General features: G+C 49.0%; 1 protein-coding gene and 1 long non-coding RNA gene across 2 annotated transcripts; both read left to right on the top strand.

Annotated features, from left to right (window-relative positions):
* Positions 1 to 31,299: 31,299 nt before the first annotated feature.
* On the top strand, positions 31,300 to 35,676 carry LOC124100555 (uncharacterized). The gene is made up of 2 exons (XR_006854345.2): positions 31,300 to 31,365; positions 35,245 to 35,676. It is a non-coding gene; the product is annotated as an uncharacterized LOC124100555 (long non-coding RNA).
* Positions 35,677 to 56,006: 20,330 nt separating this feature from the next.
* On the top strand, positions 56,007 to 60,637 carry Ccl1 (C-C motif chemokine ligand 1). Its single transcript, XM_046456106.2, has 3 exons — positions 56,007 to 58,136; positions 59,275 to 59,386; positions 60,441 to 60,637. The coding sequence occupies exons 1-3, from the start codon at positions 57,983 to 57,985 to the stop codon at positions 60,535 to 60,537; spliced, it is 363 nt and encodes a 120-aa protein (XP_046312062.1). The 5' UTR covers positions 56,007 to 57,982; the 3' UTR covers positions 60,538 to 60,637.
* The last annotated feature ends 10,504 nt before the right edge of the window (positions 60,638 to 71,141 follow it).

Below are 71,141 nucleotides of genomic sequence, written 5' to 3'. Positions count from 1 at the left end.
CTCAGCTTCCAGATGTGAAGCTGAGGCAGACAGGGGTGGGGAGAGACTTGGCAGTGGCCCCACCAGAAGAAAGCTGTAAAGCTGGGGTGGAAGAACCCCATCCCCCACCTCCCCTTCCGCCATGGCTTACTGCTGCACATTACTCCCCCATCCCACCTGCTACTGCGGGCCGTGCCCTGGGCTGGGGCAGGGAACAAACCAGACTCCACATCCCTTTCCTGCGTCAGCAAGGGAGGAAACAAGAAGCTACGTAAAATGCATCATGTGTCTGTCCGTCCGTTCATCCACCCAGTTCACCATCACTGCGATGAGAAAAGTAGGGGGAGAGGGTGGGGAAGGTGGGCACAGGCCCAGACAGGCCCTGCTGAGCAGGTGTGTTTGGACCTGGACTGACAGGAGGTGGGGAGTGAGCTGGGTGGTACTGTGAAGGAGGAGTGGGGGGGGGGGACTGGGAACTGAACTGTGGAGTGTGGCTGGGGCCCAGTGTGGCTGGGGCAGGGGCTGGATAGGGAGGGGCCCCTGTGGCTCCTGTAAGGTCCATGGCTTGGGTGTGACAGAGCTGGCCGCCCTGGGTGGGCTCCTGAGCAGAGAAGGGACAAGATCTGCTGCCGTGGCTGGAAAGGACCGCCCCAGCTGCTGTGGGGTTCCACAGAGGGTGAGCAGGAGGGGCCACAGTGACTAGCCCAGGCAGCTGGTGGCCAGAGCCCAGGTGCTGGTGCTGCGGGGGACACACAGGGTGTTGAAGGGACAACAGACAGTGTGGCCTGAAAGACTGGCGGTAGATAATGAGAGGCAGAGAGAGTCCAAAGTTCAGGGCAACTGGAAGGAGCTGGGGCGGCTGTCTTCTGAGATGGGGGTACTGGGGGAGGGGGCTTTGGGGGAGGGAGCCTTGGGGGAGGGGGCTTGGGGGAGGGGAGCGGAGGTGGGGAACATTAGAGGTTCCGACGTGGTTGCAGTGTTAAGGTTCTGGTGGCTGTGAACTGGACCTCCGTGGGATTCCAACAGGCCATTGGGCACACATCTGGAATTTGCGGAGACGTCCAGACTAGAGACACCCTGGGGAGCTATGGGCAGGTAGAGAGATGGTATTTAAAATCCAGACACTGCATGAGATTTTCCTGGGGAGGAAAGTCGGGAGGAAGGAGCGAAGGTCTGAGGACTGAGACCTGGGATTAGCAATACTGGTCACGGAGATGACCAGGAGGAGCTGGTAGGAGGGGCTGTGGCCCCCAGAGCTGGGGCTGAAGACCTGGGCTCATATCGGAAATGCACCCTTGGCCCTACACTGCTCCTTTGGCAGGCCTTTTCTGCCCTCTAGTGGTCATGATTAGGAGCGCATGCAATGGAGTTGCCAGATGAGTTTTGCGGGTCCTTGGTTACTTCCAGCTCCCATTCAGTAGACAGTTTCTACTACCATGTCCTGGGAACGGACCAGTGCAGAGGAGAATAAAATGCCCTTTTGGAATTTGCCACATAGTAGAAGGAAAGACACACACAACTCGACAGTGGCTCTCAGCTGGGGTGATTTGGGGGCATCTTTGCAGCTATTGTCGTATTGAGTGGGGGTGGCTACCCGCGTGCAGAGCCAGGATGCTGCATGATGCCTGTTCTGCTCAGAACATTCTCCCACCCAAGAAATGATCTGCCCCAAATGTCGATAAGTGCAAGGTTGACAAACCCTGACTGTAGACGGCCTGCCAGACGCCATCATAAAGGTATTAACCAAAGCGTTGGCTGCGGAGAGGTGAGGAAGGAAAGAAAGAGGGGGAGGGGGACAGGAAAACAGGCCAGGGACAGGTTCAAGTCATGCCGCGGAGGCACCTGGCTTGTCCTGTGGGAATGTAGGTCCGGGTGTGTCCAGGGCAGCCCCAGATTACAATAAGGGGTCCCATGTAACTGTTCACGGAGGCTCCTCAGCTCTGAAACCTGTTCCTGTTTGGGCGACAGAGACCAGAGCCACCAGGATCGGCAGCTCTGTGTGGCTGTGTCCAGGGTGGGCGGGGAGGGGCAGCTGGCCGTGCAGGCCACGTGAGGCCCAGGGAGGCTGGGTCTAGCCTGAGAGCAGCAGGGGCCCACTCACGTGGCCAGCAGGAGTCATGCCTCGGATCTGACCTCCACTGACCAGCTCCCAGACCTGTGGTGGTCAAGCCGTGCTTTCTCCATCCATCCCAAGAACAGGTGGATCAGGCCCATTTGAGGGCCCCTCTGTCGCCCACTCCTAGACTTTTTGCATGTTCTTTTCGTCTGATTCAGAGCCTTGGTGACCGAGGGGTGGGCGCTGACCCCCCTTTCCAGGCCAGGGTCTCAAATGCCCCGCATTTAGAGACGGCAGCCCTTCAGGGCGTGTCTCGTTGAGACGGCTGCTGGACCCACTGAGAGTAACTCCTAAAACCTACGACTCTGCACCCCCAGGACGACCCCCTCTGGGGTCCTCAGTCTGATGGAGCCAACTGAGGCTCCCACCTGTCTGGCTGTGTTGCTGGAGAGCAGGTAAGCAGGCTCTGTCACATGGAAAGCAGAAAGGGCACAGCCCAGAGGGCCACCAGAGAGAAGGCTGTCTTGCTATTTACAGATGGCTTAACTTGAGAGGGTACAAATGACAGCAGATGGGCCGAGGCAGGACCAAGCTGGAGAGAGCCTCTAACAAGACAACCTCTGGCTGTGCGTAGCGATTCGCAGCTTCCAAAGCGTGTCCCCACAGGCGGGGCAGAGTTTGTTGATGGTCCTCCTCAGTGGAACGGAAGACAGAGCCGTGAAGTAAGGTGGAGTCCCGGAAGGTTGGGCCCGTTTCCGGATGACTCTTCTGATCCCTTTTCAAAGACAGAGGAGGAGACCGAGGTCCAGAGAGACAAGCAGATCAGCCACAGGTCTTCCACCTTCTGAATGAACCACCTGGGATGGGATTTGACTGCCTGGTCAAGGTGTCTTGTTGGGCAATGGGGTAGTCACGCCCTCCTTACCTGTCCTTTGTTTCAGAAGTGGATCCTGTCTATGTCCCTCTCTCTCTGTAGGTAGAATATCACCAGCAAACGAACACCACCCAAAACATCATTCCATTATAAAAGTCGATCTCCAAGAGAATTCACAAGATAAAGCAGAAGAGGAAGAAAAAATGATCCCACAGCCCATTGACTTTAACGTATATTTCACTTTTCCTGTCTGTAATTCTCCTCTTCCTGCATGGCACAGTGGAGTACGTGCTGACTGCACCATTTCAAATGTCCTAGCCCGATTTCCCTGGCATGATCCGAAGTCGTTTCCGTGTTATTACATGCAATTCAGAAATGCCCTGCCGAAGGCAACCAGCTCACTGAAGCAGCCCCTGACTGTTGTACATTTACGCTGTTTCCCATTTTTCACCGTTCTGCATAATTCTTCAAAGAGCAGCACTGGGGAAGGAGGCTTGAGAAGTGTAGGATGATTCACCAGGGCTGGGGTAGCATGCACATCAGGCCTCTCCCATGGATGGCTTGCCCTGGGGGGACCCAGGCTTGCTGGTAAAACTCAGGGTGGAAAAAAATTGCAACCCAGGTAATGCTGATTGAAAAGGAAACCCGGAAAGCCCTCTGTCTTCAGGTAGAGCTGGATCTAGGTGCTGAGGCCGGGTGATCAGGACTGTTTTTTTCCCACTGCCCCTCAGCCCAGTTTCTGTTTGTGATTCCATTCTCAAGCCCCACGTGTCGGTGAGAGGCCTGCAGAAAAACATGCGTAGCTTTGGCTGCTTCCAGGCCTGCAGGAAAGAGCAAGATTTTCTCCCTGGTAGCTTCCAGATAAACCCCAGAATTCACTCTGATTGGATTAGCTTAAGTCGGTTGCTTACCCCAGAAATAATCACGGTCACCAGAGATGTGGCCTGAACTTAAGCTTAGAGAATACGCATAACTTCTTTGTGCCTGGAGCCGGGGCCGGTTCTGCTCATCCCAAAGCCCACAGGTTAGGAGAGGGGGTTCCTGAAAGGTGGGTGTGAGCATTTATTATAAGACAGGGGAGTGGATCATGGTGTCAGGGTGAGGGTCAGCAATGAATGCCATTCTGTCCGGGGTAGGGTGCTATCTCAGAAGCCCAGCATTTTGGACTTGGGGATCCTGCAAGCACACCCCACTGCTGCTCCAAGGGGGCCCCGTTAGCAACCTTTCTGTGAGACGGCCTTCTCTAAAGGCAGGTGATCACCAGGGTCCAGGCCAACTTGCTTCTACCTGGGACAATTGAAAGAGAATGAATGCTCCTCCTGGTGGGTGTTCACCTCCATCCCCCATCTCAGTACACCCATGCTGGGCCCATCCGGAGGGACTCAGATGTGGAAAGACAGGAGTCTCGGCCTTCTGCAGCCTTGCCTGCCCTCTGTGGGGAGGGCTGGGTAGACAGCTCCTGCGGCAGAAGGTCAACTCTGCGGTCTGAGCAAGCCAGGGTAACGCCGGCCACTGTGACACGGAACCCCGACACCGTGGAGAGTACAAGTCGACCTGCTGCCTCTGTTGCAGAACTAGGTGCAAAGTCGGGTCAGCCCGGGGGACATCCTTCGTGTTGTTTCTGGACTTCAGGCTGCTGGATCCTTTGTCCCCTTGGACTAGGGATTTCCATGGTGACCTTGGAAGGATTGTCTCCATTCCAGGCCCCCCACAAAGGAACCTGAGCACAGAGGTGTACAAAAAAGAGGGCTGGGTATGGAAAGTGCTGGAAGGACCCGTATTTCCGCTCATCTCCCCTGGGTCAGGGCAGAACTTCATGATAAGGCCACATGTGACTGCAAGAGGTCCGGGGAACGCAGTCCAGCCGCGGCCTAGCATGCAGACAAACGTAGGTTCTAGTGAGCGTCAAGCAGTCTTGGCTGCATAACACCAATCCCAATCACCAGCTTGCCTGGAGTGGGCCCGCTTAAGAGGAAGCAGAGAGAGTACTATAAGCATGGGGCAGGAGTTGAGGTGGCATGGTGGAAGGGGGCAGGACAGTCGGTGAGTCCCTGTGGGTGATGATGACCCATTGAGACTCCCTGCCAGCCATGCCTCAGCCCAGGCACCAGGTACCAGGCTTCTTCCCTGTTGACACACACCATTCCCAGGGCCAATTCCCGGGCACAAGCCCTGGAGAAGAATCCTTGACTCTCCACTCTTTGCTTCTCCCATGCCAATTCTGCACATGGCTTAACAACCTTATTATAGAATCGTCTGGATAAACTTTATTTAAAGTGGAACCCAATTGCTTAGGTGGTCTGAAGGCTTGTCGGGCCAGAGAAACAGTGATTTGTAACTAAGAGGCGGATGGGAGCTCAAGGACGCGTTTCCGATAACACGTCGCTCTTGGGGCCTGGCGTTTCCTGACTTCTGCTAACTTCAGCCTCCCTCCCTTTGAGGGCTCATCTCAGACCCAGCCATCTTGTGCACACTCTCAGCCGGCTCAGGTGCCCATAGTGAGTGCCTTGTTTCTCCAGGTGAAGCTCTACTTGCCGCTGAGTACAACTTCCACAAGAGGCGTCCTCTTCTGGGACTCATTGCCTTTTGTCCCCAGTGTCCCCCAGCCTGGTCCCCCCAACATTACTGTTCTTGGAAACATGGATCTCCATTTGCAAGGCGCTCCCACTGCCTGGCTTTCTTCTCCCAGTCTGTCTCTGTAATGGCTCCTCCTTTAAAGGCCCTGGCCATCTGGGAAGGGCAAGGACGGACGAAGGGACTGTTTTCATGGGCACACTTGGTGGCTTCCTGGATATATGCAAGGTGGTGCCTGGTGGTTTAGGTCAGCTCAGCAGAGAGGGATTTTTTTTTTTTCCCCAAGTGTGTGAGTTTGTACTGATGCATTGGTAAGGGGCCCTTCCACGAAGCCCCTCCTTTGATTATTCTCAAGAACCTCTTGATTTATGTCCTCATGTGAAACACTCATGAAACACCCAGCTTTCTCTCTCTCTCTCTCAGAAACGAGGTTCTAAAGGCTAAGTGATCCATTGTCCAACAGAACTCTTTGTCGAGTGACAGCAGCACCCACAGCTTTCAAACACCAACCTTCAGATGGCAATCCTGGCCCTCAGCGCTTCTCACCAGCAGAACACACCCCTGCTAATGTCCATCAGAGCCCCCCACCCGGGGGGGGGGAGTGAGGGGCTGGTTCTTGCATTCCTTTCCCCTCCACTCAGCTTATGCACAACAGTTTCCATATCCAGCACTTTCCAGGAACTAGTAACAGAGTCATTTCACCCGAGGTCCCATGCATCCTCTTGACATGGCTGGATCTGATCCAAGCATCCTTTTAAGAAAGAACACTCCACTGTGAATAGGAAGCCAGCCACAGAAAGCATCAAGCCTCCTTCCCTGTTTAAGTTGGCCTTAAAAAATCACTGAGTCCACGTGGCATGCAGTGTGACGGGGGCAGCTTTGCCGAGGGCGGATGGCTCCGGATGACTCCAGCCACAGGGTGTGTGCTGGAGGGAGTGGGGGGGGGGATTGGTCTGGGGTGGATGACAGTGATGAGAAATGGGAGGGACATGTTGGGACCACCCTGGGGAGGCAACCACAAGGTTCTGGGACCCCCCCAGACCCTGCAGATCTATTGGAAGAGAAACACAGCACACACACACACACACACACACATACACACTCACCCCACATCTGACGGGCACTGTCTGTGGACACCACCCTCCTGTGTGTCTGCCCCCAGCTGTGACGCTCTGATCCCTCACATGAAGGCCGGTGATACCATCCAGCCCCTCCCTCAAATGATGCCCTCTCAATACAGAACCCCACACTCGATCAATGTGTATGTGTGTGCGTGTGTGTGTGTGTGTGTCTGTCTGTCTGTCTATCTTCCCTTTGACCATAAGCACTGAGGGATCAGAAGCATTTCTTCCTCATCTCAATATCCTCACCATCTGGCACGTGGCCAATGCTCCATGAAAAATTGAATGGCCCAAATTAGCATCCCACTCACCATAAAATCTTAATGAATGTTAACATCTAAGTGAGTTGTATCCCCTCCAAAGCCTTTTCCTTATCAATATCCAGGAAGACCAATGCTATGCATGCTAACGACAACCATGCATATTTCATAGAGAGGCTCCCAGGACCCACCCGGCTCCCTGTCAGCCAGCTCTGACGGTGCCTGGGACTCCCCCGCCACCCCCCCCCCCCGCATTTCAACCCCCTGGTCAGCCCCCTCCTCTTGGGCCTTTTGGCTGTTGGAAATTTCTAGTTGTTATAGCTCTCATGCTGCAATCAACATGCTTTCCTTTCTTTGGGGTTAACAATATCAGTGTTTTGGTTTTTTTTTTTTTTTAACCCAAGAAGGAATTATTGGGCCAGAGATCAGCCGCTCTCCTCCATGTTGTCTGATTGCTTATGGAAATAGGTCCAGTCTTTTCTGGAAAGTAAGGCTGAAGGACCTGGTCCACTGGCTCCCAAACTTGGGTTTTATCCTATTTATTCTGTGACTTTTTCCACGGGACCTGGAAGTTGCTTGGATCTAAATTTTATTTCATGGCGGGCGAGACTGCACCTGTTTGCACGTGATGATGTACTGTCTTCATTTCCTGGTGTGATTTTGTTGCTCTCCTTTGACCAGTTATCGGGGGAATCGCAGAGCTGCCTATCCATTATCTCCTTTGGGTAGTCGGCAGGCCTGGGAAGGAGTTTGTGACAGACATAAGGGATGCAACAGCTTTCCTTTTGCTATTTATTTTTATTACATTGTGGTGCAAAAATTTTCATCCTTCTATATTTGAACCCATCCATCAGAGCCCCTGATGGTATCTGTTTCTTCAATGGCTGGGAAATTTATCTCCTCATCAGCAGCAGAGGTGACAGTGCCAGTTCCTTGTCTCCAGGTCTGTCGCACATTAACGGTAAGATACGGGCTGAACTTGACAGGCACGCTGTATGAATTTCAATGAGGCCTCCCCTGGCCTGTTAGCCAAATGTCCCAGAGATATTTATTAAATAGCCATCTCTTTTTTCACTGTGTTCCTTTGCTGGCCTCACATTGGTTTTTGCCAGAGTTCAAATCCATCTCGGGAATCTCTGCTAATGACCTTTGCTGTTTTCCCATTCCACGCGGATGGTTTTGGTGATTGACAATTCACATCTTAATCGCTCAGAAGGGATCAGCTATCACTGCCATTAAAAGACAAATCCTTTGATGGTTCTTTACCTGAAAGAACAAGCGTCCCGTCCTCAGAGCTGTCAAATTCTATTAGAGGGCTTAGGAGGATTTACATTGGTGTTGCATTAACTCTATATATTGACTTTGGGACATGGCATATGTACTTAGAGATTGCAATTAGACCAGAGCTGGAGAGATCCCCAAGGACCTCAGGGCTTCAGGCAAAGGGAAGATTCAAGTTTCCTTCAACTGGTCAGACTGTCCGGTCAGCTGGTCCTTCTGAGTAATGTCATTGTGCTCTAGCCTCCCTCCAGCCCGACCCCAGGACCGTGAGAGAGAGGACCAAGAGGGAACCTGACCACAGCCTGCAAGTCCCCTGGGATGAGTGCCAGCTGGTGGGTGGCAGGTGGGTGGGGAATGGCAATGGAGATTTCTTTCTTCCTCCTCCCCCTCCTCCTCGTCCTCCTCCTCCTCTTTATCACAACTATACTCTACTGTACTTACTATTTAAAAGCCTCTGTTAGCCCCAGGTCTTCTTCTCACCTGTCATCTCCCTTCACTAGGGCTGCCTGCACTCTCCGACTCCTTCCCTCTTCTTCTCCACCAGTCTACCAATGTGACTGGTGCCTTCCTCACTCCACATCCAACAGCCCCTTCGGAGTCCATAGTGTGCTGGTCTCCAAGCAGCACATGGTGGTGCCGTTCTCCCCCCTTCTCTCCCGGAAGCACCTTTCCCACCGCCCTGGCTGCCTCCCTCCTCCCTGCCCGCTCCTCCCCAGTCTCGCTGCCCCCACCTCGTGCTCTTCAGGTCCTGCTCAGACCCTCGGTTCTCCCTTTCGGACCCTCCGTTCCTTGGCGGCCTGTTATGACTGAGCAGAATGATGGCTGGTGGAGCCTCCACCTAATCTTTGCTTTAACCTAATCCACTGATATGGATTGACTGGGTGGTAAGTGCAGGCAGGTAGGTGTGACTGCAGGAGCCAGGTCACTGGGGCGTGCCTTTGGGGTTTCTATTTTATCAGAGCTCTCTCTAATTCCCAGTGCCATGTCCTGAGCTGCTTCCCTCCGCCACACCCTCCTGCCACGATGCTCTGCCTCCCCTCAGGCCCCCAGCTGTGTGTGGAGTCAGCTGACCACAGACTGAACCTCTGAAACCCTGAGCCAAAATAATCCTTTCCTCCTCTATGTTGTTCTTGTTGGGTATTTCGGTCACAGCAACACGAAAACGGGCTGAAACACAGCCACTTCCCTCCCTGTGGCTTCAATGGCCTGTGTCCAGGTGGAGATGACTTTTCAGTTTTATGTCCAGGCTTGGGACAGCTGTCCCCTGAGTTTCAGATTTTTCATAAGAGCTCTGGAAACTTGAATGTCTGTGTATGAAACTGTCTCTGCCATTCGGTGACTGAGTGACTCTGAGTGTTCCTGGGCATCTCTGTGCCTCAGTTTTCTTCCCCTCGAGGGTATCATGAGGGTTCAGCTGCATTGAGCCACTATTATCATTATTATTATGACACAGCCTGACGGTTGTCGAACATCATCTCCTTCAGGTGTCCCAGTAACATATAGAATGTGACCTGTCCAAATCTAACTTGCCACCTTCTCTATCCATTGCCCAAACCTCCATCTTCCCAAGTGTTCCTGTCTGGGTGGATGACACCATTGGAGTCCCCACAATTCCTGGACTCCCTTCTCTCTGTACCCCTGTGGCCAGTCTCCATGTCCATGTGTCCATGTCCTCCACATCTCTTGTTGCCCTTCCTACTCCATCTCCTGCCCCACCCTTGCTCTGGCCACTGTCATCCTGCTCAGACTGACTGCATGAGACCCCCCGTAAGCCCACCCCTCATGGTGGTTCGCCAGCGCCCGCCTAGTCTGGTGTGGCTCCTTCCTCTTTCCACTCCTTCCTCAGGTCCTGACAACCTTTCCTCGCAACCATTATGTTCTCTGGCATCTCACCTGCCGTTCTCTGTGCCTGGAACAGTCTTTTTCCTGCTCCTTTTCTGCATATTGCCAACTCCTTATCTTTGCAGGCTCCTGGGAAAAGCCAGACCCTTCAGGCAGCTTCTCTGCCCAGCCAGTATGGGGGGGAGATGCCAGGTCCTCTGTGCACCCCAGTGCTTTCTCCACCACTGACGACCACCTTGCTCTGACCTTGTTGGAATTACGGGTTTAGACGTCCATACTCTGCTCTTTGCAAGGGATAATGACTCTCCTCTTTTCTTTGCTATGTCCAGTGCTTGATAAACAGTAGGTGCTCCATTGTTGCTGCGAAAACATCTCATTCCACATCCCTGTCCACGACGCATGCTCCATTCTGTGAAGGCTCTCCTCAATGCCTGGTGCTCCTTATCGGGTGTGCACCCTCCAAGTGCTTGCCCTTAAGAAGTTCAGGGTAGAGTCGGGGAAACATACAGGGCATCAGGTAATGACACTGGGGACAGCACCAAAAGGTTTGTGCATTCAGGAATCAATGGTGTAGGTAGGACAGGAGGGGAGCTGGGCAGGTAACTTCCTGGAGGAATTGACTCTGAGCTTATTTTAAAAAAATAAGGAAGCGTTAGACAGAGGAAGAAGATGAAGAATGTGACCATATGTTAGTGCTCATATTCTTCTCTGTGCTGAACAGCAGCTAAGAAGACACCACCCTTCTGTCTGCTTCCGCGGACCGTTTTCATCTTCTACCAGCTCCATTTCATTGAGAAACTGTGGTGCACTCCTGGGATATGGGGTACTGTACCTCCTCCCAGAACTTCTTTGATGTCTTCACTCATCTAAATAACCCAGCTGATCCTCCAGGGCAAACTCTGCATAATGGATGCGCAGGAAGATCAAGTATCAAGTGCATGCCTGTCTCCACTCATGATTTCCCCAGGCAAGGGAACGGGCTCGGAGGGGGGCGAGCCATTTGTCTAAGGTCACACAGAACTAATTAGGAGCACAGCCAGATTCAGCTCCAAGGACCTGCTCTTTTTATCACCAACCAGCGCCTTGTACATATCAAGGGTGGTTTTCTCTATGGGGGTGGAGTCTAGAGCAGCAATACCCCGATCTTGAACTTGACCAGTTAGCTTTCCTGGACAGACTCTTCATAACCATCATCACTTCCCTGGGCAGTGCAGAGACACTTATTCAATAAGGAAAGACAAAAAAAACACTCAGCTTCACATATTCTCCTCCTTCGGTTCGACGAAGGTAGACATAAATTTCCCAAACAACGAGGGGTTATCCCGCCACATGGAAGTCAGAAACACTCCTAAATAAAGCCACGGGAAGGGAAGACATTCCGAACAGAGTATTTAAAGAACAAAGATATAAACACAGCATATCATATAAATTTATGGGATGTTGCCACCCTGGTACTTAGAGGGAAATGTATTGCTGCTGATGGCCTCTATTAGGGAGAGAGAAGAAAAACCGAGAATTAAGTCTCTACTTAAATAACCTAGAAGGGGTACAAATTATCAAGTGAAAGGAAGTGGGAAGAGTAATAAACCCCAAAGCAGAAATGAATAACACAGGGGCATAAACTTGAGTTTGAAGTGCAGGCTAAACGGCTGCCGCTCCCATCCAGCAATCCGTCGCCCTTCTTTGGAATGTTCGTTTGAACCACAGATTCCCAGGCTACAGCCTGGACCTCCAGAGTCAGATGCACTGGGGACTGGCCCCAGAATCTGTATTTCTGATAAATGCCCTTCCTGACTGCCATACGGTCAGCACTGTCCCCCTTCCATTCTGTTGTGTTGGGAGCTGATTCTCCCCAGAGGGACTTAAGGGATCCCTGGCCAACATCACTTTTGGTATCTTTATCCTCTGCTCCTTCCACGTGATAGGAGCATCTGGGTCAAGAGGGACCCCAGTCTCTGGACACGGAGAATTCGTTCAAGGGTGGACACTCGACCCTGCCTAGGTCAATGGGTCCCTTTGAGTTTGGAATCAAGAGAGATGTGCGGCTTCTTTCCCAGGGTCCAGAGTGTCCCCCTTGAAGCAATGGGTTATGACATGCCCACCCATAGGGTGGAAAGAAGAGGAAGCTGGTCTTCAGAAAGAGAAGGTTGAAAGCATCCTATAGGGAAAAGTGGAGGGGCCAGAGAGAAGAGGAGACCACAGTGTCATTCTTGTGTGCTTTGTTTTGTTCCTAGGACCCCAACTGCTTTTATGCCTTGAATGCTCCCATGTACTTGAATCGTTTTCCTTGAACTGTAAGCTGGCTGAGCAGGGTTCCTGTTCTGTGTACCCAAAGAGGCCTGGCTGACACAGGATCTCACTGTGTTCTTTCCTCTCCAGGTGCAGACTCCCAACACCACCATCCACACCTCCATCTTTTCAGGAGAGTAGTAGGAACACAGTGACCGTAGTCATACTCTCTGCACTTTGGTGACCATATGCTTGCTGGGTTCTTGTGTGGCAGGATCTGTCACAAGTCAGACTCTACTTTCTTCTTTGCTACATGTCCTTCTGAATCTTAAGGCCAAATCTGATGGTGTTCCCCAGAGCCATGAAGTTGGTCAAGGCCTAACCTTTGGAAAATGATGGATTAAGTCCTGAACCTTGGAACTAATATTAATAACATTTTTTAAAAGATTAACAATATTCTTCTAAATAGTAGGGTGCCGGGGTTTCTGTTCTCGCAACTAAAAGGCTCAGGGGTCACTCCAGTTGAACTGGGCTGACTGGGCTACGCAAAATAACCATAAATACCTTTTTCTTTGGGGTCGCTGTGATGGCTCCTCTGACCTTAAGGGTCCGCAGGAAGAGAGAGAGCGAGAGCATGCGCTGACCCCTTTTATTGAGGAGAAGCTGTTCAAATGAGGCAAGGGGTCAGGCTTCAGGGGGCTGAGTCTATCTTCATGATGTCCACTGTCAGCAGGTTGACTGACACCTGGGTGGGCCACACCCAAGGGCACAGTAAGAGAAGGGGACACACACAAGGCACTTCCATGGAAGATTCTATCCTAAACAGGGCAAGGGGTTATATTACAAAGGAACAGGTGAGCAGAGCTTCACCCATGGGGCTGTAGCAAGACACACCCAGGCACGAGACACCGACCCTCGGACCCAAGAAGGGTGGGGAAAGCTCTGCCACATTTCTGTGACTGAGCGCCTCAGCACCCAGCCGGGGAGTGTGATTCAGTCACATGTAAGGTTGGTCTCCCACAGTAGGGACTGTCAAAGTAGTTATCCCCAAATATTCAAGAGATCCATGCTGAATACCTCATGCAGGCTGGGGATGGTGTTCTAGGCCTGGGCATTCTGAGATGAGTAGAACATAGCCAGGGTGAGGCTGATGGAGGAGGCATGAGCAAACAGAGGGAGTAAAAGGCCGAGTACCTTGAACAAGGCACTAAGGGCTGCAGAGAAAGGAGCTCAACTCTAATTGGAGGAGTCAGCAGAGGCTGCCTTGGTGGATGAACCACTTGTCCTGTGTTTCCATGAATGAGTTTCTAGGCAGATCAGGTGGTGGGAAGAACATGTGGAAAGGCACACGGACGATCTGATTAAAGACCTCAATCATCTGGGTCACTGGAGACAGGAGGGCCTGGGAGAGAGCTGTGGACATGAGGCTGGGGGGAGGCTGGCAGAGGCCACCCCAGAGGGCCTCATGTTCTCTTCTTTGAAGCTCCTACTTGACCTTGGCAGTGAGAGAAAGTCAGGAAGGGTTTTGAGAGGGCGAGCAGTCTTGGAAGACGTGCAAGTTATTAATGTTGTTCATTAATTATTTCTGGCTCACATTTTTGGGCCAGGCATTTGCTGGCCTCCTTGTGGTTGGATGTGATCCCATGGCTGGCTCTGGCCAGAAGACGGGAGTAGAAGTGACATATGTTGTTTCTAGGCCAAACATCTAATTTCTGGCGTAAGACCCGGTAGAGTTCTCTCTCCTCTTTCGGGAGAGTTCTCAGCATCCCAGATGGTGGCTAATGCCTAACTCATAGGGCAGACTTGTCCAGTCCCTCAGGTTGGAGGGGACATGGGATGATGACAGAAAAGGACGGTGTGCAGGGCCTGCTGTCTGTGCCAAAGGTAGATGTGGATGGCTGGGGCCCTCAGGCAGCCCAGAGATGGGCCCTCAACCCCACCCACATCTCGTTGTCTATGTGACCCCCTCCCTTCATTGCCGCCACCCCAACTCTACCCCAGTTCTCTCCATAGAAGCAGGAAATCTGAATTGGGACATAAAAATAAACTGAACAGCAAAGGTCCAGAGAAATGACACACATAAAAACAACCTTGACTCAAAAGCAGACGCATGAACTTTGAAAATACAAATCTCCTTCCAGCTAAACAAATAGAACCAGTCCAAGAAATGGCGCACTTGAATCTTGAATGTGATGGAAGAAAAAGGCTCAGAGAAAACAAAAAATAGAACGGCGAGACAGAAAAATATTGCAAAAGGAATATAGGCTTCAGAGACAGCTAGCCTCTGTATCCTGCTTGTGGTGTTTGCACCACAACCTCCAAAACCCGTCCCTCCATTCATCCATCCTTCCACTCAGTACCTATGGAATGCCCTCCGTGTGCCAAGCGCTGTGTCAGGTCTGGGGGCGCCCATGCCTTTGAGCCATTCTGATGCCGATTCTGCCTCCTTGGTGCTCACAGCCCTGGAGCATGCAGACAAGAAAGTGGGACAGCCACCTGGCCAGTGTGCTGAGTGTCAAGGTTCAAGTATAAGCCACTGTGCAGATCGCGAGACCCAACCCAGAGAGGCTAAGCATTGTGATTAGGTGATTAAAATCCCAGAGACCTGGGAGACACCACAGGATGTTGTAGAAACAAAGCTTCTCTTCAATAATCATTGGAGAGACATGCCTTATTTAAAGTCCACAAGGAGGCAATTTGTAACATTTGGAGTCACCATGCAGACTAAAAGGAAATGATGGCTCCCACACACCTAAGCCCAGAGCAGCTTCCTCCTAAGCCCCAGGCCTGGAGTCTGAGAGGTCCACTGTAGATGACATGGTCCCCACACACGGGGGGAACAGGGGAAGGTGAAGAAGGAGGAGTGGGCTCCTCAGGCAACCTGCTTGGCGACCGGTTCTTTGATCTTTTCCCCTGGCACATCTGGGTCACCTGGTGTCCTAGTCAGCTTTTTTTCACTGCTGTGACTTGAGGGCACCCAACCAGAAAAAATGTAGAGGAAGAAAAGTTTATTTGGGGGCTCATGGTTTCAGAGGTCTCAGTCCATAGGTAGCAGGCTCCATTCCTTGGGGCTCAAGATCAGGCAGGACATCATGGCGGAAGAGTGTGGTAGAGGGACGCAGCCCACACAAGGATCAGGAAGCAGAAAAAAGGAAGACTGTGCTCACCAGATACAAATATATACCCCAAAGCCACGCCCCCAATGCCCCACCTCCACCAGCCACATCTCCTGCCTTCAGTTACCAATCAATTCATCCCATCAGGTGATTAACTCACTGATTGGGTCAAGGCTCTTGTAACCCCAATCATTCCTTCTCTGAACCTTCCTTCATTGTCTTACATGAGAGCTTTTGGGGGACACCTCTGGCTAATGCCCAGAGCACGCTGTCCCCCACCCCAAACCCTGGATGCAGGAAGACACGTTGGGGGATTCTTACGGTCTTTCTAGAATTGAGAAGACAAATTACAGAGAGCTAGACTTGTCACGGGTGAATGTTATGTTTTGTTTTGAAGAAAGGAAGCAGTGTAAAAAACATGGGTTTAGAGTCAAATCCAGTGTTGTGACTTAGGACACAGATAATAAGTCCTATTATGAGGGGACACACACACACACACCTTATATTCACACATATGCATATGGATACATGTCTGTGCATATAAATATATGAATATGAACATGCATGGGCACTACAAATATATACACATACATATCTATAAAATACATGTACACCTGTGCAAATGCAGGAGTGTCTATATTTTTCTGTATTTCACTGCCATGCACATATACATCGTCTAGCATACAGCCTGATGCCTGCCTGTACTTGGGAAATCTTAGTATCCTTTTGCCATCGTGAGGCCCTTCTCGCCATTGACCTGGGGTGGCCCTTAAGCCTCCATGTGAGCTGAAGCACAGTAGCTGTGGGGTCTCTAGACCACCCTCCCCTCCCTCAAATGCTGTCACCTTCCCTAAGCAAAAATCATTAGAGCTCACTGCTGTACAGTGGGATGCAGCTCTTGGGGACCTGATGACGCAACTGGATGTCCCCCAAGAAGGGCTGCTGGACTGACTCCGCCCATGCCAGCCTTCATTTCCTTCCTAAGTGGACCCCTCCTTCCAGGGCTTGATCCCTACTTTCTCCTGCTCCTTCCCCTCGTCTCTGGCAAGGGAGCAGTGGGAAGAAAGAGTTAAGATGGACCTAGTGCCTGGTCCTGGGCTAAGGGCTCCTGGTGCCCAAGTAGAAAATTCCACACCCAACCTCATGTGATGGGTCATAGTTAAAACAGAGGCACACTGAAAATACTGTATAAGTCGGGCGTGGTGGCACGCACCCATAATCCCAGTGGCTCTGGAGGCTGAGACAGGAGGATCACAAGTTCAAGGCCGGCCTCGGCAACTTAGGGAGGCCCTAAGCAACTCAGCAAGACTCTGTCTCAAAATAAAATATTAAAAAAGGCTAGGTATGTGGCTCAGTGGTAGAGCACCCCTGGGTTCAATCAATCAAACAAACAAAACTGTAGACAATCAAATCACCCTCAGGCTGTGTGGGAAAAGTATATCTGAAACATAAATGAATTTTGTGGATTATTTTGTGACCTATCCCATGATATCTCATTATGTGTATGCAAATATTCCAAAGTGTCAAAAAAAAATGATATCTGAAGCATTTCTGGTCCCAAGTATTTCAGATGAGAAATATTCAACCTGTACTAATCTTTCCTTTTACAGGTGAGAAAACGGGGGCTTCCAGAGGTTAAGTCATAAAAGGTCAGAAGCTGGCACAGGGTGGTCCAGGCAGCCTGGCTGCTGAGTCTAGGATCCCAGTCCCTCAGCTGCCTCTTAACCAAGGTGCCCTCCAGGGTAGAGAAGAATTAGAGGAATTTAGTGATATTTAAAGGCAAGAATCACCAGGACCTGGCGAACAGTGAAACGGGCTCAGAGAGTCAGAGGTGACAGGTATGTTCTGGTGGAGTGACCAGTGGACGAGGCCTTCTCCATCCATGGAGGGAACAGAGGAGCAGCAGGTGACTAGGGAGGGGCCCGGAAGTGATGCATTCAGGGAGGGTCACATTGATTCTGAAAGGCCTTTGGTGTCGCCAAGCCCAGGTGTGTGAGTTCACAGGGTAATCATCACCCATTATTTAACAAGTATTTATTCAACACTTAGTTTGATAATATCATGCGCCAGGCCCCGCACAGGCCAGAGCCTGCTTCTGAGGAAGACACCCCATTTCCCATATTTATTTCTGATAACTTCTCTGATGTTATCTTATTTCTTCCTCCAAAATTTCCATTCCCATCAATCGTCACTTATCACAGATTGCCAGAGCCTGTGGCTACAATGACAGTTCCGCCACTCCCACGGCTGTCTGCGCGAGGCAGGACTCCTTCAGTACCGTCTGGGGTCTCTGTGTCACAGGGGAGTATGGGGAGGGGGGGGGAATTGGAAATTCTTATCTCTTTGTCTATCTTAAGAGCCTCCTGCGCAGGCCAGAACCAGTGGCTAGCTGCTGCGATGCAGAGACGGGGACAGCGTGGGCCCCAGCTGGGGAGGCCCGGGAGCCACGCCTCTAGGACCAGGCCACCTTGCAGAGCTGTTATGGGGGAAGGTGAGGCTGATGGAGAGAAACCTCCAAAGCCACTGATTTTGCACCTGATTGTGCCGAAGGGAAGCCACTCCCAGGCTGAAGTCACTTCACATCTCTGAGCCTCACTTCCTTATCAGCAAATGGAGATGCTGATGCCTCCTGTAGACGGACTGGAAGGGGATTCCCGCAGGAAACGGGTTGCAAAGTGCTTGGCACACAGTAGGACCTCTCCCCTGTCAATCATTCTGGCATTCTTGATTATTAGCAAGGGCTTCCTTGTCCACTGATGCTGACAAGACACTTGTCCTTCTGTAAGTATTGGTGGGTGTGTATGAGGGTGCAGATGGCTCTTGGGATTTTTCTATAGGTGTGGTACGTCTATATCAGATGATAGACGTTTTGGATTAATCGTATTGATGTAATTTTGTACATACAAGTATGTCATAGTTATAGCCCTCCACACTTTGGATTTCTATAGAAAAGACCAAAACTCCATGGAAAGTTTTAGAAAGTGGCCCACATTCCATGCACATGAGCCCGCCTCACTGTCCCTTCCTACCTTTATATTCATGGATGGTCATATCTTCCAATAAAGGCATCATAATCTACTCATTGCTCTATACTGGGCTTTTTGCATCTAACCATTCCACAAATGCCTTTATGTGTGTGCGTGTGTGTATGTGTGTTTAATGTTTGTGTAGATAAGTTTGGAGAGATTTATAATAATCCATTGCACTAATGTATAATTAGTTAAGAAAGCACAGCCTGACTTTATTTATACTTATTTATTTTGGGGGGTACCAGGGATGGAACCCAGGGACAGACTCTTAGTCACTGAGCCACATCCCTAGTCCTTTTTATATTTTATTTAGAGAGAGGGTCTCGCTAAGTTGCTAAGGCTGGCCTTGAACTGTGATCCTCCTGCTTCAGCCTCTGGGATTACAGGTGTACACCACCCCTGCGTGGCCACAGCCCAACTTTAAACATTTCCGACTTGGCTTGTGATTCTTTCTGGATAAGATAGGACAGGACAGGATCCTTTGTAACAGAGCCTACATCCTTTCTGGGCACTCAAGGGATCCTTTTCCTCTGGAAGAGCCCACTCTCTCTGTCATTTAAGGCTCCGCTGAAGATTAGGGTTTGATTTCAGAACTGTGTCATTTCTTTCTTTCTGGTTTGTGTGGGCGGACTTTTCCTATCTGAGAAGCAAAAGTGACAATTCCAACTGGTTGCTTTTTAAACAAGTGGGGAGAGAAGAATTATTATCTGCTACCAAAATAACAGAAGAGATAAAAGGAGCATCCAGTTGAACATAATTAAAATAACCACCACTGTATTTTTTTTTAGTACTGTGTATGTGGCAGGAAGTGTACATTTAACACAGTGTACCTTCACAACAACCTGATGAGTTAGGTGCAGTCTTGTCTGTGTTTTGTAGAAGAGGAGGTTGAAGTCAGAGAAGTGACTTTAGCCAAGTTCTTTTTAATCAAGAAGTGACTTGAACCTGGATGGTCTGACTCCAGATCCCGGTTCCAGGTTGCGATCCCTATTTATGAATTTGATGTCCTTCAACAGTCATTTGGCTGCTCTGAGGCATAGTTTCTTACTTGAGAAGTGCTAGTGACATGTCCTGTCTCCAAGAATGGACATGAAAATTAAGCACAAAGATTTTTGTGAACACGAGGTGTTCGCTCAGTAACAGTATTGTCCCCTTTTCTCCTGTTCTCACACTGCCCCATACCCAGTCAGTTTTTTCTACTGAATTGTCGGGCTTCACAATGGTCTTGTTATTTTGGCTTGTGAGCTCATTTTTCCCTGGGAGTGAGAGGCCAGATGCTACCTATTTCTTTTATTATTTTTTAAAAATATGTTTATTAGTTTTAGATGGACACAGAATGCCTTTATTTTATTTATATTTTTATGTGGTGCTGAGAATCGAACCCAGTGCCTCACACCTGCGAGGCAAGCCCTCTACCACTGAGCCACACCCCCAGCCCCCAGATGCTATCTATTTCAATTCCAGTAAGTTCAGTGAGTAGTGGGAGGTGAGCCTTGGGGACCCCAGGATCAAGAAAACACCTAATGAGGCAACTCTCAGGTCATCTCAGGTAACTTCTCCCCTAGGGAGAGGTACATTAGGAGAACACCCTCCTCAGATGGTAGTTTCACTCTTCTAGAAGCCCCGGATATTCTGGGCTGCCTCCTGCCCAGGCCTAAATCAGCATGGCCTTCTACCCTTCCCTTCACCCTTCACAGCTGCACCCAACCCCAGAGGTTTCCCATGGTTTTCAGTTTTCTCTTTCTGGCTCTCTGGAGTTGACCTTGGGAAAGGGGTCAAGCAGTCATGCTTGCATAGAATCCTGATGGGAAATGGAACCTAGAAACTAACCTCTATTTTCTATCCCTTGAGCTTTTGACATCCCACATCACTCATTCCACGGGGCCTCCACCCTTCCAAGGTGCCCTGGTAACCATGCGTGCACACACCCAGAGTGTGCAGACCAGGCCTCTCCTCCTGCCCTGCCAGGCCCCAGGCAGAGGGAACCGGAAGGCCTAGCTCTGCTCTTGCTTGGCATGAGCTCCTCCATCTGGGTTCACCAGATCTGCCTGTTCTTCCTAAGGCTTTGATGTTCCCGTTTCCCTTAGATAGCACAAGACACCTGAATATTTTTTTTTCCTGGTACTTTTCCTACTTTCTAAAAATATTTATTCATTTGCCACATATTTACAGCACATCAGCTATTTGCTAAACACCGTGCTAAGTGAAAACTTGAATTGGTTTCTGTTTCTGTCACTTACAACGGAAAATGTCTCTGCTCAGATACCAGGTGTTAGGTTGTTTATTTTAGAGACAGGAATGTGAGGAGCCAAGAGCACAGCCAAGCCCCAACACAGAGCCCTGGACGGGTGAGTGTGGAGCTGGGGAAGGTCCTGTCTGAGCTCTTCCCCTGCACCTCCTGCCTCTGGGCAACATTGTCTAAATTTCTCTGCATTCTGCTAAGATCATCAGGATGTGCACGTACTAGTATGTTCTCCCAAGGGAGAGGCATTCAGAATCTCCCAGGAGAGACTGAGGAATTGAATAATATTCTTAACTTTTAACAAACTGTTGCATAGTAATTACAAAATGAACTTGGGGAGCCAACAGATATGAGCTGATTCTCACTTTGTCCTTTTCTGGGTTGCTGACCTTGATGAACTTACTTTCTGAGCGTCAATGTTCTTCTCTGTAAAGCGGGGCGAATTATCATTATAGTATTACTGTGATTGTCATAGGGTCCAATGAGACACTGCACGTGGGCACTGAACTTGACATACCTGGCATTGCGTCAGTGTCCATGCACACTGTGAGTGAGATGGTGATGATGGTGAAGGAGAAGGAAGAGGAGGAGAAGGACAAAGGGATTGGTGGGGTGAGCTGTCAGTCACAGGTGACTTCCTGTTATCCCTGGTAAGTTCACCTTTGCAATTGTTCCTGCTGAAGACCTTTGAGGAACATGAACCAGGTATGTGATGGTGCCCAGGGTGAGCTGTCCTGCAGCCCAGCTGAGGCAGAGCCAGCAAGGTGTCCTAGGTCAGGCAGAGACCCCACGTGGGACCTTTATAATTTTGCCAAGGCAATGGAATCTGGGGGGGGGGGTGGAGGTCACTGATCTTTTAACCAAAGGCAGAGATGCCCATCCCCGTGGGTCCCTTCTGGAAGTCACCCTGGAGCTCATCTGCCACGAAGTTGCTGTGAGAACCTCAGCCATTGGTGAAAGCTATCTCCTCTGTGTCTCGGGTTCCACTTTGGCATTTGAGGTAGGAGCACAGGGAAGGATTCAGTATCCAAGGAATGGACCAGAGCTCCAGTCTGGAGGGAAACCCTAGGTGTCAGAGGAGACAAATCACTTAATTTCTGTAAATGGGCCAAGTTACATTCCTCAGCCTAGATCGCAAAGCAACAACCCCTCACGGATAGCTACGGAGTGTATTTTTAAAATCTGGAGGTTGTTGTATAATTTAAAAAGTTTAATATCTCATACAATAAAAGATAATATATTATTTAAATATGTTTTCTCCCTATAAAGTATCTGAGGTAGGGAGGGAGGGAGAGAGAGAGAGCAATCAAAGATAGAGATGGAAGCAGAAAGCTTTCAAATATCATTCAATGCCTAAATGTCATCAGCTTAAAAAATTCAACAGAATTCTCCTTCATTCTTTCCCACAGGGGGCTACCCTTTAAACAATGACCTTTAAAAAAAAATCCCAAGCAAACAAACAGCTCTGCTACTGATGACATATGTCCTTTATCAGCATGGACATTTCCCTGCCGACAGCATACATTTATCAGACCTAATGCCCAGGATCCTGGGCAATAATAGATCCTGGGATCTCACAGATTCTTGTGGACCCCATCTGTCTGGGGTGATTCAGGCCTTGGTTCTTCCAAGAGGAGGTGAATTAAGTAATCGTCATTTCCTGTGGTTGTAAAAATTCCATTTTTGACCTTCTTTTAGCTGCGGTGATTTATCTGTAGACTCTGGAGGGGAGTCAGGGCTGGCATGCAGAGAAATCTGCAAGAGAACTCATCAATGAAACTGCAGGTGCTTCCTCCCCAAGACTGCAACCAAGGGATCTGAGGCCAGGGCTGCGTCGTGGAAAGGGCATGATACTTAAAGTCTGAAGCCAGGGGTTGGTGTCTTGGGGTCAATAATAAGCTCCCAGAGGGAGATGCAGGGCCAGAGAGAGAATCTTCCCAGACAACAGCCAGTGAAGGCAGGTGTTTTGCAGGCTTCCCAGAGGAGCTGGAAACCCTCTTGGGAAACCCAGGTAGTGAGAACTCTCCTTGAAACTGGAGTTTTTAAAAAATTGATTTAAATAATTTATTTGTTCTAATTTGTTCTACATGACAGCAGAATGCATTTCAACTCATAGTACACATACGGAGCATAATTTTTCATTTCTGATTGTATACAAAGTAGAGTCACACCGTTTGTGTCTTCATACATGTACCTAGGGTAATGGTGTCCATCTCATTCTACCATCTCTCCTACCCCCCTGCTCCCTCCCTTCCCCTCCCCCCCTTTGCCCTATTGAAAGTTCCTCCATTCCTCCCATAGTATCCTCCACCACCATTATGGATCAGCATCCACTTATCAGAGAAAACATTCTGCGTTTGGTTTTTTGGGATTGGCTTACTTCACTCAGCATGATATTCTCCAGCTCCATCCATTTACCTGCAAATGCCATGATTTTATTCTCTTGTAATGCTGAGTAATATTCCATAGTGTATATATACCTCAGTTTCTTTATCCATTCATCTATTGAAGGGCCACTAAGTTACTTCCACAATTTTAGCAATTGCACACTGAGAGACTGATCCTTCTTTGTCCTTGAACATATTGATACAGGAAATGACCTTGACAGCCTAGACCAGGGTGGGGTCAGGGCAGCTTGGGTCAAGTTTCAGCAGCCTCTGGAAGGGCCCAACACAGAGAGATATTTTTCTTTTCTTTGTTTAAATTGTTTTGTAGTTGTAGATGGACAGAATGCCTTTATTTTATTTGTTTATTTTTAGGTGTTGTTAGGATCCAACCCAGTGCCTCACACGTGCTAGGCAAGGGCTCTACCGCAGAGCCACAACCACAGCCCAGAAATATTTTTCTTAACTAAGGGACTTACCCATTGCAGATCAGGAGGAACTAGAAGTGAATTATCAGAATTTGACTGTACATAGCATGATTGCAAATATTCTATTCTCATAGACTGCAAATATTGTCTATCTTCAAAGAGTCCAGTAGGGCAGCCCTTTCCGGCATTCAGGGGCAGGCTGTGAATGGTGCTTGCAGTCTCTAAATCTCTTCCTTCATTCTCTCTCCAATCCAGTTATCTACCAGCTCTTGTCAAGGCCATTCTCAGTTCTTATTTTACCTGGACCCTCAAAAGCCCTGGACTCACGGTCACTCCTTCCTTCCGGGGGTACTCTCTTGCCCTGGTTTCGGGGTGCTGTGTTTCCCCGATGTTCCTATCTCCCCCCACCCACCCCTATTTCTTCTCAGTGCTCTTTTCTGGGTTCTCACCTGCCCGACATTGTAATGGAGTGTTCTGGAGCTCATCATTGGACTTTCTGCCTTCTTCACCTACATCCCGTTCCTGGGGATCCGGTCCAGTGCTGTGGCTTTGGCAACCACCTACAGGTTGAATCATAGAGATCACCATTTTTTCAGGTCTGAACGGCTGGATAGCTACACTTTCACATGGTGAAAACCACATGCTGTCTTCCGAGAGCTCCAGATACCTCCACCTACCTGCTTATTGGGTTGCATATTTTCTCTTGCATGTCTAAGAGACCTTGCAAGAAGAGTTTGATCACAGCCAAGTGGTGATAGCCCCCGCCTTTCCTGTCACCTCCCATCAGACCTGCCTCCTCAGAGCTGGGGATGGAGCTCAGTGGTAGAGTGCTGGCTTAGCACGTGCGAGGCCCTGTGCTCCATCCCCAGCGTGCATACACACACACGCACGCACACGCACACACACGCACACACACGCATGCATGCACACATGCACACACACATGCACACACACATAAACGCTCTGCTTCTCCTGTGTGTTTGCTTATTTCAATTAATGGTAACTCCATTGTTTGACTTGTTCATTTGAAAGAATCCTTGAATCCTGTGTTCCTCTGGTACGGAGATCAGTCTGTGAACCCTGTTGACTCTCACTTCAGAATATATCCGACCCTGGCCAAGTAGCCATCACCACACGTTGGCCCGAAGCATTATCCTCTCCTGCTTGGCTTTTGCCAGAGCTGGCTAACTGGTCTCCTTGCTTCTGTCTGCACTGTTCCCTGAAGCCGTCGGAAGACTCCTGTTAACCCATCATTTAGATCATGTCAATCCTTTGCTCAAAATCCCTACTCGGGGCTTACCAACTGACTCACAGTAGAAGTCAAAGTCCTTACACGGATATCTCTGTCTCTACAGAGATCTGGTCACTGTTTCTTCACTGGCCTTAACCCTGGACATCTCCCTCTTACACAGTGTCAAGGTGCCCGGGGATGAATGCTATCCCCAAAGGTCAATTCTCATTTTACTCGAATGCTCAAGTCAAGTAACCTCAGTCACATTGACCTCTTTGTACTTCCAGATGTGCTTTTGCCACAGGGTCTTTGCACTGGCTACTTTTCCTCCCTAGAACATTTCTCCACAAAAGAGCTGTGTGGTTCGCTCTCTCCTCTCCTTCCAGGCTTTGCTTCGATACCACTTCTCGCGAGACCTTCCCTGACAGCCCATTTCAAAACTGGTCAGCGTTTCTCCTTTCCGTTTTGTCTCTTCTCAGTCTCCCTCGAGTAGCAGGGGGTTTCTCTATATTTTGCTCATGGCTGTAACCCATCACCCAGGACAGTGTGGTGCACGCAGTGGTGTTTAATCCATGCTTGTGAAATCCACCACTAGGTACTAAGTCTGTTCGTGGGAGGATGGATGTCGGCCAAAGGCCTTTGGGTTTGTTCAGGAGTAAACAAAGACTGTAGGTAGACAGGGGGAAGGTGGCCAGGCCTCAGAGAGCAGCCGTACCTTGTATGGCTTGTCATGCTTTGGGATCCCCTATTTCTGCTACCTGATACGTCATGCCATTCCTCACGCTAAATGCTGTGGGTACAAAGGGCACAAAGCCAGACTGGCACTTGCCCTCACCGAGCTTGTGCTAAGTGAGGGAGACGCACACCCATGCTAGTGTGGGATGCTAATCCAATGGCCACACAGGCCTGCGTAGACACAGCTCAGACAGGGATGTGAGGGAGAGGGGCTCACTGCACCCAGGGCTGGGTCGGGAGCAGGCTTCTTAGGGGAGGTGAGACCTGAGCTCAGATGAGTGGGGGATATACTTTGGCTGGACCAAAAAACAGCAGCCTGCTCCTCTAGCTGGGCCACTGGGTGCAGCAGTGGGCACTGACGCCTGCCAGGCCAGTCGCCGTCCTTCCCTGAGGGTTTTCTAACTGGAGAAGGGAGAATGTGACTCTTCTCGGGTCACGGGGCTTCAGGCAGAGAGCCCCGAGCTGCTGATGAGCCGGGTCCTGCTGGAGGTGAGATCCAGGCCACAGGAGAAGGGAACTAGACGTGGTGGGTGGAGAGTTATGGTAGGTTACAAGGTCCCTGCCCCAGTGTCCCCCCAGATCAGTTCTATCCCTGCTCTTGAGTTGACCATGGATTGGGCCGATACATGGGGTTTTATGAGCCAATCCACTGACTCAGTGGTTTCGCTTAGGGATTTCTGTCCTTGCCACACATAAGCATCCTGACCAACCGGCTTTACCCCCTTAGAGGGACAGTGGGCTGGACAGGTAGCAGGCAAGTCCCCAGGAAGAGGAACCCAGCATGAAAAAACCTGGGTACACCTTCTCAGCTTCCTCCCACTTTCTCAGTCCTGGATTCTCTCTCAACAAGGGCCGTGTCTGAGGCAGGCTGCCCATGGAGGGTAGCAGAGGTGGCCGGGCCTCGGATGTGGGCATCTGGGACAGTGACCATGCATGTAGCTGAACCAGGCAGAGCTTCAGTTAGTTTACCAAGTGTCCTGTCTTTTCTAAAGGGGTGATTAAGGGAGAGAGAAAAAAACTGTCTGGATCCAAGATTAAATAATACCCACTAAATCTCTCCCTTCCCATCCTCACCTTTTCCTGTAGCTTCTACCTGGTAAATAATTCACAAAACTTGCATATTAAAAATTCTCTCCTTGTTCCCCAATACCAGTTCCTCTCCTTAGAGACTTTGTGTGTGTGTGTGTGTGCGTGTGTGTGTGGGTGTGTGTCCAGAGGAATATATAAATTTGGGTGGATATAATTTACCAAAGTTTACATACTATGCACACTGATCCATCCCCTGCTCTGACTAATGAATGTATTGGGGATGGTGTTCCACGGGAGCATACATGAAGTGGTCTTATTCTTCTAAACAGAGGCTGAATATTCTCCTGCATACAGCTGATGTGTGTTTAGCCGGTTTCCAATTAATGGACAGGTAGTTTGTTTCCAAAGATTTGCTATTACTATCACTTCCTTGTGCGTTCCAAAGACGGTACATCTGTGGGTCTAGGTGCAGGCCCACCTGCAGAGTAAGATCTGAGATGTTTTCTCTTTAGTTTTCATTTTTTTTTTTTCCTTTTTGGGTCTGAAATGCACACACTCTCTCCTGTCCCAGAGAGAGGGTGTAACTGGATGAAAGTCACAGAGCGAGGAATGGGCCCAGTCAGAATCGGGACTTGGGACTCGGGACTCCTCTGGCCTCCCAGCCTGGCAGAGGCCTCCCCCCAGCCTACACACACACACATGGCCTGCTGTTTGGCAGGGAAGCAGGCGCCTGCTGCTGAGCTGGGAAAGGAGTGGTAGTGAAGCCGAGGTGTGCCAGGAGGGTGGTCACATCCCACACTGTGGACAGGGCGGCGGATTGCAAGGAGGGGAGGGGAGGATGCAAAAAGCAGCATCCAGAGAGTGAATTAAAGGGTGAGACTCCAAGGCAGGTGTCCATCCTTCCCTGCTCCATTGGAATGGCACTCTTAGCTGGGCTCCTGGCCACCCAGAATGAAACTACGTCGCTAGCCAGCCACTTGGCAAAGCTCCAGCTATGGGCTACAGGGAGGTATGTCATGGGACGGCCCCAGCGACCCTTGTTAGCAGTAGGGGTAAGCACCATCGTTCTCTCCTCACCCACCCTGCCGCGGGAGCCTGGCTGCTGAGCGAGGGCCACGGCTTGAAGAAGGACGAGGGGCTGCAAGAAGGAGCCTGGGTCCCTGCAACTTCGTGGAGCAGAGCCTGGACCTCAGGCCTCTGGACTTTTACCTGGGGTTAGACACTCCTGTCATGCTTAGGCTACCATTGATTTGTTTTTTTTTGTTTTGTTTTGTTTTTTCCTGCAGCTGAATCGAATCTTCCTGGTCCAGAAGGCCAGCGGGTTGTGGGGGTTGAGTTGTTGTGATGGCGGCAGTGGACTTATCTTGGGCTCCATTTGCTAGGTCACCTGTCAAGGCTAGATCATAAATAGAATCACGGTGATGCCAGGGACAGGGCCTGAGGGGTTGGTCCTCGCTGGCTCTGACGCTGCCTGGCTCCATATGTCACACAGCGTCCTACACAAACCTCCCCTTTGCTCTCGGTTTTCTCATCTGGAAAAATGAGAGGTTTGGACCAAACAATCTCCGATGTCCTTCCAACTGTGACGACCATGCTCTGAGTTAGCCACTTGGCCTGGATCCCTTTGGCCGCTGCATTCTCACGAGGTGGCACCCTCCCTCTGTCCCCAGGTCCCCAGGCACTTCACTGGGGCCGTGGTCACGCTTGGCCTCGCATCTGTCTTCTCCACTAAGTTCTCTGAAGCCAGGTTCTTGGACTTCTTCCACAGCCTTGCTCGGCTTCTACAACAGAGCCTCGGGCATGACAGGATGGGGGGAACGTGTCACATAGTGATAAGTAAGCAGAGTCACGTTGGCCCCCAGGACAGAGTGGCCCCCCGGGTTCTGAGGAAGGTCTGTGGTGAACCAAATCAGCCTGTGGGACTCAGCTGCCCTCGTGGGCTGATCTGATGGCACTGTTCTCCCACAGGAATGAGGGGGATCCGCTGGGGGCCTGTGGAGAGCAGAGTGTGGGCGCTGAAGTCAGGCAGGCCACTCTGTCCCTTGCCAGCTGGGTGGCCCTTGGGCCTTTGACAAACTTCCTCGATCCTTAGTTCTCTTTCATAGGGACCCCATGCCCACCCTTCAGGGTTATGGAGAAGCCTAGATGGGGTGACTCATGCCAAGCTCTTCCTGCAGCCCTGGCACCCAGCAAGGGCTTGGCGAGACTCGTTCCCTCTTGTGGCTACATCCCAGCGCACCCCTGCCGTATCCTGGGGAAAGCAGGGATAAGGTCCAGGAGCAAGGCCCAGGGCCCGCTCGCTTTCTCCAAGGAAGGGTGGTCGGGTGCAACCCTGGAGTGAGCTTTCCCCATGTGGCTTGGGGTCCAGCCTCTTCCACTTTCTCCTCCTCGACTTGACCTGCTTCCTGGGATCGCTCACTTCCCTGCACCCACAGACAGAAGCAGCCACCTTCAAGGCCTCCCGGGCTCAAGATGCCGAGTCAACACACTTCTCCGGCTAGGTCCCCTCCCTGGGTGTCTGTCATGGGCGTGTGGGCTCACCGTGAGGAGCCACAGTCCAGGAAAAGGTGCTGCCTGCCGAGAGTCAGCGGATCCCAAGCCTGGTCTGCTGCAGCCTCCAGGCAAAGAGCCGCCCAGGAGTCCACAATCCAAGGCCAAGGTCCAGGAGAGAGCCCAGCATCCGGGCAGCCCCTGGACACAGAGTGGAGACCCAGAAAGGGTTTGGGAGGGCAGCTTAATTGTTTTTTATCAGTTAGCGGGCTCCAAAGCTTGAAGAGAGTCCGTTAGACCTCGGATCCCACATTCATCTTGCTGTTTACCAGCTGTGTGACTTGGAAAAATCACTTAACTTCTCTGAGCCTTATTTCTTTCTCTGTAAATGGGGTTGAAAGTGTTCATCCAACAGGGTTGTTGTGAAGATTAATGAAATAATACAGCTTGGCATATTATATTGGTCACTATTCTTTTTTTTTTTTGTGTGTGTGTGTGTGTGGCAGGGATGGTGGTACTTAGGGATTGAACTCAGGGGCACTCAACCACTGAGTCACATCCCCAGCTCTATTTTGTATTTTATTTAGAGACAGGGTCTCACTGAGGTGCTTAGGGCCTCCCTTTTGCTGAGGCTGGTTTGGAACTCGCCACCCTCCTGCCTCAGCCTCCCGAACTGTTGGAATGACAGGCGGGCACCACTGAGCCCGACTCAGTTACTATTCTTATGGTTGTATCTTCTCCTCCTCATGACTCTGAGGAAAGTATTACCATCCTATTTCACAGATGAGGAAAAAAAAAAAGGCTCAGGAAGGTGAAGTCCTCTCCTTCACAGGCAGAAAGAGACATCGCTGCTTCTTGTCCCAGACTTTTCTCTTGGACCCGCGGCAGCTGGCAGAGAGATGGGCCAGGGACAGCTCTGTGCCCACCTGCTTGCGGCAGCTGAGGTCCCTCTGCAAGCTCTGGAGGTGGAGGCTAAGCTGCGCCCACGGCGGGTTTCTCTTCCCTACCTTGTTGCTAATTTTGGTCTCTGTGGCTTGGTCTTCCCCAGTCACAGCTTTCTGTGAAGTCCTCTTGCCCAACCCCCAGCCGGTGCTGAAAGTTGAGTGCCTCCCCGTGGGGCTCTTGGCTGAGTCTTCTAGCTCTTTCCTTCTGAGTAGTTCATTCCTCCCATGCGGTCCCTCCCACCCAGAACCCTGTGAGCATTACTTTCTCCTGGTGTGAACCCCCCAAAGAGAAGGAACAGAGTGGGTGAGTGACTTCCCTGAGTAGCTCAGGAAGAAGGTCTCTGTGGGCAGTCCCTTGGCGGCTACCTTGAGCAGAAGATGATAGAGGAGAGAATCCCAGGCCCATGACCTTCCCACTGGCCTTTGCTCTGTGCACACTGGCCTCTCTCCCCGTGTCTGGGGGTTGGCATCTTTCTGGGCATTTGTGTGCTCCCCACATGTCCACCCCGTCCCCGTCAGTGCCCACCAGCTGGCCAGTCTCCTCCACCACAGGGAAACGTCAGCCCTGCCGCCCGCTCCCTGGGCCTCTCTGACCCTTGCTGGGTGCAGCACCAGGTCCCTCCCGCCCCGAGGCCCTGTGCAGTCTCTCATGCTTCCGTCCTCCCTTCAGAGACGAGGACATGAGTCCAGAGGGTTCTCGTGACTCACTCAAGGTCACAGTCCTGGTAAGGTACAGAGCCGGGCTCCCAGCTCGGGGGGCTCGACTCTGAGCCCAGCGCCCTCCCCATCAGCAGCAGCACGGGTCAGGGGGTGGGGGGGACCGTGCTGTCTTCCCCTCTTCTGAGCCCCACGGGTGACACACACTGAGTGCCAACTCCGCTGGCCTCAGACCCAGCTTCCTCCATCCACTCAATACCCCTGGGCTGCGGCTGCTGCTTTATAGCCAAGGCAATGGAGGCCCAGAGAGGGGAGTGACTTGTCCAAGGTCACACAGAGCTGGTGGAGGTGGCAGATGACAGTGTGGAAGCGAGGTGTTCTACCTGCCTGGAAGAGATAGAGCCACCAGTCTGGGTTGGAGTCCCTGCTGTGGCCAGGCGACCTGGTGAAACCTCTCTCATTGCCTGGTTGTTTAGAGGCCAGGGAGACACACGGGGTGAAGCTTACTGTAGCTGATCCTGGGCCCAGAGTAGGGGCTCCGTCAATCTGTGTGCCTTAGAGCTAGGCTGGAAGCAAAGGGGACCCCCTGCTGGAGCTCAGCAGGCACCTCCTGGGCCCCTGGCAGCTCTGGGGCTCCCTTTCTTTAATCTCCTCCCTCTTTCCCACCAACGGGCACTCTCTGTCCCCCTCCTTATTGCATATCCATGGGTTTTCACCTCGGAAAGACCCTTCTGCCTAAATTCTTATCTGCTTCCTGTGGTTAATTTGGTCAGATTCTGTACATCTGTCTGAGTCATGGTCCACTCCTGGCTCTGCTGCCTCGGTACTGGGCTTCTCATGGCCTCCGTCCTGGCCCCCATGCAGGTGAGCTGCTCCTGTTCCACTCTGACCACCTGACTCTTCTTTGCCAAGCTGCTCTCATCCTCTGTGGCAGAGAAGGGTTCAATTTCCAAGCTTCCTCCGAGCACTCACTCTAAAGCCCAGTATCATTCTCAGCACTTTCCACGCATCATCTTATTTGACTGTGTGGTCAGGACCAAGTTAGTCATTGTTTCCTTTTAAGGGTTCAGAGAGGTTAAGGAATTTGTCTGAGGCAGCAAATGGTGGAGCCAGGGACTCAAAAACCATTTCGGGTTGACTCCAGATCCCAGGCTCTTAAACCCTCCTACGTGATTCTGTCCCGAAGCAGAGGGAAGGACAGACGAAAGTCCTTATTAGGGGGACAGTCTGAATGCCCCCTCACCCACTCAGTTGGAGGGGTGGAATTTGGGTCCTGAGTTCCCAGGTTGGCCAAGAAGGTGCCCTGGGATTTCCCAAAGACAGAAAAGGGCCAACCTACGTGGGAGGGAGGAAGAGTGAGTCTTCGGGGCCTGAGGAGTTCTCAGAACCGTGGCCTCCAGTGCTGGTCTAGCAGCTGGGAGGGTGCTCAGCTTCTCTGGGCCTGGTGCACACGGCTGGGGTTCATGTGCAGGCAAAGCTCTGAGGTGCTCTCTTTTTCTTTGCGCTCTGCCTTTAAGGACTCCCCCACCCTCAGCTGATGGGGAGACAGAGAAGAATAGCAGCCTGGGGGGGGGGGTCAGGGTGATGATGGATGCAGGCAAAGGGGACCTCTGGGAGCCAGAGAAAGGCCCTGCAGATGAGCTGCTATCCCCAAGGGCCACCAAATCTATGGCAGAGTGACCAGAGGTGGGAGAGCACTGGGTTCACATCTATACTCTGCCATTTCTGAGCTGGGCACCTCCAACAAATGTTCTCTGACCCTCAGTTTTGTGGTCTCTGAAATGGAAACACTTCCCCGGACTGTAGTGACCATGAGATGAAGGAACTTTGTAAAGCACATGGGGGGGGGGTGTCAGATGTCACATCCCAGCTTCCGGCTCACCTTTTCCTGCCACAAGTCTCCAAGAAGAATCCTCAGCGGCTGCGCTGGGAGCTGTGGGAGTCAAGGGCTCGATGCTCACTGAGCGGAGGTCTCTGGGCTCCATGTGGCTTTCCTCCAAAGGGGACCTGGGTGAGAGACGGAGGGTGACTGAGGACGACTCCCTGGGCTCAATTTAAAACAACCCAAGACAAACACAACACAACCCCCAAGAGGGAAGGGCCACAAGGTTTATTGGTGGGCTGTCAGGGACTTGAAATCCCAAAGACGCCACTTCTCTCTCAAATCTGGGAGATCCTAGAGTGGGGTGAAGAACACAGAGTCTAGATCCAGACTCCCGAGGTTTGCTTCTTGGCTTTATGACCCTCAAGAGCAGGAAGGGAACTTCAGTGTTTTCTTCTATTGCCCAGGGTCTTCTATTGGATCTTCTATTCCTCCGCCGTAAATAGCATCCGTATAATGTTATCAGTGTCTTCCTCCTGGGGACACAGGAGGGTAATGGGGGGTAAAGTATCTAGGGAGATGCACATGGAAACTGGGGTGGGGGGTAAGTGGTAGCTGCTGTGTTTCCGCTGCTGGGACACTGACTTGGAAAGGCCAGAAGGGCCTTCAGGGCTTCTCGGTGCCTGGTTTCCAGATGGGCAGCCCCAGCCGTAAGAGTCCCTTGCTGGGGTCCAGGAGAGGGGTGCATAGGCAGCCCACCGGCCCCCATCTCTGTTCCTTGTCTGTTGCACAATTGAGTTCCCCTGTGAGAGATGTTGGGATGAGTGTGGGGAGGAGGGAAGCTCTGCTGGTCTTATAAAAGTCGAAGGTCTAGATATCTATCCCAGGGATTCCCAAATTGCACCCACATCCCAGCCCATGAGGATCGTCTGACCATTTCCCCCGCTATGGGCGCCATGTTTGAAGAGTTTGGTCCACTCCAACTGCACAGGATTAGCAGTGGTGTGTGAGGCTTTAGTGTTGGTCAGGACAGACTTTTGGAACCCTTAAGATGATGAGCCTTCATTGCCTACTTCAGGGTTGTAAGGAAGACTCCCACCCGATAGGGTACCGTGTCTCCTGAAAACCTCTGTGAACCAGGAGCTGTGGCCTAACATCACTTGATTCCACAAGCATCCTTCCTTCCTTCCTTCCTTCCATTAAAAAAAAATGTTTTTAGATGTTGATGGACCTTTATTTTGTTCATTTGTTTATATTTGGTGCTGAGAATCGAACCCAGTGCCTCACACATGCTAGGCAAGCGCTCCCCCCGCACTGAGCCTCAGCCCCAGCCTCCTTCCTTCCATTTTAGGCTGAAAGATCATAGGCATGATGGTGGGGGACAGTGGGGTTGAGGGGCTGGTGTGGAGGGGGACAAGCCTGCTCACTGTCACTCACCTGAGCCTTATTTTTAGAGTCTTGGAGAAGATCTTCTTGCTCATGCTGGTAAAACGGCCTCGGCTCTTCTGAATGTTCATTGTTATTTGAGATTTATTCATTTGTTCCCTTTGTTTGTGGAGCTATGCAAGAAGATGATAATCGATGAGAAGTCACAGATGGAAAATTGAGTTAAACTATAAAAAATAAATTAAGCCAGGCACAGTGGGGCACACCTGTAAGCCTAACCTCGGCGGAGGCCGAGGCAGGAGGATCATGAATCCAAAGCCAGCTTCAGGCAATTTAGCTGGGACCTAAGCAACTTAGTGAGACCCTGTCTCTAAATAAAAGTATTAAAAAAGGGCTGGGGATGTGGCTCAGTGATTAAGCACACCTGGGTTCAATCCCTGGCACCAAAATCAATCAATCAATCAACACATGCATGGCCAAATTACTAAGATTACATAGATTTTATTGATAAGGTTTTTTTGATGAGCTCAATAATATACTGATTCAGAGAATTTCACTTTCTATCAAAAAATTAAAAGGACAAACTTTTCTTGAAGTATTGGTCGGCTTTTAATTATGAAATGTTTTATTTTTTCCTAAACCTTTTAAGTAATTGGCCTAGAACACAAAGGGTCTGTGTTTTATAAAGATAATTTTACTGGCTTCATGTTGTCTCTTATTAGGTCTTTGATTCCTTTACAAAGTCTTTTCACTAAGAGCCGTTTTTATTTTCTTTTATGACTATGCAACTATCTGTAATTGACTTTAAAATCTTTAGTCCATACATATTTTTTTTACAATGTCCTGTGATCCTATTTAACTAAGCATTTAAAACTTCCACACATGTTTAACAGCTCCCCGCAATCAAATTCTAAATTGTCTTTTTTAACCTCAAATTAACTATGAGAGTTTTAAGACGCTGAAGTATCTCAAAAGATTTTGTTTTCTTTTCTTATAGAAAGAGAGATGCATGAGGAGTCACTGTCAGATAATATGTGAGGCAGGGGCTCCCTAAGTTGTATTTGTTATTGATCTGAGCATTCCAGGGATTGTATGAAACTCCTGGGAACCCAATATGTCCTAGTGTAATGGTGTCATGTAATTCTAATTATTGAGTTAAAATGTTATATGTCATTAAAGTGATCAAATCTGTCAGCCGCATGATATAAAATTGCAGGACAATCTTGAAAAAGACTGATAAGTACTCTCTTCTGATAACTTTAAGACCATCCTATCGGACCGGGTCAGAATTTCCAAAGCTCTCATGGAAAATTTAGACCCATGTGATGGATCCAAGGCACTGCTAGCAAATATCAAGCAAAACAAAAATTAATTGTATGAACTGAACACCATAATTATCATTTTTTAAATGACTTTTTGTTTAAAGCCTTGTTGATCCTTTAATGTCTTTATTTTCTTGATCTAGGGAAACTTTTTTCCTCTTTTCTAGTGAGCTGTCTAGAACTTAATTGGGTAAAATATTCTTTTGTAAACAGGTTAGACAATATGGAGGACTTGGCCATTGGCCACTTGAGCCCACCATCATGGGATGACCTCACACCTGTTGAAAGGATTGATGAGATCACCTTTACTGCACCTTTGTTCCAGAAACCACTCCAACTCGATAGATAGCCAAGCGCACCCCCTAGCTCACTGAGACGATGAACAGCAGCAGGGAAATTGTTGAAGCACATGGACACGGAGACCAGGCCTGCAGGATCCCTGAGCAGAAAAAACCAGTTAGGCCTCTGAGTGACCTTAACCTTGCTTAATTGGGAAATGTAAACAAAACTTAACTTGAGTCGTTTCTGGTAAATACTCAATGTTAGATAGAAACAGTACCTAACCTCAGCCAATCCTAGGCAGCCCATGAACAGGAGATCCTGTGACTTGGAATTTCAACCATGTAAATAAACCAAAAGAAGGCAGTTTTGTAACTGTGGCCTCAAATCATTTTTAATTCTCTTCTGCTTTTTCCCTCATCAATACTTGTCTGAGGCTTTTGTCATCACAACCCTGAACTTTGGATGGTCTGAAATTTCCTAATTTTGTCATCACAACCCTGAACTTTGGGTGGTCTGGAATTTCCTAATTTCCTTCTCAACTTTCCTTCTCTTTAACATCTTATTGGGCTCAGTTTACTTCTCAACAAGCAGGGAGCCATCTGTTTTGATTTAGCTAGTTGCACAGCATTCACGGTGTCTCCCAGAGGTATATATTCACACATCAACCTAGTCCTACCAAAGCATGCTCAGAAACAGCAGCTACGGGAGAGCCTTAGGTAAACTCACTATGCATCACACATGTTCTTTGAGGTAACATGGAAACAGGTACCTAGGCGGAGAGGTGGTCATATACTCAGACACATGTATGCATCCAAAAACACATAATAAGAGGTATGCACACACATGCACTTGCATATGGGTACCTACTAATTGTGCTAGTCAGCTTTCTGTCACTATAATGAATACCTGACATAATAAACTTATAAAAAGGAAAGGTTTGTTTGGGCTTACCATCTTAGAGCTTCCAGTTCATAATGGGTTGGTGCCATGGCTTTGGGTGAAGCAGCACATCAGGTTGGCAGTTTGTGATGAGGTAAAAGCACACACCTCATGGCCACGTAGCAAAAGAAAAAGAGAGGAAAGACAGGGGTCCTATAGTCCCCTTCAGGGGCACGCCCCCAATCGCCTAAAGACCTCCCACTAGGCCCCGCCTCTTAAAGGTTCTATCACCTTTAGGTAGCAGCTCTCTGGGGACTAAGTCTCTAACATGTGGGCCTTTGGTGGCCCACACTGAATGAAAAGAACTTTCCCACAGCCCATTGTGACCAGCTCTGTCTTTGGAAGAAATTTACTGAAAGAAAAATTAAAGCAATAATAGGATACAATTTCATTCTTATTATGTTGTCAAAAAAGGAATGGCATAAGAGCCCTTGGTGCTGGAGGCCCGATGTTGTCAATTGGGCATATTTATATGGCTACCGACAGAGCTAATGGCTACATTCCTTTTAGAAATGTTTTTCCTTTGTGTTCCCATGGCCAGGGGTGTGCCCGTGTCCTCTTTTCCTAGAATTCCTCTTCTAGGAAGTTAATCTGAAGAAAACATCACAAGTAGAAAACGGGACTTATAGAAAAGCACTCAGAACAGTGTTATTTAGAAATAACCAGCTAAATGTCTATAATTGCATTATGTCACCTCCATCGGATGAAATATTTTCCAGTCATTACCATGGCAATTATGGAAATTAAGAAGCAAAATCACAGAAAAACACTCACAAGGCAGTCAGTGTGAAAAGAACACACGATTGATTTTGTGTTCGGGGTGATCGGGACAGTAAAAAGGTTTTTCTACAAAGAGAGAAATCGTGAAAGTCGAGAAACAAACAGTTCTTGGTTGTGATGCAATCATTATTGATTTGACTTGGTGTTTTTTTTTTTTTTGCATGTACTTTAATGTTGTCAAGATGATTTTCAATTCCTAAATATATATCTGTAATATAAAAGCCAAGTCAAATCTAAGTTGGCCCTTCACCGACCCACTTCTGCATCAGACTTAAGGACCCACGTGTGTGAGGGCAGACACAGACTAATGTGTAGAATAATACATGAGTGCACTTGAGTGAGCAAGCCTCCCTCCCGGACTCCACCTATGGGACTCTTACGTGACCAACTACACAGTGACCACAGCTCTCCATGGGCCTGCGCCTCAGCTCACTATTCTGCCCAGACCCAACATGCCATATGTCCAGATCACTACTGACCTGAGGACGAGTCCTCCCAGACAGAGGAATCTCCTTCCTAGATGCTAAGATGACTCTTGGTGGAAAGAGTCGTCTAGAAGTCAGGCCAGAGGATAAGTCCTTGCTTCTGCATCAACTCTCTCTGTGACCTTTGGCTAAAATAGTGAATAATCATTTTAAATTTGTTGGGCATCATGGTAGGTTCTCTATATCAGTGGTTCTCAAGCTGTAGGCACAAAGACAGGGCATAGCAAACCTGTTAATACAGAGATCACTGGGCCTTGTTCTCAGAGTTTAAGTCGCAGTAGAGCCCAAGAGCTTGTATTTGTAACAAGTCCCCAGGAGGTGCTGCTGCTGCTGCCGGCACACTCCCGAAAGCCACTGCTCACCCACACTGTCGCGTTGCTCATCATGGTCTTGCAAAAGAAGTGCCTTAAATAGCCTGCCTCTGGGAGCCTGGAGAAATGGGATGGGTTGGCCAGTCACTGAACCACCTTGGTTTCATTGTGTGTAAGAGGAGTACCAAGATCCCCTGCTTCTCTTGCAAGAGCTAAAGGCTACTATGGCTGTGAAAGGGACAGCCCAGATACTATAGAGTTTGCTCTTATGGATAGACCTGCACACACATACAGGGTGGCGGGGGGTGGGTGGAGAGGGAGAGACCCCTCTATTGTGGAGACCAACTGACCAACTTCTCCTTGGAACATGAACCATCCACAGAAGTCAGTCCTCTGCCTGCTCGTTTTCATCAGTGAGAACACGCTGACTCAGAGGTAGCCTGCATAGTTTCTGCCATCAGCAGGAATGCTCAGCAAAGTGACAGGCACTGCTGGTGACTTTGCAAGGCACACCACCGTTTGTGGTCTGAGGCTTATCACCTCCATCCACGGTGTGCGTGGATGAGCTGGGTACTCTGAGGGTTGCATAGAAGTGACAGGAAATGTCAGTTGTTTGATGAGGTCTTTGACCTTTCTTGTGGTACCCAGAGGGGAGGTTCCGTTCAGTGCCTCCTAGCCGAGCACAAGGCAATCCCAAGTCTGTGATGGGGGCCCTCCGGATGCTCTCAAGGGAGACGAATCTTAGAGCTGCTACTTTGATGCTGTGGGTGCACCAGTCCTTTGGGTGCACCTCAGTTTTCTCATCTGTAGTATGGGGAGAGGGACGCCATCCCTCACTGGGTGGTCCTAGGGTCCAGTAGGCCAGTGTCTGTTCAGAGCATGGCTTGGTGCCTGACAGAATTTCCTGGAACTTGATGAGGTGGCTCAACTTTTTCTAAAGAAGGGTAAAAGTCTGCATGCTTCTAGGATGCTTTCAGTTTAAATGCAACCACAGAGGGGGATTTACATCACCAGACACCAGGACTTGTTCTGAGTGGCAGGTCAACATTGGATTGACCAAGTTGACCAATGAAATGAAAAGTGAAAGTTCAGGATCAGAGCCACGTGTGCATGAAGCGGTGGTGTGTGACACAGTTTCTCATGTTAGATCAGAGGGGACAGGAGGGACAGATCAAAGGCGAGGCCTGGAGAAATTGCAATCTGTAAAAAAAAAAAAAGGTCAAATTGGATCCATACATTCTACAGCACACAAAGAAGATCAATTCCAGATGGTTTAATGGTCGAAGGATGTCTTAAAAAGTTTTAAAAAGAAAATCTTGATGGATTTTTTTTTTGTAAATCTTAGGGAATATATTTTAGCCTTGTGTCTTTAAATAAAGCAAAAGTGTTGATGTAAAAGAAATGGCTGACAAATTTGTACCTAAAGGACGAGTTTTCTTGCTTTAAAAGACAACCCGAAAACAAGTTACAAATCAGAGAATCTGTCATGATGCACATACCTACAGGTTTAGTACAAGAGAATATGAAGAGCTCCTCCCTCTCCATCGGATGCTGTGTTCTTGTTTAAAATGATTCAGAATATGTTTTCCCACACCACTGACTCTGGGCTTAGCCACATTTTTTCCCTGAGCCAATAGATACTAGTAGAGAGGACATGTGTCATAGCCTGGCAGAAGTTTGGAAAGCATTGCAAATCTCTGCCAACACTTTCTCATGGATTCTTTGCCAGGAGAATAACACATCCTCAGCAAAAGCTGTTCCTTACCCCAAGCCCAGGAATAGGGAAGATTTGACCCAGCCCACAGCTTGGAGCCAAGATGCAATGGGATCGCACACTTGGGAGCAAGATAGCCATGTTTCTTGATGGAAGTCATGGATATTTTGGGGCTGCTTGTTATTGTAGCAAAAGCATACTAACACAGAGATTAATGCCTAGAAGTGAGTGTTACTCTAATTAGATGTATAATTTTGGCTTTGGGGCTAAGTGGCAGGCAGCAAGATCATTTCTACACAGGATTGGAAAAATGGTAACCTACATAAAGCAGTACTATAACATTTGGTAAAACCGTCACATGTCTAACTTGGAAGGCAGAAAATAAAACTACTGAATCTGAGGCTTTGGGAGAAGAGGTTTAGAGACCAAATGTTGTTGTGTGTGTTAATGGATGCTAGCTGCGCTGTGTTGCAAGAAGTGCTACGAGAAAGATGACATCAGCAAAAGAACTGGCTCATTTGCAAACGAAACTGAAAGGAATCAGAGAATCTAGGCATTCTAGGGCATACAGGATTTGAAAGATGCAATCATCTCTTCTTTCTCACCTTTGAAGTTTGTAAAATATTCTCAAAATAAGACATAGCTTTAGAGCACAGATCAAATCAAAGCATGGTTATTAACACTCAACCTGGTGGCCAGGACCAAATCCAGGGCATGAGGTCACCGTCTTTGATAAGACCTCTGATAAGAAGAATATCTTCCTAGGAAATCCTGTTATTTGGATAAAAAGGCTCACGGGTAAGAGATGGTCTCATAAAACCTGATGGTATTCAAGTGCTTGAGGTCACATCTAGAGAGCAAGGCCTTTGTACAAATAAACTGTGGGTTTGGCTACTGATAGTTCAAAAGCAGTCTCTGAAGCCAGGCATGGTGGAGCATAGCTTTCATCCCAGCGACTTGGGAGGCTGAGGCAGGAGGATTGCAATTTTGAGGCCAGCCTCAGCAACTTAGTGAGACCCTGTCTTAAAGTAAAAAATAAAGAGGGCTGGGATGGGGCTCAGTGGTGAAGTGCCCCCTGGGTTCCATTCCTGGTACCCAAACAAAACAAGTCTCTAGGAGTGTTACATTACTGAAAGCGCTGCCCATCTGGATTGAATAAGACTGATTTTTCAGCACATAAAATGATCAGGAGCCCATGCATTCAACAGGAAACAGGCTGATGCTGCCGATAAGCAAAACAGAGACAATCAAGAGAAAAGTGGCAAAGACAGGGGGGGACGTCTCACAGAAGAGGAAATACAGCTGACAGACACAACTGTGTAACAGCGAATGTTCCAACCCAGCAAGCCCACCTCTTCAGATACACTTAATGAAACTCGTGCAGACTTACGATCGTCATCTTTAAGAGTGCTTATTACTGTTTCCCATGGCAGAAATTTAGAAAAAGCTCAAATATCCATAAAAAGAATGTAAATGAACAAGATGTCTCATGGCTTGCTCAATGGAATATTATACAACATTGAAAACACATGAACTTCAGTGATACTCAGTAGGAGTAACAAAGTATTACTCAACAAAAATCCTTGGGGACAGCATGATACCCATTTTATAAAGTAAAAATACATATAGTCAGACCTCTATATCTAGGCTCCTGTAACCCATTGCATTCAAACCACCGTGAATTGAAAATATTTTTAAAAATTCCATCAATTCTGAACATGTACAACTTTTTTTTCTGGTTATTGTTCTATTAATAATACAGTATAACGACTATTTACATATACTTTGTATTAGGTATTAAAAGCTACCTAGAGATGACTTAAAATCCCTGGGAGGATTGCCCAGGGGATATGCAAATGTATGCCATTTGACATAAGGGAATTGAGCATATTCAGATTTTAGGGGTTCCTGGAGACAATCTCCCGAGGACCCCGAGGGATGACTCTACATGTAGAAGCGTACACTGACTATATTATAGAGAAAAGGAAGTGAGGGAATTTGAGATATTGGTCACCCTGGGTTGGGGGACTTGGGGAAAATCTGGTTAGACTTAGTTCTTCTCAAAGCCTTAGCTCTTGTCTTGAATAATGGGTCACAGAGATTTGTGCAATTCTTAAAAACCACTAAAAATGTCAAAAGAGACGTTTGTTCCTCAAAGCCATATAGTATTAGAGCTAAAAGTGTCTTTAGAAGTTAGTTTGTCCTGTTCCCTAACTTCTCATGGGAGAAATCTGAGGCCCAGATGGGTAGGAGTGACGGACCCAAATCACCTAACAGGTGCCCGCCTGGAATAGCCCATCCCACGGATCCAGGGGGTTAGACTTGTTCCCCTCAGGATCCAGGGAGTCTGATTGATAGGAACTGGAGTGTAAGCACTTCACACACCCTGCTCCTGCCTGGGGCAACTCTGATCTCTTACACCACGCCTAAGTGACAACCCTCCCTCCATTGCCCACCCCCCCATCCTCCTGCCTGTGGGTCCTGTCCCACCTTTGACCACATCCCTTCGTCATTCCTTGAATTTCACTGTGCATCTGCTGACCTCGGCCACTAAAGACTGCTTTGCCCGTGAGCAGGCTGCGGGGGGCGGGTGACCAGGGAGTCTGTCAGCCATGATTGACAGGAACTGGAGTGTAAGCACCTCACACACCCTGCTCCTGCCTGGGGCAACTCAGGAGTGTGTCCCACACTGTTTCCTACCACCCAGCCCACATCGGGCTTCCTGGAAAACATGGTTTTTTTTTTTTTATTAAGGGCTTCCCTTCCCTCTCTTGCTCCCACACTTATTTCTTCTGCATCTCCCAGAGAAACTGCTTTCATTTAAATCTTTGTCTCAGCATCTTATTCAGGGGGCAGCATAAGCTAAAATACACTTGGCCTTTGTGCCTGCCATTCTCTCTGCCTAGAATGTTCCATCTGTCTGTTTTCATAGCTTCTTGTCATTCAGGTCCCAGCTTGACTGCAAACTCATTAATCTCTCCTATAGTCAGATCTGTGCACTATGTTTCCTTCATTGACTTATCTGATTGGAAATCATCTAGTTTATATATTAGCTTGCTTGGAAGTTATGTCTTTCTCACAAGGTATAAGGTTTACAAGGACAAGTGCCAGATGTATTTAGTTCTCAGCCTAGAAGAGTGCCCAGCACATAGTAGGCATCTTTTAAGTATCTGCTGACTTAATCAATGAGGGATTCTTGCTGGAAGGGCTGTCAAATACCGCATCAGAAGTAAGATTTGCTGTAGCTGGGTGAGTCCGTGCATATCTGATCAGCCGGTGATTGCTGGCATGTAATGGACACTGCTTTTATGTTTTTGAGTGGTTGATTCCCCTTAGTGGGTTTAATCTGCTTCCAAGTACTTTTAAGTGCTCACAATTGCTCTGCTAATTATAAATCCCAATAAACTCGCCATTAAAGCATATCTTCTAAATACCTTTTACCGATAAAACCGTTAAAAGGAATTATACATGGTTGAAAGTAAGAGAAACACATTTGTTTAATAATAGTCTTAAATTCAGCCTGCCTTTCTGTTGATGTGCTTGAATTAGGAAGGCCAGATTGCCTTTACCTGCTTACTTATTTTTACAGGTCAGACGGTGGCAGAGGTTTGCTCAGGAAAATATCCGTGGGAAGACTCCAACTGATCTCACAGCGTGGCCTTTTACCTGTCCTATGTTCACTTTGCATGAATCTGCTTCAACATGGGGCTGCAGGTCTCTTGGACTTGCAGGGTGGTGGCTGGGGAGAAAAGGTTATGTATTTAAAGAGTGATGTCCAGATGTCGGTGATGATGGCCTTCCTAGTAGGAGAAAAGAAGACAGAGTCATCACCAATGACATTTTAAATATTCAGCTCAGGGGGGGGGGCTGTTTTGCTCGGAGCATTTGGGTGGGGTCCTGTCTGTGTGTCCTTAATCTCACTGAGCCTTGGTTTCCTCACACTTGGGACAGTTTGGTAATATCAATTCCATACTTTGTTGTGAGTCTCAAAGCTATAAATGGGTACAAGGGATTGAGCAAGCCATCAATACCGTGACCATATAAAAGACTATTATTATGATCCCAAGTCACTGCTCCCTCCTTGGAAGTCAGCCCTGTCAGACAGACAGGGGAGGTAACTCTCCGGTGAAGCTGTAACTTTGAGACCCCCCCGAAACTATCTGAATGTTACGAAGAAAGCAGAGGACGGTCTTCTTGCAGTTGGGATGACACATTGTGGGAAAGGCAGGATTTGGGGGTGCCTGGAAGATGGTGCAGACGTGGGGAATGGTCTGGGGATCTCAGAGTCCAGCCAAGAGAGCAGCAAGGGAACTAATAGATTACATTGTGAGGTGGGGTGTGTTTCTGCAGAGAGATGGGCAGAGTGCCTGGCATTGGGAAGGGAGGGAGGTTGGGGAGGAGGTGGAGGAGGCCTTGGGGAGCCATCTTGACACGGAAGAGTGGCCGCCCACCGGGTGATGAAACAGCGTGGAGATCGTTCCCTCTAGCCAGGGAACATGTGTAAAGACCTGGGTGTGTTGGGCGGAAGGGCGTGTCATTCCATCCAGGGACTAGGGTCTCATTACATTGGTAGATATTTAGAGAGCTATATATGGAATCGCAGGTGGTGTAGGATGTTGCCCGACTGGTAGGAACCTTGCCAGGTAAGTTAAGCTGTTGGGCAGCAGCCAGGAGCACGCTGTACCGAGAGGTGGTGCTGAGCGCTGGCTGTCTGGAGGCAGTTTGCATTTGAATCCACTTCCCCAGGGACTAGCTCAGTGACCTTTGGACAATGTGCCTTCTCCGTGCCTCGGTTTCCTCATCTGTGAAATGGGAGCTAAGAATAATATCTGCTTTCAGAGCTGTGAGGAAGATTAGACAGTTAACAAGCATGGATTGCTTAGAGAAGGGCCTAGAATACAAGAAGCATTCAACCAGCGCGAGCTCTTAGCTACTGTTATCCCTCACAGGCTAGGGGGGCATCAAAAGTAAGGGACGAAATTTCAGACCAATATCCTTGATGAGCATTGATGCAAAAATTCCAATAAAATTCTGGCAAATTGCATACAAAAACATATTTAAAAAAAAATAGTACACCATGATCAGGTGGGGTTCATTCCAGAGATGCAAGTTTGGTTCAACATACAGAAGTCAATAAACATAATTCATCACATAGATAGACTTAAAGATAAGAATCATATAATTATATCAATTGGTGCAGAGAAAACATTTGACAAAATACAGCACCCTTCCATGTTCAAAACACTAGAAAAACTAGGGATAGTAGGAACATACCTCAACATTGTAAAAGCCATCTATGCTAAACCCAAGGCCAACATCATTCTAAACGGAGAAAAATTGGAAGCATTCCCTCTAAAAACTGGAACAAGACAAGGATGGCCTCTTTTACCACTTCTATTCAACATGGTCCTTGAAACTCTGGCCTGAGCAATTAGACAGATGAAAGAAATTAAGGGTATGTGGATAGGAAAAGAAGAACTCAAACTATCATTATTTGCTGATAATTCTATACTTAGAGGATGCAAAAAAGCCCACCAGAAAACTTCTAGAATTTATTAATGAATTCAGCAAAGTAGTAGTATATAATATCAATGCCCATAAATCAACTGTATTTCTATTCATCAATGATGAATCCTCTGAAAGAGAAATCAGGAAAACTACCCATTCACAATAGCCTCAAAAAAAAAAAAAAAAAACCTACTTGGGAATCAACTTAACAAAAGAGGTGAAAGACCTCTACAATGAAAACTACAGAACACTAAAGAAATAAATTGAAGAAGACCTTAGAAGATGGAAAAATTTCCCATGCTCTTAGATAGGAAGAATTGTCAAAATGGCCATACTACCCAAAGCACTATACAGATTCAATACAATTTCAATTAAAAGCCCAATATCATTCCTTATAGAAATAGAAAAAGCAATCATGAAATTCATTTGGAAAAATGATAGGACCTAGAATGGCCAAAGCAATTCATAGCAAGAAAAGGGAAGCAGGAGACATCACAATACAAGACCTTAAATTATACCACAGAGCTACAGTAACAAAAACAGCATGGTATTGGCACCAAAATAGACATGTAGAGCAATGGTACAGAATACAAAACACAAAGACAAGCTCACATAAATACAGTTATTTCATATTAGAGAAAGGTGCCAAAAGCATACAGTGGAGAAAAGATAGCCTCTTCAACAAGTGATGCTGGGAGAACTGGAAATCCATTTGCAGCAAAATGAAAATAAACCCCCATCTCTCAAAAATGTATAAAACTCAACTCAAAGTGGATTAAGGACTTAGAAATTAGCCCAGAGACCTGCACCTAAGAGAGGAAAAAGTAGGCCCAAATCTTCATCATGTTGGATTAGACTTCCTCAACAAGATTCTTAAAGTGAAAGAAATAAAACTAAGAAATTAATAAATGGGGTGGACCCAAACTAAAATGCTTCTTCTCAGCAAAAGAAACAATCAATGAGGTGAACAGAGAGCCTACATTTTGGGAGCAAATTTTTGCCAACCACATGTTTAGATAGAGCACTAATCTCCAGGATATATAAGGAACTCAAAAAACTTAACAACAAAACAGACAAACAACACAATCAATAAATGGGCTAAGGAGCTGAACATATACTTCTCAGAAGAAGATATACATTTGATCAACAAATATATGAAAAAATGTTCAACATCTCTAGTCATTAGAGAAATGCAAATCAAAACTACTCTAAGATTTTGTCTCATGCCAGTCAGAATAGCAGTTATCAAGAATACAGACAACAATAAATGTTGGTGAGGATGTGGGGAAAAGACACATTCATACATTCTTGGCGGGACTGCAAATTGGTGCAACCAATATGGAAAGCAGTATGGAGATTCCTTAGAAAACTTGGAATGGAACCACCATTTGACCCAGCTATCCCACTCCTCGGTCTATACCCAAAGGACTTAAAATCAGCATACTACAGGGACACAGCCACATCAATGTTCACAGCAGCTCAATTCACAATAGCTAGAATGTGGAACCAACCTAGATGCCCTTTAATAGATGAATGGATAAAGAAACTGTGGTATATATACACAATGGAATATTACTCAGCATTAAAAGAGAATAAAATCATGGCATTTGCAGGTAAATGGATGGAGTTGGAGAATGTCATGCTAAGTGAAGTAAGCCAATCCCCCCAAACCAAAGGCTGAATGTTCTCTCTGATAAGTGGATGCTGATCCATAATGGGGTCGGGGGTGGGAAGGCATGGAAAAAATGGAGGAACTTTGATTGGGCACAGGGGAGGAAGGGTAGGGAGGGAGCATGGGGGCAGGAAAGATGGTGGAATGAGATGGACATCATTATCCTAGATACATGTATGACTGCACATATGGTGTGACACTACATCGTGTACAACCATGGAAATGCCAAGTTGTGCTGCAGTTGTGTACAATGAGTCCAAATACATTCTGCTGTCATATATACCTAACTTAAAAACACACACTTAAATAACATTTAAAATACATATTATCATTATTTTAAGTGAATATTAATTATGGGTATTAGCACTCAAAAAAAAAAAAAGTAAGGGGTGGACAGAGGAGGAGCCCGTACTGGGTTTGGGGGTAACAGAGGTTGGAGGGAAACCAGGAGTGCCACATGCTGCAGGAGCCGTGGCCAGGGAATGTTTATGGAAGGACGTGGGCCAGTGGGTCAGGGATCCTTGCGAGATCAGGCAAGATGATGGGCTATCTCCATCGCTGGGCTAGAAAGAGAGGCCAGGCAGAGGCCGTGGTGGCAGGGGCGAGGGGTGGAGGTGGCATTGCTGATAACCTTCTGCTTCACCCATGCCCCAGCCAGCCAGCAGCCTCCATTGAGGCTCATGCCCTTTTTATCAGCTGAGCAGGAAAGAAATTAGCATCTCTAACTTACAGATGAGGATGCACATGCAGATGAGTTGGGAGAAAAGCCAGGCTACAATCCCCTCCCTTTCCGGGGCGCTGGCATGACTGTGCACAACAGGAGGTGAAGCAAGAGGTAAGGGGTGCCCAGGGCCACCCTCCCACCCTCGGCTGCACCACAGCAGGAGAGCAGGCGACGGAGGTGGAAGGAGGGGGTGGCAGAAGAGAGTGGTGATTAATGACTCCTTTAATTGGTCCTAACCTAGGCCAGGCGCTGGGCCAGGTGCCCAACACATTGAGTCACGCTGATCTCTTGAGTGGTAGGAGAAACTTACGATGGAAAGTAGCCCTAGCTAGAGACAGTGGGCAGGACGGAAGTGTCCTCTCCGCCGTCCCTCCTCTGTCATCTCAGCCTGGCCAGCAGCAGCTGGGGCCTTTTGATTCTGCTGGGGGAAACGGCAGGGGGAGGGTATGACAGGAAGGTCATCGTGTCACATGGAGTGAGGTTTGTGGAAAATGTAATAGGTCCCTCTGCCTCATTTAGGAAACGTCTTCATGTCAAGGACTTGGAAACAATGATAAGACCATAGTGGTGGGACTTTGGAAAGTCCTTCCAAGCCAGGGCAGCAGGGGGCACGGGGTGCAGTGGGAGGTTCCAGGAAGTGCCCAGATCGATGTCTCCCCAACAGGAGGCAGAATCAGGGCATCAAGGCTTCCTGGCAGAAGAGCGGTGCCATTTCTGTGGTCACCGTCTTGAAATTCTTAGCTGTTGGACGAGAGGTCCATCATTTCCATTTTGCAAATCAGATAACCCATTTGGTCGTGGGACGGGGCTGGTGGGACTCAACCACTCAGCTGAGTCCAGCCAGAGGCTGGAGCCTTGGCTGGGTGGGAAGCGAGGCTCACCAGCCACAGCTGAGAAACAGGACCCAGCTGACTTGGGATCAGCTTTTCAGAGGAGCTAAAGAAAAGGCCTCAGGTAAACCAAGAAGAAAAGGAGCAAATAAGACATGCAGGAGTCACAGCTGCCACTTGGCTCTGTCTGGAGTCCTTACAATAGCCCTCAGGCCGGGGCACTGTGAACTCCGTTTGCAGAGGTCCGGGGAGATGATCGGAAGGGGTCAGGCACTCTTGAGTAGCAACCTGAATTAAAGTGCAGGCGACTGACCCCAGAGCCTGCTGTTCTGTGCACCACATCAGAAGGTGGAGAGGCAGCCTAGAAGATGGAAAGCTGGGCTCTGATTGGTCAGTGCCTCTGAGGCCTGGCTCCAGTTGCTGAGGGCAGGGGTCAGGGCTCAGGGCTCAGGGCAGTCTCTGTGCTCAGGTGAGCTCACTTCAGAGACTGCCCTGAGTCCCCACCCCTAGAGATGGGACCTTCCCACATTTTAGGTGAGAAAATTGATGCCCAGAGACCCCACCCCCAAGCTGCCCTAGAGATGGGATCTTCTCTCCACAGGGGCCAGGCCTGAGAGACCTGGGTGGGCGGGCAGGCAGGCAGGCATCCTGGCCAGGCCCAGCTTGGCCTCCAGGGTTCTGGACACAGGATGCATTGGGAAATGGACTGTGGGCTCTGTTGTGTCCCAGGTCACCCTGCCTGCCACCCCAGGGAGGGGAGGGGACTTTCCCAGCAGCCTGTGGGGAGTCTCCTCAGTGAGGGGTGGCCTTGTGGGTTGCAGTGGGCATACTTTAGAGTCATTGATGCCACTTCCTGCGCCCGCATTTTTGCTCTGTGGGTGAAAATACTTTTCCTCCCTCCATTCCCTGCAAGGGTGGGTGCTGCCCCGGCCTCAGCTGGGGCTTGGCAAGACTTCAGCACCTGGGGCTCCCGTGCTGCCCACCTTCCGTCTCTGTCCACAACTCAGCTCTGCAGACATCAGCCCAAAGCCAGCAAATCACAGAGGAAGCCCACTAAGTCTCCATGTGACAGCCCACCTTTCCTTGTTCGGCCTCAGGCTCCTCGTCTATGCTGTGACCAGGTCCACCCAGTTCTTTCTAAGGGCTCTGTCCACTCTGTGGGATGGGGGCCAGGAGCAGGGAGGACAAAAGGTCCAGGGGCTTTGTGAGCAGCAGTCTGGCTGTGGGGTGTGCTGAGCCGCAGGATGGTGCAGCCTCAGACTGCGGGGGCTGGGCTTGCGTTTGGTGCAGGGCCAGGGGCTTGAGAACCACTCAGCTGAGTCCAAGCCCACGTCCCACCTGGGAGGCCCCCTGCCGTCTGACCTCCTCAGTGCTTGCTAGGTTTCAGAGGGGGACATTATAACGAGGTTCGAGGGTGGTGAGGGATCCCGGTGCCGCATTAGTTCCCTCGGGTCTATGCGTTCTTCATCCTCCTCAGTGAGAGAAGGGGCGTCTCTGGCGCTCTCCTCAGCGTGCTCCTTAGCAGGACTGTTTGTGGTGGACAGGCCTCGTCCAAACTGCTAGTTGCACCAGGGGTGGGCAAGGTGGTGTGGGCAGGGGCTGGGGAGCAGAATCTGCCCTCGCCTGCAGACCCAGGGAGCCACTTGATGCCAGACTAGGGAGGGTCTCAGCAGCCGTCCAGGCCAAAGCCGTCCAGGCCAAATGGTGGTCATCTAGGCCAGGGACTTCTGAAGGGGCGGATTGTGGCACTGGCTTTTCTAGACATCCCAACTGCTCTGGATTCAGACTTGAGGGCCTCATGTGTCCTTCAAGCGTGTGTCCTTTGTGTTAAATTTCCCAAATGGTCCCAATACGAGTTCCATTTCTAGAGCCACAAGAAGATAGCCAGAAGGTGAGAAAGTCGATACCCAGGGAGTGGAGGTGACTCATCTAAGCTCCTGGAGAAAAGAAGTGACGAAGCCCGAGTCCCCATACCCTGATTACCACATGCCCGTTTCTCTTCGGACCCCCACCCCTCCTCCTAGAGCCTGGCCCCCCTCCCTTCCTTCTGTCCTCAGCCTTCAGCATGGAACCTGAGTCCTACCCACAAGTCTAGTCCCACTCTCTTCTGAGCAAAAGATTGGCCCTCTCTGTTGACAGTAGGGTACAAAGGACGAGCCTAGTAAACAGGAACTTGTGCAACCAGACCCAGGCCTCCTCCACCCCTGCGTTTCTAGCTACTCCCCAGTTATCCTGCCTCCTGCCCCCAGTTCTGAAGGCACCGGCCCACGCACTGCTGTGATGTCACTGTTCCCATTTGCCTGGAGAAATATGTCGCGCCCCGTTCCTGTGCATGAACTTTCCAAATAAACCTGTAAGAAGAAACCATTATTATCCCCATTGAGACGAGGCTCAGAGGTTAAGCAACTCGAAGAAGCCACACACTAGTGTTCAGAGGAGCTGGGGCTGGGACACAGCACCCTGGCCCCAGGGCCCACTCAGAACCATTGCACACCAGGGTGGACCCCTCCTGGCAAATCTCACCGTCCCCTTTCCAGGTTCAGCTGAAACGTCACACTAAAACCCAAGGAGCCCGCCCTCAGCCTTTGGTATTCGCACTAGTGACGGTCCTTGCTGTCTGTGCTCAGCTGTTGGTTGGTATGTGTTGTCCTCCCTGGGCCCGCGCCCTGGAGGACAGCTCTGTGCAGCTGTGTCCCCTCCAGCCTGACTGTGCAGGGGCTGTAAACAGTGGACCCTCCAAAGACATTCTCAGAGGGGATGAATGAATGAATGAAGGAGCTTGTCACTGAACTACAGCTGTCACTGCATTCCAAATGTGCAATGGTGCCCATCGGCACATACACTGGCCGCCTGTGTGACTTCTGTGTGTCCCCTAACCTCTTCATACTGAGTGAGGTTACAACTCTCCTTCTCAGTGGGGTGCAGTGGCGCATGCCAGTAATCCCAGTGGCTCAGGAAGCTGAAGCAGGAGGATCGTGAGTTCAAAACCTGCCTCAGCAACTTAGCGAGGCCTAAGAAATTTAGCAAGAGCCTATCTTTTTTTTTTAAAGACATATTTTTTAAAAAATATTTTTTAGAATATTTTTTAATTGTAGTTGAACACAATACCTTTAATTCATTAATTTATTTTATGTGGTGCTGAGGATCAAGCCCAGTGCCTCACACGTGCCAGGTGAGTGCTCTACCGCTGAGCCAAATCTTCATCTTGTCGGATTAGGTCCTGATTTCCTTAATAAGACTCCTATATAGACAGAAATAAAATCAAGAACCACTAAATGAGATGGATTCAAACAAAAAAGCTTCTCAGCAAAAGAAACAATCAGTGAGGTGAAAAGAGCCTACAGAATGGGAGCAAATTTTTACCACATGCACATCAGATACAGCACTAATCTCCAGGAGATAAAGAACTCAAAAAACTTAACACCAAAAAATCAAATAACCCAATCAATAAATGGGCCAAGAAACTGAACAGACACTTCTCAGAAGATGATACACAATTAATCAACAAATATAGGAAAAAAGGTTCAACATCTCTAGCAATTAGAGAAATGCAAATCAAAACTAAGATTTCATCTCACTCAACTCAGAATGGCAGCTATTAAGACTACAAACAACAAAAAGTGTTGGTGAGGATGTGGGGGAAAATGGCAGACTCTTACATTGCTGGTAGGACTGCAAATTGGTGCAACCAATCTGGAAAGCAGTATGGAGAATCTTTGGAAAACTTGGAATGGAATCACCATTTGACCCAGATATCCCACTCCTCAGTTTATATCCACAGGACTTAAAAACAGCATATACAGAGTCACAGCCACATCAATGTTTATAGCAGCTCAATTCACAATAGCTAAATTGTGGAACCAACCTAGATGCCTTTCAATAGATGAATGGATAAAGAAAATGTGGTATATACATACACAATGGAATATTATTCAGCATTAAAAGAGAATAAAATCATGGCATTTGCAGGTAAATGGATGGAGCTGGAGAACATCATGCTAAGTGAAGTAAGCCAATCCCCCCCCAAACCAAAGGCCGAATGTGATGATTCATAATGCGGATGGGTGGGGGAGCATGGGAAGAATGGAGGAACTTTCAATAGGGCAAAGGGGAGGGAGGGGAAGGGAGGGAGTGGGGGGGGGTAGGAAATATGGTGGAATGAGATGGACATCATTACCCTAAAGACATGTATGAAGACACAAATGGAGTGACTCTACTTTGTGTACAACCAGAGACATGAAATATTGTGCTCTATATGTGTACTAGGAATTGAAATGCATTCTGCTGTCATGTCTAACAAATCCGAATAAATAAATAAATTTTAAAAAGATCCTGTCTTAAAAATAAAAAGGAGTAGGTATGTGGCTCAGTGGTTAAGCTGAGTTCAATCCCTGGTACAAAAACAAAACCAAATTAACAACAAAAAATAGATTTCCTCCTCTCCAGCATAATCCCCGCACACCACCAGGAGTTGGGTACCGTAGAACAAAATGCTGACCTTGATGGAGGGCTTCCTGCCCTCTGGAAGTTTCCAGGCAGGGGTGTGTGTATGAGGAGGACTAGGAAACTGCCACAGTATGAGACGCCTGCTGCTGGTGGGATGGTGGGGGGACAGGGAAGGGGACGGGTCACTCCAGGAGCTTGGGGGTCACAGCCTGCAGGGTCTCCACCACATGAAGCCAGAAACAGGCTCCAGGCAGAAGGGCCGGTGAAGTTCCAGGATCCATGCAGAACAGGACAGTGAGCCAGGCTGTGTGGCCAGAGCCCTGTGGCCACGCTGGGCAGGACTCTGTGAGCAGAGCCGACGTTTGCACTTCACCCCAGCACAGCAGGCCACGTTGTCAGGCTCAGCAGCACACAGAGAAGCTGGCAATGGCCGCTGCTGCGACATCCTTGGGCACCCTCAGGCTGCCTGTTGCTGCGCGAGGCACGATGGCTCTTTTACATGGAGACTGAGCGGTACACCGGGGTGGGGGTGGGGGGCCCTAAGGAGAACTGAAGTGTGCAGCGGTAGGAAGAAACGGAGGAAGATTTTCCTGCCCCAGGAGGCGGGGCTTTGGATTCCCGGTGGGGGAGGGGTGCTGCGCATCCACGCTGTGGGCGGGGCCAGCGGACCTGGGCCAGGGCCCCAGAGGACCCTGCGCTCCTGTCGGCAGCAGCACAAAGCCTGGACTGGGTGTCAGCAGCACCAGCTTAGAAGGAAGGAGGCTAGGAAGTTGGCCCCTATAGGAAGGTGGTGGCATTGCCTTGGTCACCTGTGGACACCTCACCGTGGTCCAGGACCCAGGAGGAAAGGGGACCTGGTGCGAGAGGTGACAGCTTCCATACACTCTGCAGCTCTCAGGATGCTGTCCCCTGGAGCTTGTCTCACTTTTCCCACCATGACCTGCGCCCCAGTGGGCTGTCAGTCCCCGAGGGCAGAGCTGTGCCCTGCTTGTCCCCGGGGTGTTAGGTACATGTAGGGTACTCCACAAGGGGCTTCAACCTTCCAACTTTCCTTTCCTTCTCCTCTCCCCTCCCTCCCTCTTACACATCACTTAACCCTTCAGATAGCTCAAAATTAGGTTAAAATCGGGGGAGCTTATTTTGAAATCAACAGGGAGAGATGTAGCAGGACCAAGTTTGCACTGGAGCTTATGAGAGGGAACAGAGCTCAGAAAGCCTCAGCTACTTGCCCAAGACCAAGCGTGGAGCTGAGATTTCACTCAGTGATGCCTGACTCCAGAGAGCATCCTATTCCTCCAGACAGGAAGGAAAACCAGGAAGGAAACTAGGAAGACTCAGTCCCAGAGGTGGATAAAACAACAAGTATTTCTGCACCTCTGTGGTGCTGAGAAAATGCCTTTTCCCCATGGGTCTCTGGCCATGGGGGAGCTGAGCTGAGCTGTGACTGAAGAGCAGGTGGCCAGGCAGGCGCCAATCCACCTGGTCAGCAAGGGGGAGGCAAGAGAGCCTGGAACCCATGGACACCACTGGAAGTGATGATTTTAAGATGGATCACACTGGTTGAAGTCTGTCTGGTCTCTGTCTTCAGTAAATTAGTACCTATTTCAGAAAAGATGACTAATAAAAATAACGACCTTCAGGCACCTCCTAGCTTCTAAACATCGAATCAGAAGAAAAATTTTGTTTGCTGGGAAAACTGGTTATCTACATGTAGAAGAACGAAACTAGATCCGTCTCTCACCTGTACAATAGTCAACTCAGAATGGATCATGGACCTAGGAAGTAGACCAGAAACTTGGCAAATGCTAGAAGAAAACAGGGGAAATACTTTAACATAGAGGCTACAGCTATGACATCTTGAGTGGACTCAGGTAGTTCAGAAAGTAATAAGAAGAATCCGTAAATGGGATAGCATCACATTGAACAGCTTCTGCACAGCAAAAGAAACCACAGCATGAAGAGATATTCTAACAGAATGGGAGAAGATTCTTGCCAGCGACTTCTCAGACAGAGGGTTACTATCCTGTATACATAAAGAACACAAACAAATTCAACACCCAAACAACAGCCCAGTCAAGTAATGGCGGATGAACAGACCCTTCTCAGAAGAAGAAAATTCAGATGGTCAACAATTTTATGAAAATACTCAGCATCTTTGGCCATCAGGGAAATTAAAATAACAACTACACTGAGATTCCATCAGAACAGCAGTCATCAAGAATACAAACAATAATAAATGCTGGTGACGATGTGGGGAAAGGGGTTAGACACTGTAGGAACGTAAATTGGTAGAGCCACTATAGAAATCAATATGGAGGTGCCTCAAAAAAACTAAAAATAGAACTACCACATGATCCACCTTTACCACTACTAGGTATTTATCCAGAAGAATTAAAGTCAGCATAATATATATAATATATCCTCATGATTATAGTACCACAATTCACAATAGCCAAGTTATAGAACCAGTCTAGGTATCAACAGATGAATGGATAAAGAAAATGTCACACACACACACACACACACACACGTACACTGGAGTATTATTCAGCCATAAAGAAGAATGAAGTTGAGTCATTTGAAGGAAAATGGATGGAACTGGAGAGCATTAAGTTAAGCAAAATAAGTCAGACATAGAACAACAAATATCATATTTTTCTCTTAAATTGGAAGCTAGAAAGGAAAAAAATGACATCATGAAGGTAAAAAGAAGGTAGAGGAAGGGGATCAAGGGAGGGAGGGGGAGGGTAAGGGAAGCTATCAGGGAGTGAAATTGATCAAATTCTGTTATATGCCTGTATGATCATTCCCCAAGGAAACCCGCTATTCTGTATAATTAACATGCATCAATAAAAAAGGAAAGATTTATTTATACGAGTCATGATGTTTATCCTGAGGGTGTTTCCTGCACAGGCATCCTTCCTAGGTCATTTCGTCCCGGCTCACACAATGTGGCAAATATCTTAGGGAGTTATCACTTGGTCCTGGCCCTTGGGCTAGGGCCTAGAGATGAAGTCCCTGCCGTCGATGGCCACGTTGGAGTGGGGAGATGCCTGTGTGGCCCATGAAGCTGCTGTGTGGTCAGAGCCTGCAGTAAGTCCCCTCCAGGTACCAAGGGGGCCTCGGGAGGAAAGGCATGACTAAGTCTTGCTGGTCCTTCTTCCTGTGTGGGGCTGGTGGTGGCCACAGCAAGGGGGAGGAGGGGAAATGAGCTGTTGGAGGGGCAGCCCCAAGAGGAGGGGGAGGGCAAAGAATTTCCTGGGTGACCACACTGTTCCCTCTCCATTTGTCAAGTCTAAGGGACCCATAGTTACATTTGGCCAATCAACTCCCCTCTTCCCAGAGATGCCGGGGTAATGGAATAAAACTCCATCCATCTCCAGGGACCAAGGGAACAAACAGGAGAGGGACAACAGTGATCTCAACTACTTCTACTATTTTGGGGGTGACAGAAAACCCCCCAAATGGCTTCTGGTTCAGCAGAAGTAATGAGCTGAACATATTCTCAGGGACAGGTGCACTTGGAGGTCAGATGGCCAGGGCTCAAGTCCTACCACCCTGTCTCTGCAACCCATTCTCAATAGGAGCAAGTGACTTTCCTTTCTGAGAGTCATTTTGATCCAGGATACTATGAAGAACTCATGGCAGATGCACAATTCTTTCCTTCTGGTGCCGAGAGAATCACTTGGAGTTTTCTTTCTCTAGCATGAACAGGCACATGCATTTTTCATTCTGATTGTGACATGGGGCCAAGACTTTCACACCTTGGCAAAAGCTCTCAGAAAAATATAAGAGCCACCATTGCGGATGGTCTTGAAGGACACTTTCAACCCAGCCATGCCAGAGCATCAAGGAGGGCTGCAGGAATATAAGACCTTCCTGTAGTGACCCAGGCACAGGGACATTCAAAGCAGGAGGAGATCCTGTTGGTGTGGGAAAGCACAAGCAACTTGGTGGAGACAGTGGTATTGGAAACGGACGGGGTGTTCCCAGAGGGAGAGAGAGAGGTCACAACAGGATGAAAGAATCCACTGAGACCTAACAAAAAGCACCATAAGTGTCCAGTGGGTTGCTTGCACATCACCCAATGGACGGTGGGGAGCCACTGCAGGGGTCTGAGCTGGCAAGTTCACGATCAAATAGACCTGTCCAGCCACCCCTCTACAACTCTATCATGCACCTGGGCCTCATGTTCCACACGTACGTTTGACTCAGCTACCTTTTCCTGAGCACCTGTGGATGGGATCATGAGGAACACACAGGTGCACGGGGCTATGTGCTGTGTCTTCCAAGCAATGGATTTAATGTCTGAACTGGCCCCTCGGAAGTCACATCTCTCTTTAGCCATTCCCCGTTACACCCCCACAGTCCAGCTTTGCCTCTGGACTTGGAATGAAGTGTGCTCCCATGTTCCTTGAGGTCCTTGCAGAAACCCCTTCCCCTCCCTAGCACGGCCCTCCCCACACCAGCCTGCAGGAGACCTTGCCTAAAGATCACTCTCGGACACTACAGGGTGAGGTGGCTTCTCGCCCTCCTCAGGGCTCAGGTCATGTCCTCTCTGTTGCAGTCCTTACACTGCATGGCTTTATCTTGTTTGTCTATGCGTTGAGGCACAATAGCTCAGCTCAGGCCCTGCATCTCCTTGGGAGCTGTCTTCCCTGGGGCTAAGGAAAGACCCAGAACAGGGTAAGCAGAGTAAGTGCTGAGGACTAAGAAAATAGAAATACCAAATACCGGGGGCCAGGCACTGGCCACAGAGACTCTTCTTTCGTTCTTAGGTCCCTCTGTGTGATATGCATTCTTATTGCCATCTTGGATGGCTCTGTGACTTGGGCAAGGGCAGGCCACTGTGAGTTTGCAGAACGGGGATTCCAAGGCAAGCCTGTGTTTCTGCACAGGCCCAGAACGCTTCTGCTCCATCCTGCTCCACGGGTCATGCGTGGCAACCGGCTGGGATGGAACTGTGTGGGCTAGAGAAGCCACACACAGGCCACTTCCTCTCGCTCACCTTTCTTGACTTCCCACTCAGCCAGGAGAGCTTCTTCGAGATCTTTATCTTGGCTCCTGCACTTGGGGAAGTTCCTGAGGCCAACCAGCACCCAAACATACCTCGAATGTCATCTAGGAGAGATGAGGAAAGGATTTTTCCATGTGGTCACTGGGTGTGAGTAACTGTCCCTGTCCCTGTGACTCCCACCTCTTCCCCTTGTCCTGGGAAACCCCACCCCAGGTCTTCAGATAAAAGCTCTAGGCACCGAGGATGAGACCAGAGAGAGTTACCTTGGCTTCACCCAACACACCGAGGCTGCTCCAAAGAGGCGGGAGCCAAACATCCGAGATGAAACTGACCTCTGTGGCCCTGGTGTGCCTGCTGCTGGCTGCAACATGGCCACAAGACGTGGACAGCAAGAGCAGTAAGTGTGGTCCGAGTCCCTTGGCTTACCCCCGGGGAGGGCAGGCAGGCAGGCGGGTGCTCTGGGGGTTTGGGCAGGACTCACCTTGAACTCACCCACTCTGTCTGCCTTCCTCCTACCTGAAGAGGAGGAATGGGGGATTCCAGTGGGCTGGGGGCAGAGCTGGCCAGTAGGACCATGAACCAGGAGCAAACATGGAGAGCTTTGAAGTTGCCAGCTTCAGCCTGAGGAGGCTCTGTCTGGTCCAGACCCTGCAGGCAGTTGGAGGAATTGCAAAATTTTTAAGTCAAGCTGGGAGCCCTGAGGACCAGAGGAGGAGCCGGGCCTTGCCTCGGGTCTTGCCTCCACAGTGTGTTAGATCATGGGCAGAATCTGCAAGCAGGACCAAGGTTCGAGCCGTTTAATAGTAGGCTAACGTTGAGCAAGTCTTGGGCCCTTTAATTCTCAGATGGATTTCTCTCTTGGTAAAAATGGAGTTTGGTAATGCAGACCCTCCAGGGTTGGAGGAATATCCATCTAGTAATAGACATGAAAGTTTTTTTTTTTTTTTTTTTAACTAGGAGGAAGGAGCCAATATTGGAATGCAAAGTTTTGGGGGCTGGGGAGTGGGTAGATGAAAGAGGAATGTAGAAACCAGTCGAGTAGGGGTGGAGCCTGGAGCCAGCTAAGCATCAGGGGAGCAGGGGAGCTGGCTACTTCTTGGGAGCTCTTCCCTTCTCTTTTTGAGCTCATCTGGCCCCGGGTCTGTGTACTCGGAACCACAGTGTCCTGTGTGCATTGGGCTGACTGATCCCCCAGGTTATGAGGTCTAGAACCCTGGGGACAGAACCATACACTTGGGCTGGAATGTCAAAATAAATGAACCATTAGAAACCAAGGCCTAAAGTCTTTTTTTAATGGAGGAAAGTCTGAGCCAGGCCTGGGTTCCTTCTCACAGCTGCCAGCTAGTTTGCAGGGAGCTCCGATCTGAACCCATCTTCTGACTCTTCACCTAACTCCACACCTGGGTGGCTGCTGAGACCAGGCTGTGCTGGAGCCCTCTGGGTGGTCCCCAAGCCTGGGGCTGTCCTGGGAGGGGCTTTGTGGGTGAGAGGCTGAGAGAGAGGGATGCAAGGTGTCTTCTGTGCTTGTCTCCTAGTGCACGTGTCTTCCTCCCGATGCTGCTTCTCATTTGCGCAGAAAAGGATTTCCCAGAAGACGATCCAGTGTTACAGAGAAACCAGCTCCACCTGCGCTTACCAGGCTGCAATGTGAGTGATCACCTGCCGGGTCCTTCCCCTCCAGAGGGAATGTGGTCGGCAGGAATGACAAGAGCAGACACGAGATGGCGCTGTTCCACAGAATAAGCTTTGTAAATCCGGAGAGCGAGGCCCCCCCCAAAACTCGCATGCAGAGCCGCACTTGGGCGCTAGGGGGCGCGCGGAGCTGCGCAGCAGGTGCCAGGAACTCCTGCAGCGACTTGTTTCTGGCAAGTCCAAGGTGCCAATGACTATATCCCAGTATTGTATGCCCGGAGGAAGGGATTGCTTAACACAAGCACCGGGATTATCATGTAGTGGAAAGAACAAGGTTGTGATGATTATTCGTGCCTCTGCATTTGCTAACCTGTAGTTTGGGGACAGGGAGCTCCTCTGTACCACGTTATCAGGTGGCCTCTATATTGCTTTTGGGTGAAGGGGTTTCAGCATGATGGTTGCATCACACTTGACTGGGGTAACAGACACTGCTCAGCTTTCTAAGGCAGTTTCACGCATGTCATCTCTGCTAAACCCCAGAAGCACACATTTCTGTTATCAGGACGACTTAAGTTCCTGGAGGAAGAGATAGTTGTCTAAGTTCTCCCAGAGAGTAGAGGCAGAGCTGGGCTCTGGACTGGGCAATAGTCAAATTGGGAAGTGGGCAGATCAGAAAAGAACACACACACGAGTCCAGAGAATGAGTGAGGTCCTAGCCGGACAGGAGACACTAAAAGTTGAAGCAGAGAGATATTCAAGGATGCCAATTTTTTTTTTTCATCTAAGCTAATCCTCAGCGTGTCTCCAAAGTCTTCTGTTCCACTCATAATCTCTAGGAGAAGGGTCCAGGAAACTCGATCAATGAGCTCCTGATGCTCTGGATGCCCCCCCCCCCTCCTCCCATGAGCAAGCCACAGATCACAGTGACTTCATATATAAAGGGAAAGAGCAAGGCCCAGAGAGAATACTCAGGGTCACCTGGGTGCGTGGACGTGGAGAGGGGACTTGGGCACGGTACCCAGTGGGTGACTCTGGCGACTCAGCCCACTCCTGTGTTCTTTGTTCACAGTTTCAAGCTGAAGGGAGGCAGAGAGAGCTGTGCCTTGAAGACAGAGAGATGGGTTCAGGGTTACTTGGGAAAACTGAAACCCTGCCTGCTGGTGTGAAGATGAGCGGTTCTTGTCCATCCTGGCCTCTGGAGATCCCTGGGTTTCACTCGTCCCCCCAACTTCCAACTCAGAGGATGTGCTCAGTCTTGATAAGCTATGTGGTTGCACTTTATCTATTTAAATTCTAGAAACTTCAAACTCCTGCTCTCCTGTGTTTCTTGGGGTTCACAAGGATTTCAGGGGGCACACTCGAGTCACACTGGGGGATGGAGGACAGAGGCTGGAGGGCTGGGGAGGAGGAGGGAGACCCCAGGGACCTGGCGCCAGGGGAAGTGACAGTTGCCAACAGGAACCAGCAAATGACTCAGTGCCTCCCAGCATGGCCTTTGCCTGGGGTGAGTTTTGACCCAGGCCTGCAGCTTCTCTGCCTCTAGGACTGGCAGCTGAAGTGGAGGCAGAGTAGGGCAGCAAGGAGGGCCAGGCTGGGCCACACTGGGCTGCAGGACCCTCTCCCTCCCTTGCCCTGTCCAGAGAGTTTAGGTGGTGATGATATCTAATGACCTAAATAGGGGGCGTCTTATGAGACTGTCTTCCAGAAAAAGGGTGCCACCCCATTTTATAAATGAGACAACTAAGGGCCAGAGAGGGACGCCCAGAAGTTCAGGGCTAGATCTGGCATTAGAGTTCAGAGATCCTGGGCCTGAGCTCTGTCTATCTACCTGGTGTCCCAAGTCGGCAGTGTGCACAGGGACCTGTCTCCGCTGCTCCAGGGATAGGCCCTGCACACCTGTTCACAGGACCCTCCCGTCGCTAGGAAAGTCCTGGTGGAGGTATGACTTGGGGGCTAGATCTGATAGACATGCCATTGTAGCTCATCTGGAGGAGTGAGACAGTCTTGGGAAGAGCAGAGGAACCTGGATGGTCATGTAGGAAGAGGAGGCCCCGTCCCTTTAAGAGGGACAGTCATAAGTTCCAATTTGTGTAAAGTGTGATTTGAGAACAGTGAAGGTGGGGAGTGAATTCTGGGTCTCAGGATTGGCATCCCTTTTCTGGCCAGCGTGATGGCTTCGGGGAGAAGATCTAATGCCCTGAGTCTCAGGCCTTCTCCCTCTTTCTCCAGCACGCGACATGTCACCCGTCTGGCGGGATCTTAATCCCCCTGCTCCTCCATCCATGAGGCCCTGCTTTGGGCCCTGCTTCTTCCTGCCTGGCCTGAGGCAGTAGATCGCTCTCCGCCTTCCCCTCCCAATTCTATCCCACCCACAGCCCCTGGTGTCTACCCTCTCCTCTCCTGTCCCTCTTGGTGGCCCCAAACTTTCCTGTCTTCCTCTTGTCCTCGGAACTGAGTCTAACTGGTTCCCGACATTCTCATTCCTCTACAATCCAGGCTCAGTCTTCCTTTCTAAAGGTCTCTAGCTCCTACAGTCTGGATTTCAACTCCGACCTTGTAAGGAGGCTCCCTCCAGGGCCCTCGACTCCCCCCACCCCACCCCATGGCCTGGTTCCCTGGGGAGGGTAGTCAGGTGCACATACAGGCTGTGTCGCTCACACCAGGCTTGGAGCTGGAGACACGGGGTTGGGGAGAGCAGTCAAAGGACATCTGTAATCGATCCAGGGAGAGCCTTTGGTCAGGAGTGGGAGTTTCTGAGAAGGGAACAGCAGGCGGGCATAAACAGTATATATGGCTGATGGACAGCGGGCCAGAGGAGCAGACGTTGGAGTCCAGAGCCACTGTTCTAGAATAGCCTGGACTGCTGAGGTAGACCCTCCCTGACACTTGGAGGAGCCTAGGTGAGCCACACAGCCAGGGCTTCTGAACATGGCATTCCCTATAGCAAGCTCTGCCATCTACTCCCACCTTGGAGCGCCCCATACCTGCTGGATTTTAAATAAAATATATTTTCTGCAAAAAATTCAGGGGTCTTCCTAATGCATTCATCTTTGCACAGCAACCTAATTTAGCAAAGCTCACATTCACAAGGAAGTGTTCCCCCTAAGTTGCAGGGTCCCTTTGTGATTTCCACAGTCACCCGCTTTATCCCTGCAAGCCGGAGAGAAACCCTCCCAGGGTATGAGGCTCCCCCTGAGGCTCACAGTCAAGAATCAAGCTCAACACCTTGCTTTAACAAAAAAAAAAAAAAAAAAAAAAAAAGAGATCATTGGGGCTGGGGTTGTGGCTTAGTGGTAGAGCACTTGCCTAGCATGTGTGAGGCCCTGGGTTCAAACCCCAGTACTGAAAAATAAGAACTAAAAAAAAATATTCAATATAAAATCCAAACCAGTAACATTTTAATAATATTACATAAGACATAGTGCGTTTGTGATACAAAACAGAAAGAATTCCATTGGAAAATCAGAGCAAAGTTATTCTAAAGGATGGTTGGGAAGTTGGGGGTGGGTGGGCAGGGGAGAGCTGAGCCATTATTTCTCACACTCAGGGACTGAGGGCTTAGTCCAGGTCTTGCACGGTGCAGTCCATGCCTGGTTTGTCCTTGGGCAGCACAGATCTCCTTGTTGTATGGCTCTGAAGCTGTGGATGGAGGGGGTAACACCGTGAGATGGAGGGCACGGCCCTGCAGCTGACTCCTAGGAGCCAACAGCACCTGGCCCAGCTGCAGCAGGTAAAGAGCCACCCTGAGACAGGAGCAAGGGGCTCTGTGGACAGAAGGGGTCTCTGGAGGCAGCTGCTACTCTTGCTGGTCTGGTGGAACTTTCTTGGTGCTTCTAAGGCAACTTTGAGGGTGCGGGCTAGTGCCCAAACAGGGGTGGGGCCCTTATAGGAAGTTACTGGCCCTCTCTGGGCATGTGTGCACAGTCATGAAGAGGCTCAGATGTTATCCTCTGAGTGTTGGATCCCCATCAGCCTGGCATCTGCCTGAACTTTGGGTGGGGCACAAGGGGGCAGAGAGAACAAGATGAGCAGGTCATTTCTACCCACACGACTGCCTCCCAGGGAAAGTTCTCACTGATGAGCTGATGGCTTTGTAGCCGTCCAGGGGCTCTTCCTGCTGGTAACAGCTTGTGTTCCGGGTATGGATCCTATCTAGAAGCGAAACCACCAATAACAAGATTTTGGGGGTGTGCAAGGTTTCTCTGGGCTTGGATGAGTCAGGAACGGTCCATGGGGAAGGCAAAGCATAGAGAGGCAGAAGCAGATCTGGCCCCTGCCAAGTTCAGAGCTCCTGCCCTGGTTCCCAGGGTGGGAAGGGCCTATCAAATGCAGCTCGAGGATTCAAACTGGTTCTCTTGGCTGCAAGGTTGGAAGGTGTTACAGCCATCTGAGGGATGCCAGGGGCACAGCCAGTGGGCAGGTCCTGGCTCCAGATCTGCAGTGTTTGGAATGACTGGGGAGGAAAGCAGAAGCCATGGGTTTGGAGTGGGCAGCTGAGGTATGACTCTTTCTTTGGGGAGGTCTGGAGGTGGATGGGTCCCTCCGGTATCCAGCCTGGGCTTCAGCTTTCTGACTTTAAAATGAGATGTTAAAGTGAAGCTCTGGGGAGCCGTGCCACTCTGGGGGGCTTTGAATTGGAGCACTTTGGCTCAGGGCTTTCTAGAACGAGAGAGCAATGGAATGAAAGAGAGGGAAGGCGGGAGAGAGCACGGCCTTACGTGGCGGAGCAAGCGCCTGGGGGCTGACAGTGGTTGCCCTGAGCAACAGGTCCAGAGGGCTTTGTGGTGGCCTTCATGGTGCCTGGGGACTGCAGCCGGGTTGCTCTTGGCCCCTGCTCTGGCTGCTCTGCCTGCCTTTCATAGGGAGCAGAGGGGTGGGAGAGCTCAGAGACCTTGCCTGGGCTAGGTCACGGTGACCGCATGAGGAAAGGGCCGGAGCTGGGTGTCCATGACCCAGGAAATGCAAGAGGGAAGCTGGCATTGTGGGCAGGCCAGGCAGCAGGGGCTCTGGAGGCTCCTAGCCCTACAGGTGCAGGGGGCAAAGTGGAAGGAGAGCACAGATATACTGCCGAGGCTGGCTGCAGGAGCCACCCAACGACTCTTCTGGGCTTGCTTTCCTCCAACACGATAAAGAAAGCAACGAGAAGGAGCTCCTCCAGGAAAGAGTGCCGTGCCCAGGTTCTGTATTCATTCCTAAGGAGGTGGGGCCCATTACTAGCACACCCATTTCATAGAAGAAGAAACCGAGTTGCAGAGAGATTAAATGACTTGTCCGAAACCTCAAGGGAAGTGAGTGGTGATGCTGGGTGAGAAATCTAGTGGGTTTAATCACCAGGTCGGCTGCAAACTTTCATTTAGCTGCTCAGCTGGGTTTAGTGTGGCAGTGCCACAGGTGAGACAGAGGAGTTGAGTTCTGATGGCAGGGGCTGCCTAGGTCACAGGCTGGTTCCCTTTTTTTCCCGCTCAAGTCCAGAGGGACATGGTTGGAAAACCTCTGATTTGTCCAGGCCTCTTGTTTCAGGAACTCTGGGGCTAGGGCCACTGATGGAGGGAGGGGCGAGGTGAGCTCTTTGCTCCTCTTCCTGTCAATCTTCTGGGTGGAAGGGAAAGGCAGGGACAAGGCCGGAGCATGCCGGTGCCTGCTCATGCCTTGCTCCAATACTTTGCCCGAGTATTCTGCCCTGTGCTTTCACTATCATAAAACAAGTCTTTCCACTCTAGTAAAGCAAGGCCCGTGAAAGTGAAGGGAAGAAATAGAGCTGAGCTTGGAGAAATTAAAAAAAAAAAAAAAAGCAATATATACCAGAAGGCCCAGATGAGGCCCAAAGTGGATTCTTTGGCCAACTTCTAATGAAGCTCGAGGCCTTCTGAGACAGACGGTGAAAAAAAAAGAAAGAAAAAACCAACACAAAGAGTCAAGAGCAGAAATACATAAAATAGAATAAGGGCATCATCGCAGGCCCTGCAATACCAGAAAGAAGATATAAGGAACCTTACCCCCATAAATTTAATTTAGAGCAAATGGATGAATTTCCAGAAAAATATACCACATTGCAAGAAGAAATGGGAAAAAGAAAGAAGAGTTCTTAAAACTATTAAAGAAATTGAATCAGTCATTGAAAAGCTTCCCACAAAACCTCCTCGGGTTCAGAGGACTTGAACAGCTAATTCCCTCAACCATGTAAGAAACTGATTATTCCAGTCTTGCGCAAGCTATTCCAGAGAATATTCCAGAGCATGCACCACTCGACTTGCTGTTTTCTGAGTCTTACATAATCTTGGCATTAAAAGCAAAGCAAACAATAACAACAAAAAACTTGTTAAGAGCCATGTGAGAAAAGAAGATCCCTAGATCATCCCTTCAGACACATGGTCCATTCTGTTCCGTTCTGTTCTCTGCCCTGGGAGGCCAAACGACATGGGTTATGCCAGGGGACTGCCAGGTGCCTCTAAAACCTGGGTCAGGTTTTAGCCTCTCTTAAGGTGGCTCTTCATGGCTCTCTGTGTGCAGGTTTGGGGACTCACTATCCGACCTTTCCTGTTCGGATTGAGGGATGGTCTCCATGCCAGTTCTAGCCTCAGAGGACCCCTGTGGTTTCTCCGTCCCACCCCCATCTTTGTAAATAGCTCTTCTCAAATCCTTTCCATTGAAGTGCCGTCTATGTCTTGTGGGAGTTCCGACAGACACAGGTCTGGGGCCCCAGGAAACAGACCTTCCTTCCATGTGGGATTCTGAGACGGGGCGGCCCAGAGGTTTTGGGAACACAGTGGAAAGGGTCACAGTCCTGGTGTTGGTGGTCATCTCGATGACTTAAGTGTCAAGCCCTCCCAGGGATACAGGAAAGTTTGAAAACCAGAGATGGACAGCGTGCCCCTGCCAACTCTGAGCCACAGCCAACAGCCTGGATGGAGCTGTTAGGGGCCCGCCTTTCTCTCATGACCTCAGCAGAGCAGATCCTAATCCCCGGATACAGGGAGTGTTACTCTGGCCTTCCCAGGGATACAGTTAGGGGATGGCTGAGCAGCTCGTGCATAATGGATCCTGGATCCGTTCCCAACAGACCACTTCCCGGAGCCTTTGGATTCTTTCCTAACAGGCCAGAAAGTTCTGGCACTTCTGCTTCATTAAATGTAAACTTCAAGCCCAGACTTCCATCAGCCAATTCTGGCTGACAATTAGCACCACTCCCAGGTACTTGTGCTAGCACATTAAATCCTAAATTTGGTTGATTGAGTCCTATGTATTATTCTCCTTAGTCTAACACCCTTAAAAATACGCTTAGACACACACACACACACACACACACGCACCCCTCAAACTTTCCTGGAAATTGGGTGGGTAAGGGCATGCTGAAATCCTCCCAGCCATAAGGCTTCCCATCTGTTCCTTCTGCTTTGGGTCTTAATAACAGGGAAGAGAGGCTGTTTAGGAGCCTAGGATCAGGAGTCAGTCAGACATGGGTTCAAGTTCACCAAGGCTGTGTGACTTGGACCAAATTGCCAACCTCTCTGAGACTTTAAGGTGAATCTTAATCGTGAGGTTGGGTCAGTCACTAAGACAATGCATGGAAAGTGTTCAGCACAGTGCTGGTTGTTTGCATTTCTAGCGTGTTTTGGGTCGTGCGGATGCTGGTGATCTGGGGCCCCGCTTGGAGAACCACAAATAAAACAGAACCGTGAGTTTGCAGGAATGGGACCAGGAGTGGCAGAAGCTGGGTGGCAGTGCTTATTAAACAAGCAGAGACAGGGTGGGCACAATTGCCCCCAAGAAGCCATGGGGCTGGCGTGGGAACCCGAGTTCTTTGGTCAGCCTGGATTTGTGGTCACCAGGGTAGAACCCTAGAAATGAAATGGACAGGAAGCTTACAAGGGTGCAGGCTGACTTCAGGAAGAAAATTCTAGTGGGTAAGATCGTTGAGTCCCTGTGGAAGAGACTCCTGCCTCTTCTCCAGTTATCTGATCAAAGCCAGTTCAGACCTGGGTCTCCTCCATGAGCAGAGGCCAGTCCCTTTGAGGGAGGCCCCAGCCATCCTGGATTGCCAGGAGAGAGGCAGTACACTTGGTGAAACCTGAATTTTTGATAATGAGGGTGTGATTTCTTAGCATAGATAAGTCCCTTGCAATATATTTTTTGCTAAATCTGGCAGCCCATAGATCTTCTGTAAATCTTCCCCCTCAGCCTTACCCAGAAGAACCTGCCACCCAAGACCAGATAACTCTGCACTGGAGAAAGAAAAAAATGAGACCTTCTGGGATCCTTTGCTAAAGGCTCTAGGAGATTCTTCCTTCTGACTGAGAATCGTTTGAGACCTGTTTGAATTCTCTTCCATCCATGAAGACTTCCTAGACCACACAGAGTTCACGAAGGATCTGACCTCACCGTGAAGTGAGGGACCCATGGCCTTCCAGGACAAGCCTCGAAACTGCCACTCTGAGAAACTGGGTCACCTTTCAGGTTTTCTCTGGACCAGTGCAGTCAGAAATGAGTATTTACCACGACACCAAAAGTCTAGGAGCTACAGGGGCCCTCCTCTGCAGGAGGGTTATCATTTAGGAATAAAGCAGGAATGTCTCAGGCACCTTGAGGTGAACCCCATCCCTAGCCAGTGGGGGGTCCACATCTTGAGTTGCCCATTTAGGTGTTTGGGGTTCTTAGATTCTGCTACCCCCTTTTTTGGGCAGGGGAAGTAAAGCCTCCTTCGTTGACTGCCTGTAATTGTCCCTTCCCAGGACCAAATAAAAAAATACTGAAAAGCCTTTTACTTGGTATATACTGACACGGAGGAGGAGGAGGAGGAGGAGGAGGAGGAGGAGGAGGAGGAGGAGGGAGGAGGAGGGAGGAGGAGGAGGAGGAGGAGGAGGGAGGAGGAGGAGGAGGAGGAGGAGGAGGAGGAGGGAGGAGGAGAAGGAGGAGGAGGAGGGAGGAGGGGGAGGAGGGGGAGGAGGAGGAGGGGGGAGGAGGGAGGAGGAGGAGGAGGAGGAGGGGGAGGAGGAGGAGGAGGAAGGAGGAGGGGGAGGGGAGGAGGAGGAGGAGGAGGAGGGAGGAGGGGGGAGGAGGAGGGAGGAGGGGGAGGGGAGGAGGAGGAGGAGGAGGAGGGAGGAGGGAGGAGAAGGAGGAGAGGAAGCTTTTCTGTTGGGCAAGCATTCTGTGGAAGAAGTTTTATCTTCTTAAAAACAATGCATGCTGGCTTAGAATACTTAGTACAATCTGCAGATTCAGGAATGACCCAGAACCACTGGGGAATCATTTTTTTGTGTGTGGGGGGGGCTCTTTTTTCTTTACTCATGAAAACATTAGGAATTTTATGAGATATAGGTTAAAATGGCTTTGTTATTAATGCTCTGTCAAAGTCATTTTACACCTTTCAGTGACTTACTTTCTTAATGCCTGGATGGTCTGGTTTTGAATGGAAGCATTAGACCTGACCTAGACCACTCTCTGCCATTGACATCTAGTCGATTTTCCTGGGATTCTAAATGACGCCAAGAGGCTGTTCAGAAATCTTTATTGACATCACTGTTTACCTCAGAGTCAGGGAAGTGGGCTGCCTGGATCCATAGTACAAATAGTTTCAGGCTATGAAAACACTTTATGATTGATTTTAATGTATTTGAACACAGCTGCATATCACCACAAATATACCAATCTTCCAGGTGTAGCTTGACTAACTTTTATAAATCTCCGTATGCATCATGTAGCCACCACTGACATCTAGACTGGCATTTCTACCATCCCTGGACAGTCTCTGGGTCCTTTCCCAGTTGATGTTTCATCCATTCCAGAGGTGGATGCTGCTATGACCTCTGCCACCACTGATTACCTGATTGTCATGTAAATGGAATCATGTGGCAGGCACTCTGTTGGGTCTGAAATCTTCTGCACCGTGTAATGCTTCTTAAAAAACATTGTAATAGCCTCTCCTTTTTCATTGCTAAGTGGTAATCCACTTTATGAATGTACCATAGTGTGTATGCACATTTAGCCTGCTTCTAGTTTGAGCTGTGATGAATGGAGTTGCTATGAGCATTCTGGTTTAAGTGTTCTGTGTATACAAAAGCAGGTTTATCTTAAGGATTTACGAAGAAGTGGAATTTCTGAGTCACAGGATAAAACATGTGTCTGATTTTACGAGAAACCGCTGAACAGTTTACCAAACTTCCCACCAACAATGTCCAAGAGATTTGCTTCATCTTGCACCGATGCTTGGAACTATCAATGTTTTCTATTTAAGACGTGAGCGTGGGTTGATAGTAGTATTTCATTTTGTATTCAATTGCATTCTCCTGGTCACCTGTAATATTGAGCTGCTTTTTAATATATTCATACATTATTTGAATAATTTTGTGAAATTATTTGAATTATTTTGTGAAAGGCCTGTTCACATTTTTTTTCTCCATTTTTAATGAGATCGTTGTTTTTCTCTTATTAATTTGTGAGAATTCCTTATCTAGTCTTGATTAATGTGTTTTTCATACACGGTATGAAATAAGTTCTTCCAGTCTTTGGCTTGGCTTCTTACTTTCTTAATGTCTTATTCCGATGAATAGTTATTTTCGGTTTCAGTAAAGTCCAATGCACGTGCCTATTTTTACCGTATGGTTATGGGTTCTATGTTTTGTTCATTTCCCACCCTAAGTCATTTACCTATGTTTTCTTCTAGGTGTTCTTTGGCTTCAGATTTCATATTTGGGAGGCTAACCCATTCTAAATTAGTTTTTTGTGTATGGTAAAGGAACTCATTTTTTTCTATATACGATTACTCCTGAATCATTTACTTGAAAGTTTTCTTTTCCTTCATTGCATTACTCAAAAATCAAATCAATGTGTGTATGTATGTGTGAGTGTGTGAGTGTGTATGTGTGTGTGTGTGTGTGTGTGATATTGATTTTTATGTTAGCTTGCCTGGACCCATGGAGTACCAGGATATTTGGTCAATCATTATTCTGAGTGTTTCCATGAGTTTGTTTTGGGATGAACTTAACACTTAAATAGGGAGACTGGGTACAGCAGATTGCCCTCCCTAAGGAGGGTGAGCCTCATCTGATCAGCTGAAGGCTTGAATTAAACAAAAAAGGCTGCCTCTTCTTTGATTGAGAGAGAATTTTCTACTTGCTCGCCTTTGGACTGTGACATGAGATTTTTCTTCCTGTTTTTGGACTGGAATTAGGATACCATTGGTTCTGCCGGGTTTCAGATTGCTAAGTCACTTCATGGGTCTTTGGGACTTGTCAACTTCCACAGTCATGTAAGCCAATTCCTTGTAATCTCATTCTCTGTGTCTCTTTATTTATCCATTATCTTATCTACTTCTCTGAAGAGCCCTGACTAATGCAGATTTATCTATCTAATCTTTATAAATAGGTAAATTCTATGTGTATTATGCAACTACTTTGCTAGAATCTTTTTTGAACTCTCTACTTGGCTCAAGTGATCTGTTGCCTACTCTTATGCCAATAAAGCACTATACTAATTATTGTTGTTTTATGGTGATTTCTGAAATCGGATAATGCATATTTTTCAACTACATTCTTTTCAAGGTTGTTTTAGCTATACTTAGTTCTTTGCATGTTCACATAAATTTCTACATAAAAAAAGGACAGTGGGGGATGTAATCATGCATGTTTTGACTCTTTTCTTTCTTTCTTTCTTTTTTTTTTTTGTTCCTGAAATAAAATTGTTTACTGGGCCATTCTAGAATCTAGCTAGACCAGGTCCAGGGACAAGTGCCCACAACTACCAACATCAGGGCTGAGCATCACCTGGCAAATAT

The sequence above is a fragment of the Marmota monax genome, unplaced genomic scaffold, assembly GCF_021218885.2.
Source record: "Marmota monax isolate L192 unplaced genomic scaffold, Marmota_monax_Labrador192_F-V1.1 WCK01_AAM20220418_F8-fsc00317, whole genome shotgun sequence".
Taxonomy (NCBI): Eukaryota; Metazoa; Chordata; class Mammalia; order Rodentia; family Sciuridae; genus Marmota; species Marmota monax.
The sequence above is the reverse complement of the archived record's forward strand: the minus strand, read 5'-3'. Positions and strand labels throughout refer to the sequence as shown.

Coding starts and splice junctions, on each gene's coding strand:
- Ccl1 (XM_046456106.2), top strand. CDS start 57,983: ATGAGACCAGAGAGAGTTACCTTGGCTTCACCCAACACACCGAGGCTG. Junction 58,137..59,274: donor AGACGTGGACAGCAAGAGCA/GTAAGTGTGGTC, acceptor CTTGTCTCCTAG/TGCACGTGTCTTCCTCCCGA. Junction 59,387..60,440: donor TGCGCTTACCAGGCTGCAAT/GTGAGTGATCAC, acceptor CTTTGTTCACAG/TTTCAAGCTGAAGGGAGGCA.